At 40.6% G+C, this 72,089-nt stretch overlaps 1 protein-coding gene across 3 annotated transcripts; it reads right to left on the bottom strand.

Moving 5' to 3' along the window:
* Nucleotides 1-26,698: 26,698 nt before the first annotated feature.
* On the bottom strand, nt 26,699-71,354 carry LOC308190486 (uncharacterized protein). 3 transcript variants are annotated; one of them, XM_080581969.1, is made up of 4 exons: nt 71,191-71,354; nt 69,958-69,993; nt 67,488-67,625; nt 26,699-28,108 (listed from the first exon to the last, which is right to left on the bottom strand). In XM_080581969.1, exons 1-4 carry the CDS (start codon nt 71,268-71,270, stop codon nt 28,024-28,026), a joined length of 339 nt encoding a protein of 112 aa, XP_080438095.1. In that variant the 5' UTR covers nt 71,271-71,354; the 3' UTR covers nt 26,699-28,023. The 3 variants fall into 3 exon arrangements, 1 of the variants encoding a protein (XP_080438095.1); XR_013947230.1 differs by lacking the exons at nt 67,488-67,625; nt 69,958-69,993; XR_013947231.1 differs by lacking the exons at nt 26,699-28,108; nt 67,488-67,625; nt 69,958-69,993 and adding an exon at nt 54,313-54,969.
* Nucleotides 71,355-72,089: the final 735 nt, after the last annotated feature.

The following is a 72,089-nucleotide window of genomic DNA, read 5'->3' as shown; positions in this document are numbered from 1 at the left end:
AAAAATAGCAATACTGTTAAAAATGTTTTTATAAATATTTGTTTTTATAATGCAAGAAAGCATAGAATCATAGAATCAGAATGGTCTGGATTGGCAAGGACCTTAAAGATCATCTAATTCCCACTCCCCTGCCATGGGCAGGGACAAACAAATTAAGTATAAAATGCACAGATTTGTATAGTCAAGTAATGGTATGGACAAAAAATAAATAAATTCTGAAGAATCAGATACTTCCTTTCCGTTACAGTTTATTAATAAAGATACAACTTTAAATTATGATAACTCAGACTCTATAAGACCAGTTTAAAACATATTAACTTCTCAAGTATTTCAATAACATTTTAGCATGATATCCTTGTATCTAAATTGGAGAAACATGGATTTAATGGATGGACCACTTGGTGGGTAAGGAATTGGCTGGATGGTGACACTCACGGAGTTGCGGTCAACAGCTCAATGTCCATCCAAGGACAGTAATGAGTGGTGTTCTTCAGGGGTCAGTATCGAGACCATCACAGTTTAACATCTTTGTTGGTGACATTGACTGTGGGATTGAGTGCACCCTCAGCAGGTTTGCTGACGACTCTGAGCTGTGCAGTGCTGTTAACACACTGGAGGACAGGGATGCAATCCAGAGGGACCAGGACACGCTTGAGAGGTGGGCCTGTATGAACCTCATGGAGTTCAACAAGGCCAAGTGCAAGGTCTTGCATTTGGTCAGGGCAATCCCAAGCACAAATACAGGCTGGGTGGAGAATGGATTGAGAGCATCCCTGAGGAGAAGGCCCCGGGGGTGTTGGTTGATGAGAAGCTCAACATGAGCTGGCAATGTGTGCTTGCAGCCCAGAAAGCCAACCGTATCCCGGGCTGTATTGAAAGAAGCATGGCCAGCAGGTTGTGGGAGATGATTCTCCCCCTCTACTCTGCCCTCATAAGACCATACCTGGAGTACTGAGTTTAGCTCTGGGGCCCCCAACGTAAGAAGGGCATGGATCTGTGAGAGCAAGTCCACAGGAGGGCCAAAAGGATGATCAGAGGGCTGGAGCACCTCTGTTGTGAAGACAGGCTGAGAGTGTTGGGGTCCTTTAGCAGAGAGAAGAGAAGGCTCCAGGGAGAATTTAGAGGGGCCTTCCAGTCCTTAAAGTGGGCCTACAGGAAAGCTGGATCAGGGAGCATAGTGATAGGACAAGGAGGAATGGTTTTAAACCAAAAGAGAGTACATTTAGATTAGGTATTAGGGAGAAACCCTTTACTGTGAGGGTGGTGAGGCACTGGAAAAGATTTCCTGGAGAAGTTGTGGGTGCCCTATCCCTGGAAGTGTTCAAGGCCAGGTTGGATGGGTTTTTGAGCAACCTGACATAGTGGGAGGTGTCCCTGTCCATGGCGGGTGTGTTGGAATTAGATGATCTTTAAGGTCCCTTGTAATCCATACCATTCTATGATTCTATGATATGAAAATATGGGCACTTATTTACTTCCCTGTTTAAGCTTAAGGATATCTCCACTCTAAACCTTCAAGATTTCCTCCAAGTATAGTAACAATATTTCTCCTCCAGAAAGGAATGTTCTTTTGTAAAAACTTGATTCACTGGATTGGAGATTTGAAGAAAAAGGAAAACTATTGTGAGATTTAAGAGCTTTTTCCCTGTAGTCAGTAGAACACTGAAGTAAGATTGGAGTATGGTTTGCTTAATGATGCAAATTCTACTAGAGCAAAGGCAAACATCAAACCCAAGGCGCTACTGAAATCACATTCCTAACCTTCTCTTATGTTTTTATATTTCACTCTATGATTTCAAGACTAATCACTCCTCTGTATACGCACACTGGGCAGTAAGTACAGAAATGAAAATTGTCAGACATGTCCAGCATAGAAATTTTTATCCCTGATATGTCATCCAGCTGTGTTTTCTCATGGACTAATCATCACAATAAAGACCACAGTAGGGAGGAAAAAAAAAAAGCAAAAAAAAAAAAAAAAAGCACAGCTGCTTATTGCAGACACTGAGCCTTTCAAGAGCTCTGTTTTTGGTATCAATTTGCACTCTTTCATATGTGCATTTGTCTGAGGCAACAGTGTCTGAAGCTAAGACTTGAGCACTATAACCAAATCAATACTTGGTTAACTTCACATAAACAAAGGAGTAGAAACTCTCTTATAAAGAAATTTAATGTGTTTGTATTTTAATTTATTTTACTTTTGGAGACTTTGCGTGTAGTGGGGAAATAAAAGCATGGCATGAGATGAGATTTCAAGGTATTTGGACCCATACATATGACAGGGCTCTTATGCCAGTTCAGAAAGGCAGAGCATACTGGCAGTGTTGGAAGCTTAGACCCTTTCCCTTTGCCCTTTTATCTTTTCAAAATTATTCATGTCTATGATGCAGTAAATGGGAACAAAAACTTTTTCCTTTTGTAAGACACAGGTTGATTGCTGTCTCTTTTCGAGAAGTAATATGGGCAGAAATGAGGTCACTGTCTGAAATCACTCCCCCATCAGCTCTGTTTAGCCTGTGAGTCATACAGAGTAAGAAGAATGATTACATGAACCAGAGCTAACTTAGAATTGAAAACAATAGAATAGCACAGCAACAAAAGAAATGACTACCCCACAGTTTGCCCTGTTCCCCTCTATTTGCTTACAAGCTTGGATGTATTAATTAAGAAAATCATTTTAAAATAAGACAACTGGAAAAAAATAGAACATGTAAATGTGATTAAAGCAGGCAAAGAAGCAATCTCAGGAGAACCATGGCAGTTGTGATGGAAGTGAATATTTTCAATGACTTATTAAGTTTATCAGGCATCAAGAAGAAATAGTAAAGGTGTTATCACTAAGGATGGGATAATACTAGTATGTCTTGTCAGCACAACAAACTAGTGCTCCTTCTGGACCCTAACTCCCAAGGAAGTTATAGGCATTATATACATGGCAAGCTGCGACACAGATACAAATGCAAGGTTGTAACGTAAGAACATAGAGTAGGTATCAGCATAACAGTTGCACCATGCACTAAAATCTTCGGTACCTGAGAAGTTTGAGAGAGAGGAAGTTTCTTTTCTCTCGTATTAATATTAAATACAGATTTGACAAAACTCACAGATGGACTGTAAACAGAAATAATGCTTTCCAAAATAGATAGTATTAAGATTCATTGAAGACAACATTTATTTTCCTTTCAAATTTATTGGGTTCATCTACAGAAGTAGGTCAATATATTTTGCAACTAGTTCATGATCTAAAAATGCCACTTCAGATGTTTTGAAGCTATCTGTGAAATTGGGTCTTAAAAACACAGATTAATTTTGTCTGGAATGAAGAAAAAATAATAATAAAGTAAAACAAGACTGACAGAACTGGTGGTAGGATAGTTAATGTTTACTCAGGATTGGAGAGACCTATTCCTAGATACATCTTTAGACCGAAGATCTAGAGATTTAATCTCTTTCTCTGAAAAATAATAATAATAATAATAAAATAAGTATTTAATGTTGCACATTTGTTGTTCAAGGCAGAAGACTTTAAAGGAAAAAAGCCCAAACTGAGACGTGCTATTTTGCATGACTGTGGGAGTCTTGCAAGGTATTTACATCTGGTTTAGGAAGAAAGGAGAAATAGCTGTTCACAGGCCTTATGTGGCCAAAAGCCAACAACTGCATCCATTTAAGAGACTACCTTGAACCCCTGGGGCTATGTTCAGCATGCACAAGGGGAAGCTTGATGCCTCAACACAGTTACCCATGACTGGAGCTACAACCCAAAATCTAGCCCTCACACTACTGATGGTCAAATCAAATCTCCTGTTGGCAAAGAGAGGCATTCCCCATTTGAGTGAGTGCCCCATCACTGTCATCGGCCTTTGCTGACGTCACAGGACTTGGCATTTTGACATAACACTAAAATTTGGGCCCAGTTTCCATGTGTGCTTTTTTGACCATGTATAAATTTTTCATCTTGGTAGCTGAACCAGAAAGCAAGTGTTTGATGATGACTGAGTCATCTCCCTTTTGCTTTCAGTCTTAAACATTAAATTAAACATTTATTAAAACATTTATTAAAATGTTTATTGGTGCACTTTTTTAAGGGCTCTGCTGAAAGAAAGTGAAGACACTAACAGCACAGGAAAATATTTCTGTAAAAATGTAAAATATGACACTCCTCAGAGTTCATCAGGAGCAACCTCAAGTAAGAGGGTTCTTTATTCAGTGCTTTGGAAGGGACTGAAGGGGAGAAACCAATACAAAGATTAAAGAAGTGAGATGTGTAATATTCAGTAAAATGTAAAATTGCTGTTGAAAAACAGGATAATTATTTAATTGTAAAATGTTCCAAAAAAGACCATTTTTGTTAATTCATTAGTATGTTGCAGGGAGGATAGTGAATGACTGAGAATTTTTCATGCATTTATTGAATGTTTATTTACTAAAACATTTATTCAATGCTTTAAAGTGATTGGATGCCAAAGCCTATTCCTGGTAAACAAACCAATCTGCTTACTGCAAGTCAAAATAAGAGACAAAATAAATCCCTTATTGTTGCTTAAATATATATATATATATATTAAAAATGCTGGTTCAGATATATTTTTAATGGTCTTTCTTTAAATTCAAACCACTATTCAAAGACAGCTCTAATCTAGGGCTGTAAACTTTAGCCCTTGCTTTTCTGACAAGAAAGTATACATGAAACAACTGATACATAAACTAATAGTTGAACTCTTCGTTTCTAAGTCAAATGAAATTGGCTTCAGCTCCTATCTCTAGGATGTGAGTTTGCATTTGGAGATGATATGACTACTGATATCCTTACAAAAATGACATTTCTCCTAAGTAGTAAAAGAAAGTTAAAAGAATTTTCATTACTCCCTTAAGCCCTAATACTGCAAATTCTTCTGCATTTGCTTAACTTTGCTAGCTGGCAGTGAGATCAAAAGTATGAAGTAATATTTCATTATTACCATTTGAATAACTAAAATGCAGAAAACTTGTAAGCAGAAAGAGCCAATGCATTTGCAGTAAGATTCATTTGGTGATTACACTGATTTCCTGGATATTAAAAGTAGTAAAAACTTACATTTCCTTTCCATTAACTGCAGTAGTAAAGTCCCTGCAGGTAAAACAAGGTCGGGTGGAGGTAGTTCAACTCATTTCACTCTCTCTCACTTCACCTAAGGCCCATTCTTGTAAGGCATATCAAAATATATTAATTTAATAAAGCTGAATCAACAACTACAATGCTTCCAGCACTTAAAAAGCAGAACAGTAATCGCTGACACAGCCAGCTGGAGTGTCAGCCCTGATAGATTTACATCTACTGTTACAGAATGTCAGAGAAAACTCAGATCTAAACATAAAACTTCTCCCAGCTAAGATGGTCTTTAACTGTTTCTGATTAAGATCCCATCTTTGTCTGCATTCCCAACTGCTGCTAACACCAACCTTCTCCCATATTCTGCTGGCTCGTTCCCACCCCCATAAATGTTGCAACCTCCACTGCATTGATGTCCCCTAGTCTGTGAACTGCTGCCTTGGTCTTTCCCTCCCCTATGCTATATTTGTATCCAGTCAATGAATCCAAAATCCCCTGCTAATTACCATCTAAGCTGTTATAAAGAATCTACACGTGTTACTGCACAAAAGAGGATTATTGTACTTTAAACTTAGCAAGGCTTGTTAATCCCATGTGCCGTAGGACTGGACATCATAATAGATGCAAGTTTACAAATGACACTTTGGTCTGCCCTTACTTAGATGTGCATTTTAGTTGCTACCACTGTACTGCTGCAATACCTAAAAAGTCTTTGTTCATGATACTTGTGTAACATGCTGAGGAACACATGCAAAAATAACGCAAATACACACTGAGTAATATCTTTATTTAGTAAGGTATTTTTATAATTCTTGATGCTGTAGCATCCTTTCAAGACTATGATGGCAGATTTCCTTGATGGCATTTACTGCCTTTCAAAATTTACTTGCAATTCTGTTTTGAAATTAATGATTTTTTTTTCCACTACAACCTTTGAAAATAAAAGAAATGCAAATAAAGCTCCCCACGAGTGTTCAGATAGTGATCTAAAGCCTATACTTCTCTCCCATGCTAAATATTTTAAATATCCAAATTCCTGTTTTATAAACAAGTTAATAGCTGAAGACCCGGTGAGAGCAAGTCAAAAGCACTCCATGGTATTAAAACATATTTTCAATTTTGATTACATACTTTAAATGTGAACAAAAATTAATGCTTTGATTTCATTCACAGACCAAAATAAGTAAATAATTTAATTAATTATTTAATAAAAGCTGACTTTTGCTCATAAACTATACACCATCAAATGTTTAACCTGTTCCATTAAGTTGCACTGCAAAGGTTTAGCTCCCTATATTTGTAGGCCAATGCAGAAGAGTTGAGTTCATAAGGATACCAAAGACTTACATAATGTCTTCCAAGGCATGGGGAAGAGAGCAGATTATCTGTGAGGACCAACAAATAGACTTTTGGGAAGGCAATGTTTGCAGGAGAAGGAAACAGCTGTTGCACAGCTAAGAAGCATTTAAATACAGGCATACCACTTGCACTGAAATTCCAGACTTTGGTTTCAGAAAAAGATGGAGTTAAAACGTTGTTTTGGCAGTATAGAGCACCAAAGCAAGTTTCCCATCTTCTTTATACCTAAATTTAAGCTCTAAAACTTAGCTAGCATCAAGTAATATTCTCTTGAATACAAACTTTCTTCTCATATAATGAATAATAAAAAGGTAAAAAAAGCCCCCCCCCCCCCCCCCCCAAAAAAAATAGAGTAACTAACAACAACAACAACAAAAAGCTATTTGTATGGAATTTTTCCATAGATTCAGTTTAAAAGGACATGAAGTGCAGGAATTAAGAAAGAATCAGAGAAGAAAAATGACTGAGTTACAAACCAGAAGAAGATGACTCCCTAAGACATTTAGATTTTTCTAGTTTTTGATGATAAGATAGATTGAAAAAAAATTACTAAGAGGCTTGCCAACAACAGAAGATAGATAAACTCATTTAAATCACATCCTCAAGACAAATGAATTATCAAGAAACTATTTTCATTATCACTAGCACAAATTATCATGTCCTCCACCGTGCAAGGACCATTACTTATGGGTTAACAATCCTTGGTAGTTTTGGGAATATTTTACTGAAAATAGATCCTTTCCACGTAAGGAGTTTCTTCTCAACTTAGAAAGAAAAAAAAAAATCTACTAGACAAATCATTTGCCATGTTCATTTTCATCTGTGACACAGCTATCCTGAAATGGGGTGACACATCACCATGCCACTAAGGAAGGACTATGCTCATGAAGTTAAATATTCTATATTAAGTATGAATATATATACATATATATAAAGACAGAGCTAGCTGGTGCATCTATATTAAAAACAAACAAACAAACAAAAAGCTGTGGAAAAACAAAGCTAAGTATTATGCAGATACCTTCCCCTAGATAGAGAAATCTTCTGCAGATGTCACTGTAGCTTTCTAGTACTTGTCCCAGTACCTCATGGCATTGAAGGCTATGGTGAAGCACTTCCACGGGATTTTACTAATTCAAAATTAAGATTACTTCATGATGTCCTCATTCAGTTATTCTCAAACCACTGAAAAACAAACAAACAAACAAACAAACATGAATACATACCAGAAAATACAGACTTATAAAAATACCTAGTCTGTAAGGCAATCTTTAAGTCACACAACCAGCTCAATCCACACAGCAAGAGGGGCAGTAAACTTCACCCTGACTGCAGAAATGTGTAGGCAGGACCGAAGCAAAACACTTAGAACTTCAAAAAAGGAACCAACAAAAAAAATAACCCACCCCATTCCTCTGAGTGGAGCAGTAACACAGGGCCAGAGCTCTTTTTCCCCTAAGTGCCATTTCATCTAAAACTATTTGGTGAATACATAAAAATTTTAGCCATAGAGAAAAGAAAAAGTATAAATTTTATATGGCTTTCATTATATCTCTGCCCTCTTTCTGAAACTTACTTAGAATTTCTGAAGAGTTAACAAAATTATATAAGGTGTCATGACAGCTGTCTATGAAGGACCAAATTTCATACTTTTTCTTCTTGATCAAATCCAGCTAACGTCTTTGTCCTAGCAACTCGTGGTTCTGTTTCACATATAAGCTACTCATTTTCCCAGAAAATCATTAACTCAAAGGAAAGATTGCTTAGTGGTGCCTTCCTTTACAACAGTAATAGAAACCCAGTTATAGATATCCACTTCAAATAAGAAAAGGTTACACATTTTTATATAATAGCTTCAACACACTTTTAAACAGGTTTTGTGCATGACAGTACCTTCAATTTTCTTCTGATGGTGTCTAGCTATTTTTCCTAAACGGTTACAATCAAACCTCCAAGGGAGCGTTTGAGTAGTTACAAATATGCTTTGCCTGCATTGCTCTACACAGCTTTCTCAATCTCTTGCCTTGGCAGTGCTCTTCTGAAATTCCTGTGATCTTTCCTCATGTCAGATAATATCAATAATTTCACCATAATAGCAAACATGTATTTTAGTGCCTCACTGTCCATTTATATAAATTAAGTCATGCTAATGTTTCCAGCTTTCCTATCGCAAATGCCAAAACTGAGTACTTCACATCTGAAAGAGGCCATCATTTGCCTCCCTCAGTGGTATTTACAAAATAAAAGGAAACCTCAGTGAATTTGCTTTCTCCCTACTGCTAAAGGGCAAATGCATTAGCATCTTTTATCTCCAAAGACTATATCTGAAGTCATATAAAGATTGAGGTTTTGGAATCCTATTCTAAGTGAAAACTCTCTCACCATTCCTGGCAGAGAACCTGGGGATGAAATTTTACTTTGAGAGTGATTTAACACAATATTTTAGTGATTGATGTTTTTAACTTACCTAAGACAAGTGTGCAATAATACTTTTCTTAACACATCTGATTAAAAGACATCTCAGAACATATGGCTAAAGATATCAGACCAGATGATAAAAGTCTAGATATAGAAGCATACTAAGGACCTAGAGCACCACTGACATTCTGATTACCAGGTTTTAATCTCTGCAACAACCAAAGCTTGCTCCAAAAAAATGCAAGAGACAAAAAAGAGACAGACAATGATCAAACATTAATTGAAATTTCAAAGTGAATGTGACTTTATCATTTTTTTCTCTGCTTGACATGGTGTTTTTAATATGTAGTTGTAGATTTGTGGTGTGATGGCCTAAAGATAAAAGGGAATTAAGGTTAGAAGAGAAAAGCAGGTGATGGTAGCTGGAAAAACAGACAAGTTTGCAGCCACCTTTCCTTAAAAACCTGATAAAGTTACTCTGAGATGAAAATTTTCATATATTCCCCTCCCCTCCCCAGCTCTATCAGTGAGTCTAAGGAAAAACTATTCCCTCTCTTTAGAAACCCTGTTTCCTTTTTCAGTGTGCTGCTCCAACAGGATCACAGACTTTGGTCTGTCTTCACAAGTGGTGGAAAGACCTTGCAATAGAAGACTTACAAGGAGAAAACACATGCCAAAGATTGGCAAGTCTGGAGGAAAAAGAGGTGCATATCTCACAGAGAGACTCCAGTATTTCTGAATATTACAATTCAGCTGCAGTAGCTCTTTAACAAAGCATTTTCCTTCCCAGAAAGCTTCCCTTTCCCTCTCAGTGACAGCATACTGGAAAATGCTTTGCAAGGATTTTTCCTCCCTTCCCCCACATCATGTTATTCTTACATCTTCTCTCTTACACTGAGAAAACGATGCAGAAAGAGTAGCCAGTGTTTTCCATACCAAATAATTTGTTGACTGTTACAGGTCATATGGGCAGGACAAGCACTGCCTTCAGCAGAATATCTGTGCTCTCTGTCATTATTTTCTGCTCTCACTGCCTATTCCTAGCTCAAAGCAAGCCCTACTTCCGTTTGCTGCACATAGCAGTCGATTAGAGGACAAGAGTTTTTTGTAGCTGTGCTGCAATTCACAATGCCAACACAGAAAGCCTCATTTCTTCTTTACTTTTTATCTAGGACTGAACAAAAAAGAGCACGTGGGGGAAGGGAAGGAGGAATAGAAGTGTGCCCCAGCATTTCTTTTGAGATATACAATGCTCTTTGCAATGTTCACAGCTTTAATGTTAGTATCTGGGTTACATATAGAATATTAAATTACAGTCATTAAAACATCTGAGGTTACACTAATTTAATTTTTAGAACTACAAAAGAAGTAATATAATTAATTTTATTTGGAGCAATTATATTTGTGTGACTTTTTTTTTTTTTTAACTGGTATTTGAATCTAGAAGCTATTTTGGTCAGGTACATGTTTTTAAGTATGTGCAAGAATCTACTGCAAATATTGCTGAGACTTACCTCCCATAAACCACTACCTCCATTTAAATATAAAAAAGAACTTTAAACACAATTTTCCAAAGACATGCTCTTTTTCACACACAAATGAATTTTGGAAGTTCTTGTATGTGCTGCATTATTAATAGACAGAGTTTTATAATATGCCGAAGCCATGTATATGAGCAGATGAAAGCAAAGAAGAGTTATTTAAATTCCTTGAAATTTAGAAAACAAACAAACAAACAAACATGTTTCCATGCCAAACAAAACAGAATAAAGTCCTTCTTCTACTGTCACTCATCTCATCAGCAACCTTGCTCTGAAAGCCTTTTTTCTCATAGCTCATATTTACAAAATATTTTCAAGTAATTTGTTCCAAGACATGGAAATGAAATTTCCCAATTTCCAGTTTAGTTTATTACCTCAAAGTAAAGAGCAGATGAAATTTTAGTTTAGTATAGACACAAATCGTAGTACCTTTGCACACAACTGAGGTAAGCTGTGATGGACTTGAAACTGAGATCAGCAAGGGACCTACAGAAACAGTTGCACTGGGCTCCAATCCCCAGGGCAAGTAACCAACACAAAGTTCAAGCTACATAATCATTTAACAATTATTAATTTAATTATTATTTTACAATTTTTATTCCTGCTGGTTTAAAAATGTAACCAAGCATAACAGGGGAAAAAAAATAGAAAGCTGTGTTAATGTCTTCATTTTCTCTTTCAGAAGAAAACACGTCTAGTTGCCCTATAATAATGTTCTCATTTAGTTAATTGCACTTCATATTTCCCTCAACTAAACATTGGACTATGGATAATGTAACCTCAGTACATCTACAGGAAAGAAATCAGTGGCTTTGTTCTCTGGAATTAATGTTCAGGTAGGTAAATTGACTTCATTCCTGTGTTGCTTTGATGGTGAGCAAGCATTTGACCCATTTGATACAAAAAACTGATCAATACTCAATATTCAGTGATTGAAAAAGATATATTTCCATAAACGATGTATATATGATAAGCAACAGAACTGAAAGATCAATACCTTCATTGAGACAAAATATACAAATGCAGTCCTTGCTCCAGATAACTTCTGTCAACTAAAATCAATTTGAAGTCTTCATGCAAACTGTTACAAGTTTTCAAATACTCAATTTATTATAATATAGAAAACAACATGCACTGAAAGAAGAGCATGGCATTCTTCAGGTCTGTCTTCCACTCTGAGAGGCCAAGCCCTTTCGCTTGAGTGGTAAATAATTAGATGACAGTAGTGCTGCTCAACAGGGAGCTTGCAGCCAGAGGAGCTTGTGGTGGCTTCCCATGGCTGCTCAGACAGCAAGAGTAAGTGGGAAAGGGAGAACCTTGCCTGTGCTGTACCTGATAATAAAGTGAGACTGGCAAATGTAGAGATTTAGAAATAATATTCTGTTAAATTCTATTCTGTCTTACTGTATTAAATTGAAATAAAGTTTGCCATGTTATTGAAACGAAATACTGAAATTGGCTAGAAAGCGTTGCAATGAAAGAACAATGCTCCCACATTGTGCCTGTGTCAAAGTGGCATTTTATCAGTGCCGATCTGTATCGTTAGAAAGTCCAAGGAACTTCAAGTATATGAAAGGGTATATCTCCATTTCTATGATTCAGGAGAGGAAGTCATTTTTTGGCCCTCAGTCTTGCCCTACAACAGCACAACTGTATGCTTTCTGATACATGAAACTCATGGCAAAGATGACTTACCTCCCTGCTACAACAGAATCTTTTTTTTTCTTCTTTTTTTTTCTCTTTTTCAGGCATAAACACATCAGAACTATCTGTATTCTGATGGCACAGAAACCAGAATGCATTCATTTGTTTAATAACAAATGATAGCCAATTTTGCAGAGCCCAAGCCCACCATTTCTATTGAAGAATTCACTGGTTTCTCCAGCCTACCTCAAGACTGAGATTTTCTGTTCTTGCACACAGCCGGCAGTCTGGCAAGCTAATCATCCTCTGCTGATTCTGCCAGATGTCTGTGAAATAGAAAGCTGCCCACCACCAAACAGACTGGCAGTTTTATGACTGTGACAATTGCTTGTGGCAAAATTATAATTAGTACACCAATGCTGTTATGCATTCTAAATTGGATCACACTGATTCCTGATCCATTTTCTTCTTCAACACTCTGAATATGATTTTTAAACAATTGTGAAAACAGCTGCATGCTGACTGCCATTAACAGCAACATCTGCCAGATCTTAGCATTGGGCACTGTGATGGATATTTTCTCACTACTCCAAGGGCTGGTGTAAGTGGTGAAGACTACACTGTGTTGGTCCAGGGAAGGCTGTCAGTGTTATTCTTAGAGTTATAAAACATCTTTGGGTGATTAGAGATAACAGCCTGGGTAATGTCTCCAAGTGGTTGCTGACATGCAGATATTACACAGACTTTTGCTAAACAGAACGCTCCACGCAGGGCTGTAGCTGTGATTAAATATTTTTCATATGTATTTCCATTCCAAGCATTTCTAAGCACCTCAAAGCAAAGGAGAGTGGGTGGAGAAATATGACACGTAGAGAAAAAGACTTGGAAATTTAACATTTCACAGAAACTATTCTTGAAGAGGTCAGAAATGCTGTATTTCTCCTTGATCATCACCCAAAAGTAGCTCTCATCTCACTGCCTAATCCCCAGGAACACAGAAGATGCAATCCCATCAAACTATTTTTTAGATGCTGAAGGAGGGAATATTGCTTCCAATATATTGCTGAAGGATGGAAAGCACAAGGTGCACACCTCTCTTTGACCATCTTGGTGGATTATTTGCAGCCTGTCCTGGTCAAGGTGAAGAAATATGGGGAAAGAGCCTCCTTCCTAGAGGTTGTTTCTGTGGCCTCTCACTTCTGCATGGGGAACCACTGCTTTTCCAACAACAATGCTGTGCTGCACTGCAACAAGGGTTTTAAATGATTCTTGTTTTTAATTGCTCTCATGGGAATCACGGGAACAGTGGGCAATAGACAAGCCCAACATGAGATAGAGAGCATAGCAGGAACATCAAGTAACAATGTGTTATGGCTGCTGAGATGAGTCAAGATGAAGCTCTTTGCTTCTCCTGGATGGTGGAGGCCAGCAGGACCTTCCCCATAGATTTTTCCTTCCATGGGGTGATGGTATCTGCCAGGGTTCTGTGTCATCCCTCATATTCCAAATCTTTCCCTTGTTTAGATGGATCCACAGGGAGGGCCCAAGGGGTGTCCAGCAAATCTTCAAACACCCATGCATGGGCAGCCCTTGCAATGAGCAGGAAAGTTTTGCCATGCATTTCATAACTGGCCTTTGAGAGCTTTGTAAATGCTAGGTTTCTATCACAATACTGAGCACCTCAATAGGAAGCATCTTTTAATCAATTATAGCACATAAGCACTTGGGAAAAACAAAACAAAACAAAACAAAAAAAATAATACTACCCGGTCTTCAACAGGGAATGGTTCAAAAGAAGATGCAGGGACCAGTGGCTGTTGCTTCCCTGCTGGCTCTCAGAGATGGCTGCAACAGGTATAAGTAAAACAACATTAATAAGGTGCCTCAACATGAGACACCCTGTCCTCCTGTTCTGACCTTCTACAAGCCAAGGGTAAGGTCATGAAGCCAAAAAAAAATCTCATATTAACCAAAGACATCTTGGTGTTGGCAGTAAGCCCAACAGAGGAGAACAGAAATCCCCATGCCCACAAGACTGCTGGTTGCAGTCATCCAGCCAGGAGGTACGTGTGTCATGAGAGGACATTGCAAAGGGAGACATCAGCAGCCAGCTTTGAAAATCCAACTCAGGCTCAAGCAGGCTGATTATAGATTGCTGTAGCCACTTTCATTGTGCTAACTACCTAAACACTGTTTACTGTTCAGGACACGCTGTTCTGTTGCTATTGCAAAAGCACACATTTTAAAGAGAAATACTCTTTCAAGACAATTCTATTGTTCAAGGCCTGACAGAAAACAAGCAAATCAGCTTTATACATGCAGTGATTAGTCCAGCCAAAATAGGGGGGGGGGGGGGGGGGGGAAGAGGAGGAGTTGAAAGACAAAAGTTTTCCTTCTGGACATCTTCTTTATCATTCTGCATGATGAATCTTAAAAAAAAAAAAAAAAAAAAAAAAAGAATGGGAAAAAAAAAACTAAACACATACACACACATAAACCCACAACCCAAACGTCAAACAAGCAAATAGACACCAGCTTAAAATATCTCCCCTGAATGAGGAAAGGCATCAAATCAATTGTGTGGGCACATAAAAATGATTTTACTGATGAAAAATACTTTCGAAGCCTCATAGGGCAATTTCATTCATGCATAAGATTAAAAAAAAAAAGTTTTTTTGTTTGTTCATTTGTTTTATGTTCTTTTATTTGTTTTTAAAGGAGATCTGCTCATTTGATGGTTAGGAAGAATCACTGCAAAAAAAGTATTAGGTTCCTTTCCTTAAAAACAAGTATTTCTTAGCTACATGACTCAAGTCTCCTGGAAATTCAAGACAAGATTTGCTGGAACTACTGTTAAGATTTACTGCAAAATTCGTTGTTTATATGGCGGCTCTCTGTAATATATTAATATTGACCTAAGATATGATCAAAGTTACATAGAGAAAAAAAATTAGCTCTTCCTTTTCTACACATAAGGTTTTTAAACCGATTACTGAAAAGCGTGGAATGAAGCAGGACAACTTAAAAAAACATATTTTTTTTTTATAGACATGTAGGAAAAGAGTCAGTGGGCAAAATCTCTATTACTGTAGATTAGCAATGAATAATGGCTGGCTGAGGGGCAACTTGAATGTCTGAAGAGACCAATGCTTATCTTTTTTTCCAGGGATAGTGTACAGCAAGTAGCAAGTTCTATGTCACAGAGCAATCACTTGTATATTACACTGTTTTCTCCCACTGACATTTGCTCTTTTTAGATGTTCTTTACAGGTTGTTATCATAGTGTTTGGTATACTGTGAAAACAGACAGCAAATGGGGAACTATTGATCCAGCTAAACATTGGGGATGTATAGGCAGTTAGCAATTAATTGCATTGATCATTTTCATGCAGCAATTTGGAAAGTTGCTAGAAGACTTTAGAGATGTAATGGAAAAGTTGCAATCAAACGCAATACCACTCTCCATCTTCTCCTTCAAAACAGCCACCTCTTTTCTTTTAACATCTTCACTCATCTTCCTAAAACTTCCTCTTGAATCATAGGTTAATCATTAATGTTGGAAAAGACCTCCAATATTATCTGGTCCAACAATTTCCTTACCACCAATATCACCCGCTAAACCATGTCCCTAAGTACTATGTCCAACCTTACTTTAAACACTGCAAGGAAGGGTGCCTCCACCACCTCCCTGGGCAACCTGTTCCAATGCCTAACACATCACTGTGAAATGCACTATTATATTATACCTTTTGTGGTTTTGTTTTGTAAGTAAACAATACAAATTGCCAGAAGTTCACAGCAAAATCCACACAGACGAGTGAGAGTGAGAAATTGCACATGATGATTTGCTCACAGGGCGTCTCTCACCTTGTTTCATAGGTGTCAGTATGTTATCGTCAATGATTAATGTCAGTTAAACAATTAGCGCAAAGTCCTCTTCCAAATCCCACGTTTCGCACTGGAGAAACATCTTGGTGATCAGTAGTGTATAGTTAGGATGCATTCATTTACTGAATGAAGGAAAGAAAACAGTATCCCTCCTTGTGCATATCTCCAAATGTGCAAAACGAATAGAGCCATCATCCCTAACATCCTGAATAGTCATTACAGTATTCAAATCTAGATGAAAAAAGCCCTGTTACACTATTCCAGGAAAAATGAAAACTATGAAGTCATAGGTGTTATGTATATAGGAGCTATAATCATCCATTGCTTTTCCCTCCCCTCACATGCACTATTCTCCTTCCCACTGTTGCACCTCTAAACGCTTATCTTATAGTCTCCTTTGTGGGAACTTCATAGCAAAAGAAAGGAATCCAAGGAAATACACAGCTTTTACAAGATGTTAGACAATTTGGCTATTAATAACACTTGACGTCACACCTCCAAGGAAGCAAAAATGCTACTGCAGGGGAGCTAAAATAGGCCAGCTTTGACTCAGTATGGCTATAAGAGAAGCAGCTGGCCAAAGGCAGCCTGACTGCAACTCACTACTAGAATAATTGTGCTCTTTAAGCTATCTGGCCAAGATCTGTGTTTTCAGTGATTTTGCTGTCAGTAAATGAAAAACAGTAAAGAGACAGTTAATATACTTGTGGTAATTTGAACACTATTTCACGTTAATTAGCCAGGTCAGCCTTGCTGCAACACTTGAATTAATTGTGGGAAAGTGGTATCATCAGTTCATTGCTAGGTAGCGCTGACAGGGCTGTTCAGCAGCTAATACATCACTCGGAGACAAAAGCAGCATTTTGAAAGAAGATACAAAGCTTCAGGGATTGCCTTTTTTCCTGACCCACTGCTGGAGCCTGTTACTAGTATTAATGTTTTATTAATGAAGATGCTGAAGGAAAGAGACAGCATTCTCAGATGTGCCTGGACTTGGGACCCCTTGGGACCATCTACCATGGTCCATTTCCTAAAAGGAGGGAGCACCTCCTAATTTTATTAGAGATTAACAGCCATCTTTACTGATTGGACCATCTGGTTAACACCATGTCCAAGCATGTCATGCAAACATTACCCACACCATGTGGCATAAAGCAGAGCTCCCCTCTACATCTCCTGCCTCACCAAACTTGCTGCAGGAGGAGAACATCAGCAAGATATTGCTGTGAGGCTAAGCTTCATAGCAAAATACTTTGCACTACAGTAGCAGGAATGTGTTTTCCCCTAATGCCCAGCACAGCGGTGTCTTGCTCAGGGAGGTTTGTGTAGTGGGCACTGGTGCATGGCACGCCCCCCTGAGGAAGTCTGCAGCACCCCTGCAAGCCCCACTCTTGTTTTTGAAACAGCATCTTCCCTGCTTTCATTGCTGATTTATTTTCTCACTTTTTTTCTTCATAAACGCTGCTTGTGACAGCATGTTTAGAGAAGAAAAAGGAGCATTTGTCCTCTCTGACTATAGTACAATGTACATACAAATACATCTCATAGCTATAAAGAATTCATTCTGTCTTCCAAAAGTAATTGCTCTCTAGAAGACAAATGCAATTGATTAAGAGTGGTTATTGTTTTGCATTAAAATCATTTTTCTGAGCCTTGACCAAACTTATTAAAATACTGTAAGAAACAGTAGCTTGCTGCCATCAGTGAGAACAGAATTTGTCATGCAGAAATAGACAATAAACAGGCGTGTGAAATTGTCTCATACTGATCACCGGCCAAAAGTTTTATTATACACATTTTTGGGCAGTCTCCTCAACTGAAAAGAATCAAATTGTGTAAGATGTTTTCATTTGATTAGTCTACGGGGTCATATTCTAGCTGTTGATATCTCCACAGCTCACTCTAGCAGTAGGCATGTTTTAAATATCAGCAGAATAGTTACTCCATTTATTTATCACATCATAAAAAGAACAGCTTAGCTGTAGGTTTTTGACCTAACCAAAGAAAAGACAACAAGTCAGTAGAAAGAGTTCAATCTAGGTGTTCATTACTTTAAGTTCATGACCACTAAGTGCAAAAGTTAAAAATAAAAATAATAACTGTCAAGATATTTTTTCTAGTTAGGCACTGTGCAATTGTTCTGCTCTCCCTATGCTCCTGCTGAAGATAACATATGGTCATAGAGGAAACTCTGCCAATGCAGTGAACAAAGCATCCACATCTTTCCTCCCCATCATGATATTTAAAATAAAAGACTAGTTCTTCCTTTAAATGCAAGATCCTAGTGGATCTGCCACATTTTTTCCCCCAAAGAAACAGAAACATCATTTTTATCCCTGTAAAAAAACAGATATTTCCAGCGTGGAGCCATCATATATGGTTGCTATGGTGACATAACATTTGGCTAAATTCAATCAGTTCTCCCTATTATTTTGGTATTTTGTTTAAGAAATCGCAACTTAAAGAGCAAAGCTGCCTTCCCCCCTCTCCTCACAAAAATCATTTAAAAGTACTCAACAGGCTTATTACAGTATCGGTTGCAGTGACATGATCTCCCCTAGAAGCAAAGCCTCTTCTCCAGGAAATCCCAAATAAACACCAAAAATAACCAGTTAATAAACTGTGGAGACATGTGACACATTGCGTTCTCCTATTACCTTCTGTTGTCTTTCCTACCCAATACATTCCTGTACCCTCATACACTAATCTGTCTATGCTAAAGCTATTTTTAATGTATCAGTTACCTAAGCAGCTGACTTTTTTTTTTTTTAACCACATTTTCCTTGTTTGTCTTTCTTCAGATAAGTGGATTCCACTTGCAGAAACACAGAAATTGTAGCTACAGTGGAATCATCTTGCAGCCCTGCAGTGACATGCATAATGTCTGCTATCACAAAAACTGGGAGCTTTTTAGAGTCACCAAAGGCAAGCTCCACTTTACAAATCAGACAGATATTAGGGGAGTTTAAAAAAAGAGTCTGATTGAAGTGGATGGGAGGTTACTGTATTCCCTTAAACATGCCTACAATGATGACGAAAACAGTGCAAAATTAGTACAGTTAACATGGGATCACAGAGAAACAGCATTCAGTGGGTTTTTTTAGGCTTTTTTTTTTTTAAAAAAAAAAAGTTAGATTTTTAACAGGTCTGTCCTAAGACACAGCTCTATGGGTCCCTGTTTCACCACACAACCAATCTCAAGAAACCCCACAGCAGAAGTGGAGACAACACCAGTGCACAGTCAATCTGCACAGGCAGAGGTGCCTCTGCCTCATGGGCAGGGTGAAATAGTAGAGCTTTCTATGTATGATGTTTTTGTGATAATTTTTAAGGTAAGCCTAGATTTGAGCAAGACCTTGGATGCAGCTGTTAGCAAGATGTAGGGTCTTTCCAAGTGGAGAGACAGATGCCAGAACACCAGAGCTCCATGCAAGCACTTCCTTCCTTCAGCCCAATCCACCCCCATGTAGCTTCTAGAAGCAGGTCATGGGAAGGCAGGTGGCCTTGACCCAGCACTGGGAGAAAGATGAAGTTCCACTCAGGCTGCTGTCAGAAAAGAAATGCAACCGTGCTGGATGGTCTTTTGAGCCAGAGAAGAAAAGCCAGAGCCTAAGCAAGCTTTTTACTGTGTCTGCAGCATCTCAATAACCTCAGGGGTTCCTTGCAGCTTTCTGCTCTTCCTTCTAGTCCTTGCTGTTCATTCATCATAAAAACAGACAGGCTCATATTTTAATGACAACTTGAGAAATCTCTTTCCCTCTCTTCCTAGTCAAGGACGTTGAATTCAACTCATGATACTATTTCAAAATGTCTTCTCTGCTTAGAAAGCTTGCTGAGTTTTTAATGCATCCTTAATAAATGCTAAAAAATGTATTTTATGCAGCAGCTGAAAATTAAGTCAGTCCTGACAACCAGCTCCCAATTTCAAATTGTGATAATACAATAGTGTATATTTATATTTTAAAAATGCTTTTCCCACCACTTTGGCGTCACACAAAACTCACATCTAAACAAAGGAAAAGATCTTGCTTAGATGTATGGTTTACAGTGGCAGCATGCCCGAAGCCATTGGTTTGCCATACTGTTTCAATTTTACTTTTATTTTTATTCTGATGGTATGTAGTTAAGTCAACACAGCAAAGGAAACAAAGCACTCTGCTTACATATAGGTAAAGAGCTAGAGTCATTTTAATGTGAAAGAAAAAAAAAAGTAATGAATATTTCAAGGTTTTCAAAGGATTGTCTACTAAAGATCTGCAAAGCAAATCAGGCCATTGCAGAATGTGTTAGTGCTATTTGCATTTGCTTCTTTGTATTAAAACCTTATTGACTGATGACTGGCAGAAGAGATTTATTTTGTACACCAAAGGATCTTCCATTTTGAGTTTGCAATGAGCTGATGGGAGCGAATGAGAGTAATGATCTTTTTCCTCCAGTGTACTTAAGACACTTGTTATTCTCTGGTTTCACAACAGAATGGAACTAATACCATCTATGGATATGACTATATTTTCTATGCTCAGAAATACTTAGGAAGTTTGATGGTTTTTCAGGTACTAACAAAAGGACCGTTAAGGATCCTGGTCTCTATTGTAGAATAAGGTGAGCTTTGAGAAACTAAGAGACTAATAACATCAAAAACTTTACTTGATAGATATCATAGCAACATCGCTACCAAACACTGATGAGCTCTAGAATGTGTCAGAAACATTTCAGCAGTTTCACTGAATTTTCAAAACAGATTTACAAGGGCGAATGCACATCAATTACTTACTTGCAAGCCCTCTGAAGTGGCTGTTTTTTGAAGCAAGTAATTGAGGGAGGACCGTGAAAGTTCATGCCTGGTGGACTGGCTTGGCTAGCAAGAGTGAGAAGCCACAGCACCTCTTTGGACAAAGAGTGTCCTGAAGCCTTGGGCTGAGGGCCTGACCACCAGCTCACAATATTAGACGAAGTCCTTTAAGTTGCAGCATCATCACTGCACATTTGACTCATTTCAGCTTAACCTAGCTTGAAAGAGCCGTTGCGTGTAAAGCAATGCTGAAACTACAAAAACAAATTGTTTTGGCAGCAGATGAGCTGTGCAAGTTGAAATGCAGGAAGAGAGATAGGCCAACCAGGAAGCCAATACCTGAGCTAAGCACCCGTGTGAAGGCTTGAAGGAGACTTGAAGTAATTACAGGCAACTTTCAGAAATCCATCACCAAAATTGAGCTAACATGCCTTTTACTTTTTCTCTGCCCTTATTTCACCTTTTGCTTTGTTCTTCTTATGCTTGTCCTCATTCAGTGTTTTTTTGTTCAGAGAAAGACCACCTCAAAACCAGTGTAATACAAGTACAAGCTGGCATGAAAGCAAGCCCATTTCAGAAGAAGCATTAACAAGATGGGTACTATACACTGGGACCTGTTTTCTCAAAGAAAAAATAGAGGAATGGCAAGTTTGAAATTACTTGGACATAAAGAAGCACTTATTGAATACCTGTATTTTTTCTTACCTCTCAATAAATATATGTATATTTAAATCATGACTTCTCCAGACTTTCTGTTCAGAGAATTATCTAAAAATAATATATTTGCAACAGCATTGAAATATTTAGCATATAGATGTAGAAAACATTTACTTCCAAATATTTTTTGTCTAATCACTGTACACTTAAGGAAAAAAACAAATGCTGCCAGATACACATACAGGGCCTCAGCACATCACAAGTTAATTTAAGCAGAACAGAGAAAGTATTTTCTCATTCACAAAGGAGAAAAAAAAATAGAGAAATCACTGATAAAAGCAATCAGTCTTCAGGCACTGCCTCCAACACCACAGTTCTAAAGAGATCTGCTCAGCTGATGTTGGTGAAGTTTCTTAGATACTTTAAAGTTTTACCTTTGCACACATAGAAAAAAATACTACAACAATGGAGAAGCTCAGTGCTCACCCATACCTAAACCTAACTAAAGCTTGGCATTTCTGTGCCCATCTCCCCAGTGGGTAAATCCCACGACACATACTCAGATTGGTATTGCTGTAACTACTAACTAACAGGGTTAGTTTTTCTTGCCATGAAGCACATCCAAAAAAAGCTTTAAAAGTATATGATTAAGACAGAACTGCATTAATAAAACAGGACAGAATTTTGCAGCCTTATTAAAGAAACACATATTCCAGACTCAACTTCTCCCCTCAACAAAAAGGGCTTGAATTCTATTCCCTTGTTCCCAAACTGTCTAGACATAGCCACCCTATGTTTACCAGAGTGCTCTGAGCCTGTGAACTTAGGGCACTATGCAGAAAATAATTTAATAATTCAGCAGTACAGAGAAGGCAGAATAAAGTATAAGAATAGCAGTATAGCCCTGTGGCCGAAGTTTTCTTGTGGGTGTGCAGAGGACGAGACTCTACTTCTTGTTTCCAGGACAGTTTCTCCTGTTTGTTCCACAGTAATTTAATGTAGGATTTAATCTAATTAGTAGGATTTTACCTAAGGGCAGATAATGCTACTCTGTCTCCTGAGCGCATTTTATGAGAAAGTACTATTTCCACTAACTTTTTGGAGAGGAAGAGGCTGCAAAGGAGGGATGAGCTGCAAGCCCTCAAGAGGGGATTCCCAGCAGGTGCTCCAAATCAGCAGAGATGGGGCATCTTACAGGACAATTCAGACCTGCCTCACTCTTCCAAAGACTAGTAATCATGATAAGATAGTGTATCGGCCTTGGATATCTTTCTTTTCAGCGCATTGGTTCTCTCAGATATCTGCTGAAGAGCCTTGCTCATCCCATCATCTCTGCTCTTAAATTTACACACTCACACTCTGTTCTATTCCTGACCATGCTTAGGCACCCAAAACTTTACTTTCTTTGGTTCTGACCCTTCATTTCCTATGGCCAACAAAGCAGTTTTGTTGAAAAATCCAAACAAAACTTAGAAGCAAGAAATGAAATCCCACAAATTATATAGTCCGTTTGGCTACAATGCAGCTCCCAGAAGAACAGTGCAACATCAAAGTTCTCGCAGCACAGCTTTTAAAACAAGACATATGCACCTTCCTAAGGATTATGGGAGGATTTTCTAAGTGCAGGGGCATATCACTTCCTGCCTTGTTTTCTGAAGTGGAAAGTGTCTTATTGGCCCCCACAGGGCCACCTTGCCCAAGTGACCACCTCTGCAAGCTTGATCATTTCAGTACATCTTTGCAAAAGTGCAGGATCCCTTTCCCTCAGCTCAGCATATCAATAACAAGCAGCTTTCATTTAAAGAAATAATACTGCAGGTAATAAGTGTACTACCTGAAATAGATCCTCTTTTTGGAAACTTTGGATACATACGTAACAAGGAGATAAGGTGCTATTTATAAAGATCCTTCTGAATACCTTAATCAAGTAGGCAATGATGGATGTCTGAGATAAATATTTCTATCTTCAATCTCTTCTCTCACACATACACTTTTACTTGAAGTCAACAGTTTAGATATGAAAGTTCCCCCCACAAGAAATAGCAGTTCTAGTTTTCAGAAGCATATTAAAACTATTTTATTTTACCAATGTTTTATGATCATCTTTCCTCATCTGCTTGATTGTGAGGTTTAATCTTGAAATTGAAACGCCCAACCAAATTTCAAAGGTTCACGTTACATTCCACGGTATGCTGGTGGTTTTTAATTTTTAAATAACTTGCCTGCAATGCTGTGACTCAGAAGAAGTGTGAATGACAGAAGGAAACTTATTAGATTAAAGACAGTTTGTTGGAGAGAGTAAAGAAAATGAATTCACTCACAGGAACAGGTCCAATGTTTTTATTTTATTAGCAGAGATCCAGGGGCCTGCTTCCCACTCTGCTCTAGCTCATGCACTAATCACCGCTCCTCACTGTCATGATGATCTCTTCAATTCAAGGCCATACAAAGTCTTAAAATAGATTAAATGTATCTCTGATAAAATAATAGTAGTCCCAAATTCAAATTTAGCTTAGATTACAGCTTAAAGAAATCCACTCATCTCCAGATATTCCTAAAAGTGGAACACACACAACTTCTATCTAAAAGCATAAAAATATGGGTGAACAATTGGCTGACAGGTCAGGCCCAGCGGGTTCTTGTAAATGAGGTCACATCTGGCTGGTAACCTATGACTAGTGGGGTTCCCCAGGGCTCCATGTTAGGACCAGTCCACTTCAGTGTTTTCATAAATGATTTGGATGAAGGACATGAAGGTTTTTTGAGCAAGTTCATGGATGATACCTAACTGGGTGGAGCTGTTGACTCCATCAAGGGTGGTGAGGCCTTGCAGAGAGATCTGGGCAAATTAGAGAGCTGGGCAATCACCAGCAATATGTTTAACAAAAGCAAGCGTTGGATTCTGCACCTGGGAAGGGGCAACCCTGGCTGTTTGTACAGACTGGGGTACAAGGTGCTGGAGAGCAGCCCCACAGAAAGTGATTTGGGGGTTTTGATTGACAGCAAGCTGAACATGAGCCAGCAGTGTGCCCTGGCAGCCAGGAGGGTCACCCTGGGGTGCATCAGGCACAGTATGGCTAGCTGGTTGAGGGAAGGGATTGTCCTGATCTGCTCTGTGCGGCCTCATCTTGATTTCTGTGTGTTTTGGGTGTCACAGTATAAGAGAGACATAAAGCTATTAGAGAGCATCCAAAGGAAGGCTACAAAGATGGTGAAAGGTCTGGAGGGAAAGACACACGAGGAGCAGCTGAGGTCCCTTGGTTTGTTCAGCCCCGAGCAGAGCAGGCTGAGGGGAGGCCTCATGGCGGCCTGCAGCTCCCTCACGAGGGGAGCGGAGGGGCAGGCGCTGAGCTCTGCTCTCTGGGGACAGCGACAGGACCCGAGGGAACGGCATGGGGCTGGGACAGGGGAGGGTCAGGCTGGGTGTTAGGGAAAGATTCTGCACCTGGAGGGTAGTTGGGCACTGGGATAGGCTCTCCAGGGTAGTGGTCAGGGCACTGAGCCTACCTACCAGAGTTCAAGAAACAATTGGACAAGGCCTTCACAGACATATGATCTGCTTTTAGAGTCGTCCTTTGGGGACCCAAGAGTTGGACTCAATAATCTTTGTGGGTCCCTTCCAAGTCTGATATTCTATGATTCTATTAATGAAGCCCACTCTGTGGTTAGATACCTATATATATATACATTTTTTTTTCTTTTTAGCAAGGGTTTGGTAGGTGGGGCTGCAGGGGTGTCCTCTGTGAGCAGAGCCCAGGAGCTCTGCCCCGTGTCAGATCAGAGCCGGCTCCAAAAGGGACGTGGCGCTGACCAGAGTCGAGCCAGGGAGCGACAATAACAGAGGGAAAATTTAAGAAAGGGGAGAAAAATCTGCTGCACAGGAGCAGCTAGGAGAGAGGGTTTAGAACCAGCCCTGCAGCCTCCCAGGTCAGTGCAGCAGGAGGGCAGGAGGTGCTCCAGGCAGGCAGCAGCAGTTCCCCTGCGGCCTGTGGAGAGGCCCCTGGTGGAGCAGGCTGTCCCCCTGCAGCCCATGGGTCCCACACGGAGCAGATCTCCACGCTGCAGCCCGTGGAGGAGCCCCCGGTGGAGCAGGTGGATGTGGCCTGGAGGAGGCTGCGGCCCATGGAGAGCCCCCGCAGGAGCAGGCCCCGGGCCGGAGCTGCAGCCCATGGAGAGGAGCCCACGCAGGAGCAGGGGGTCTGGGGGGAGCTGCCGCCCACCCGTGGGGGACCCGTGCTGGAGCAGTTTGCTCCTGGGGAATGGACCCCATGGTACGGAGCCATGTGGGAGCAGTTCTTGAAGAGCTGCTGCCTGTGGGCAGCCCCCACAAGCTCAGTTTGGGAAGGACTGCATCCCGTGGGAGGGACCCCACGTGGAGCAGGGGCAGAGAGGGACCGTGAAGGAGCAGTGGAAACGAAGCATCAGGGACTGACCACAGCCCTCATTCCCCATTCCCCTGCACAGCTTGGGGGGACGAGATAGAAGGGGGTGGATGAGGGGAAGGTGTTTTTACTTTGTTTTTAGTTTCTCACTGTTCTAGTCTGCCAGTGATACATAATAAATTACGTTAATCTGCCTATGCTGAGTCTCTTTTGCCTGTGGCAATAGCTGTTGAGTGATCCCCCTGTCCTTACCTCAACCCTTGAGCCCTTCCTATTATGTTTTCTCCACCTTTTCCTTTGAGGATGGGAAGTGAGAGAGAGGTTGTGGTGGAGTTCAGCTGTGTAGCAGGGTAAAACCACCAGAATATCAAAAAACACTTTGCCTTTAGGCTCTCAACAACACTTCTCAGTCAATGCTTCATATGGAGTACCTGGCAGAATCTGAAAGTACCTTGTGTCTATACTGAGTGTTTTACTCAGAACTGCACAAATCATGGACTTGCTAACCACTTGGGTCCCTACTTCGGGCCTTCACCTCACTAGGATCCATTTTTCAGTTTTCCTGCCGCAACCACTAAGAAAGGCAGTTGTATTACACACCCTGAGAACACATTGAAACAAAGCCTTGAAAAAACAAAACAAAAAACAAAAGGGTAAAAAAAAAATTAGTGTCCTTTAACCCCTTGTATGTTGAGTGAAAGAGTCAAGCCATTGAAGTCCTGTGCACAAAAGTAATTTTTCTTGAGATGCAAATCTGCATCTCTAATTTTCTGAAGAATGCCACTGTCTGTTACAAGGTAGATTTCTGCAGTGCTGCTGCAGGGCATCATGGTACCTCCAGAGATACTCACAAATCTAACTACTCCGGTGCTGATACAGGCATGTCCCATGATCACCACCCAGACACACATCCTGCAACCTACCACCAGTAGCACAGAAACTTACCTGTGCACTTCTCAAGTCCACATAATGTTTCTATGCTGAAGAAAAGTAATAGTCGGTGACACATCATGCAGGGCTAGAGCTAGACAGTGGTGGTTTTTTTTGTTGTTTTTTTTTGTTTTGTTTTTTTCTCCCCCCCCCCAGCATCTGAGACAGCCAAACTGTGTGGGAGAAAAGGTTGTGAAGTGAATGTCTGGTATGACTCAAAGGCGAGCCTAGGCGACAGCACCTTGCAGTTTTGCAGTCCTAGCAAGAGACAAAGCCTGGGAGCTGCAGGGCAAACATGGAGTGGTGATTAGCTGCAATGGAAAGGAGGAGATACAGGGAGGCTGGACTAAAGTGGGCTGCCTGGCAGTGTTGAGTTTAAATGAGTTATTAGTGACTGGGATGAGATTCTTGTTCACAAGGTCTCTCCATTTCTTCCACAAGAAGCATTCCTCACATGAACACTCTTGATATTTATTGAATAAGAGAAAATATACTGCAATATCTGCACGTGGGGTTGGGTGATGAATTTACACTCAAATGGACGTTACATTCTAAATGCACTCACTCATTCTCACAGGAATATCTTATACTAGATAACAAAAAGATCAATTGCATAGAACAGTTCAGCATATGATCAGAAGAGTATTGCCGTATAGAAATCAATCCAGAAAGAAATTCAGAGCTCTTGAAGAGAAGGGGGATTTTTTGATTTTTCTCCAGATTTTTTATCCCTCAAATTTTATTCAATATTTCTAATAAAGGATATATAAAAGATGTTTGAAAAGAACAGCTGTTTCTTAAATCTTTTTTCTTTCTGGATTTCCTGTGTGGAAATGTCACATAAAATAGTTATTTTCCTAACTAAATAAAAATGATAATCTAACCCAGCTAAAGAAAAATAACATCTTAAAACACATACCTTTTCATGTTTTACTATTTTGCTGTCTGAGCAGAAAACATTTACTTCTTCTTACCATTTATTTGCAATATTGTTTTTTAGTTAAAAAATAATGAAAGAAACTCAGATGGTCTTTTTAGGTTCTTACTCAACTGATGTTTTCCCCTTATAGCAAAAACTGTGTCACAAACTTGGAGGCTCTGATTACACATCTGAAATCTGCAGCTGCACTAACACTTCAGCAGGAGGTAAGGAATGCAATTACTCAGTTCTTGCATTACATTTGGTGGCCTGAAAGATGCTTTACTAGCACCTGGGAAGGAAATAATTGACAACCAAGAGTATATTAAAGCAATACTTGCTGCTGCTGAGCAGCAGGCATAGGGTTTGGTACTCAAATAGGCAGATACAGACGTGTTTTATCAAAATACTCCAGAGAAGAAAAGAAATTTTCCAGCCTCCAAGCATGTAAAATGGCAGATGAAGTGTCCTGAAAGATGAAGTGTCCTGAAAGAAAGAAAAAAACAGGCCCAATTTACTCCTGATGTAATTTGATTTCAAAGAACATGAACATGGCTTAGGTTCTCTGTAATGCATTTGTCAAATGTATGTGTCACATCAAAACTAAGCTACAAAACTTGGAATCCCCAGGTTATGCAAGAACTCTTTTTGCCTCCCAGCTAAATGCACGAGAAAAAAAGAATGAATAAACTATGGCTGCCAGATGTCACCTCAGACTCATTTGACAATTAATATTACAATAAGCAACCCATTATAGATACATTTATATATATATGCTCCCTGTCTTTCAAAGCTACACATAGCTCATACTAAGCTAAGGTCCTCTGAGTGCAAGAAACACCGCATCAGGTGAAACAGCTGGAGTAATACACCAAGACTGTTTGGGATTGTGAAATATATCTGCAAGATATAGCTAGGGAAAAGCTGTAAATTGAGCAAGAAGACTCTTGAATTAATGCAGGTACAAAGTATTTTGCTCAAGCTGTTGTGTTAGAAGCAGTTGCCTTGGAAAAGCACAGCAAGGTTTTCAAGAAACTCTAGCTATTGTGTGTAATAAAATCCTTCCTGTTTGTTATACTGAACAGAAGCAAGCAGGCAGCAAAGAACTGGGATAGTCTCTGCCTCCTTCTTGTGACTCTTATTGCCCCTCTCCTCATCACAAGGCTTTTGATAAAAAAAAAAAATGTATTAACATCTAGAGGAGTAAGATCCTTAGTCAGGCTGCATGTCTAATCAGTGGCAGTGGGCGATCTTTTGGTTCCTTAGTTCAGTATCTTCAGCAGTCATTCACAGGAATTTCATTTTATAATGATTTTACTCATTCAAATAACTCATATTTTTCAAATTTTCTGTTAAAAAGTCCAAGATCTAATTACTACTTTTTTTTCCCAAAACCATTCTCTGCTGAAGCAAGTGCTCACTTCATGAGAGTTACAAAAATAAAGAACCCCCCCCTCTGAAAATCCATTATATGAATGACCATGGATAGATTTTGGCCTGGAACTAAATGCCCTGAAGATCTGAGATGTAAGGCTTAGGTGCACTGTACTGTATAGCAGCTATGTTCTATCCATGAGGGATTCAGTGTTTAATAAGTATCTGTTGAGCTTCATGACACCCTGGGAGCTATGCATGACATTTTACGAAGGGATGAACCGAGGCACAGAAAGATTAGCTGACTCGCCACATGCTGATTTGGCATTAAGCATCTGTCAGGTATTTTGAAATGTACAGATTGCTTCAGCTTCTCAACAGAGGAAAGTCAGAGCTCCAGTGACTGGTATGTATGTGCCCATAGGCACCTGCTGAGGATCTGACCAAAGCAATGAGATCACTCAGCGGAAATGAGACAAACCAATGGCAATATGGCCCTGGTAAAATTTAGATCCAAACACCTCATTCCTATCTCTGAGATTAAAAAATTGACCCCATGCAGTAAACCCTGAAATGTTTCCTCACAAGCATAATTCCCAAAAGATTTAAGCTTGAGGCTTAATAAAATCTAGTTTTCAGAAAATAGAGAAAAGTTATTCCAAACTCTAACGTTACAGATCAGTATTTCTTTTGCCATAGCAGTCCAAATTCAGTGTTACCTAAGCATACACGAGCATCTCTGTGTACAAGCTTGTTTACAACAAGTCCAAACTCCACATCAAGAACATACATAAGATGATGTAAGGAATTAGTTTAATTTAGAGAGTCTTGAAAGGAAATACACATTTTCCAAAATCAAACCCAGTTCATCGTTCTATTGTTCCTTTTGTTTTAAACTGCTGGTTGTAGAACAAAAGGTGCATGAGAAGGGTTTGAAACTATGTCCTCTGCTTTCAATCCAGATGACCTGAATAAGAAGTTATGCAGTGTTAATCAAAGTTAACAGTTTTGTAACAGTTTTCACAGAAGCCAAATGGGTGAGACTTATGTCAAAATACATTAATACTTCAGAAAGAACATTTTGTATTGACAGGAATTATGATATTAAAAGTCTCAGAAACCACACCTTTCTCAGACAGTACAATCAGTGCTTCAAGGACATATTAAGCAAAGAAATACTATGCATGCTGTCCAAAAACTAAATCATTTATTTGAAAAAGTATTTTCACTGAAATGAGTGTAACATGTATTGTCAAGATAATCTTTTGGGGAAAATATAGTCATAGTCTCCATGGAAATGATAGTTATCTTAAAGAGCAAAAACCAGGCTTTAAAATAAATAAAACAACCTTTTAACACAGAAATATCTGTTTTGTTACGTGGCTATTAGAAATGTTTACAGTCTCCCTTGTGGCATCAAGGTCTACTGGCCTTTAAAAAACTTTCATCTTCAGGTCTCAACATATCAGAAATTTTCTTGTATCTCCCCTTTGCAGATGAATATAAGCTTTATGAGCCATTTACCTCAAGCAATTTATGTGTAAATAGTTTTCTGTATACAATTTGTGTTCAAATCCTCATCCAAATTGCAATGTGAGAATAAGCTAACTGGTTCACCAGTTTATTTTCACCCATGTACAAGTACAAGAAAATTGGATGTAGCCCGCTAATATTACAAGAATACACCTAAAACTATAAGGTTACTTTTCAAGGTTATTTTTTTGCCCCTCCAATTCTAAGGAAATTCTTCCTATTTACATCAGATTTGGAATGCTCCTCACCGCCCTCTGCACCGTCCCTGTCCCCCCTTATTGTTTTTTTAAAGCCCAACTAAAAAGCCCAAGCTGAAGTTGCCTTCTTTTTTTTTTTTTTTTTTTAAATAAAGGTATGTCAGACTCTACCAATTTATTGCAGCCATATATTCCTGTGGAAAACAATGTGCTTAACCAACACCAATCAGCAAGTCTTATCTCACTTTTACCAGGATAAATCTAGTTGGATTCCACTGGTAATACTTGAGGTCAAATAATTTGCATAGAACCTTATGCCTCAGCTGCACAAACTGAAAGAGTCAGCAACGAAGCACTTGTTTAATTCTCTTAACATTTAGCTGTTTTTCACCTCTTACTTGAGCCTATGACACCCCTTTTGTGCTGCCTATCTGTAGGCTGCCCTACTGTATTGGAAAGTAAATGCTGCAAAATGAACTACTGATTTGATATAAGGCAACATCTAGTCCTATTTATTTTCTTCCTAAAGTACTGAAGAGTTGCCTCCACCTTATATTCTCTGCCTTCAGTTCATGAAAAATAACTGTTGCATAAGGCATGAATAATATTGTGTTATATAAATATCTTGTAGTATATGAACATGAAAGCATATATTTATGGAGTAGAAAATGCGTAAAAAGCCAATTGCTTTCTTTCCCTTTAACTTAGTGGGAGTTTTCTCCAACATTTTCCTAACTATACTGTTGAAAGCTGAAGCATTTTCCAAGCAGATTTGGGAAATGCTGGCAGAAAGCCTTTAACTTTAAAACCCACAAAATTAGTGCCATTTCTCCCCAGCTTCTTATGTCCTAACAGATATTAACTATGTAAGAAGTCTCTTGTTACCATGCTGGTTGTCAAATTATTTGTGCTATACATATGAAAACTAAACCAGCAATGAGACAAGGAGGCCCAGGAGATGTATGCTGTAGTAACGGCGCCACATTGATGCCATGTTCAAATATTCCCCAGATGTTACACTACTGATGGCTAATTCTATGTCAACAGTATCTGTGCTATTAAGATGACTGCCCTATGTTCCTTTACATGGCATTGTAAAAGTCCTTTATTTTCCAGCTGGGTTGTTTTCCTTTGATGTTGCTTTATTAATGTGCATATCCCTTCTGATTTGCTTATGCAAAAAACTAAGTAGAAAGCCAGAAAGAGAACTGCGATAATTACCATTCTGTACTTTTACTCTCTGAAGGGACTGGCTGACATAAGAGATTTGTAAGAGCTTTTGTATCTCTCTGAATCCAGCATAAGGCAGTTGTCCACTGTCTGCCTATAATTCTCTTCTCTTTTTTTTTTTTCCTTATTCTTTTCTACTTACTTTCAGAAAAAGATGCACATTTAAAAAGAAAATATTATTAATTGCTGTCAGGGATGCAGGAAAATCTGAGGCAGTTTTATTTACTGATTTGCTTAGGCAAGCCAAAGTGGCTTAAGGGTGCCCCTTGCTACTTTGGGCAAGGAAAAATTAAATAGGGCAGAGCCTCTTGCTGTATTCCAGGAGGCTTGCCCTCATCTTTCCCTTCAATCATTCACATTTTACTGAGGTACAACAATAGTGGCCAGCCTGAAATCTCACCACCTCAAGGTATTTCCATGACTTCATTAAAATGCATTTTTCTGAAAACTCAATCAACAAGATTAGTCTTCTTCTTAGCAAGAAATAAAAATGCTTATGGACAAAGGAGAATGAAAGAGGCCAAACTAAAAGCTGTATCTCAAATTAGTTATGAAAACCAAGGAAGTAAAACTGCCTCAGGACCTCTCTCATGCATGATTTTTATCTGTCTGAAGAAATACGAGTAGCAGCTATTTACTACAGCATCATGTAATATGGCAACAGTCTTTCACTGTGTCTCATGGATTTATTACCCAACAAATTTACCTTCTTGCATAACAATGCCAAAACTGCAACTTTTCAACTACCAGATGGATGGATACATGGGACTGATCATAGCATACACTTACACCACCATCAGTAAACAAAATCTGATATTTGTATATTTATTAGTACAGACACAACATATCCTTACGATTCAGAAAAAAAAAAAGTGAGAAAGCAATGAAGTGAGAAAAGTGAAGGGAAGACGGGATGATTTAGGTCAATTGCAAGAAACTGTAATTAAGTTTTCCCTAGATTTCTGCACTCATTGCTCTTCTTGCGTTAAAAGGCAAACCTCCCACAGCTGCCATCCTACTCAGCATTTGTTACATGGATGAACATGGAACCCTAGCACCTCAAGGTCACCACACAGCCAATCCATCAGCACTTTGACCAAGTCAAAAATTGAGTATGGTACTGTATGGGGTTTATGTAGCAAGGGCTTGGAAGAGGGGTGGCTTCTGTGAGCAGAGCCCAGCAGATGCCCCATGTCAGATCAAAGCCAGCTCCAGCCGGCTCCAAAAGGGACCCCCTGCTGGCCAGAGCTGAGCCTCTGAAAGATGCTGAGTTGGTCTCTGGGAGAGAAGATTGAAGAAAGGGAGAACAAACAAACAAACCAAAACAAAAAAAAACACGGGCTGCGAGAGAGGAGTGAGAGCCAGCCTTGCAGCCCCCAAGGTCAGTGCAGCAGGAGGGCAGGAGGTGCTCCAGGCACGCAGCAGCAGTTCCCCTGCGGCCTGTGCAGAGGCCCCTGGTGGAGCAGGCTGTCCCCCTGCAGCCCATGGGTCCCACACGGAGCAGATCTCCACGCTGCAGCCCGTGGAGGAGCCCCCGGTGGAGCAGGTGGATGTGGCCTGGAGGAGGCTGCGGCCCATGGAGAGCCCCCGCAGGAGCAGGCCCCGGGCCGGAGCTGCAGCCCGTGGAGAGGAGCCCACGCAGGAGCAGGGGTCTGGGGGGAGCTGCCACCCGTGGGGGACCCGTGCTGGAGCAGTTTGCTCCTGGGGAATGGACCCCGTGGTACGGAGCCGTGTGGGAGCAGTTCTTGAAGAGCTGCTGCCTGTGGGCAGCCCCCGCAGGCTCAGTTTGGGAAGGACTGCATCCCATGGGAGGGACCCCACGTGGAGCAGGGGCAGAGAGGGACCGTGAAGGAGTGATGGAGATGAAGCATCAGGGACTGACAGCAGCCTCCATTCCCTGTGCCACTGCACTGCTTGTGGGGAGATGGAGAGGAAGGCACTTTTAGTTTGCTTTGTATTCTTTCATTGCTTGTCTGTTAGCAATAGGCAATAAATTATATTAATTTCCCCATGCTGAGTCTGTTTTGCCTGTGACGGTAATTGGTGAGTGATCTCCCTGTCCTTATCTCAACCCTTGAGCCCTTCCTATCATGTTTTCTCCCCCTTTTCCTTTGAGGATGGGGAGTGAGAGATTGGTTGTGGTGTTCAGTGAAACTACCACATGTACAAAAACAGCCATCAGCCTGTGCTCCATGAGATGAGGTAGCCAGCTAGGGCTGCACAGAGAGTACAGAACAGGTGCCCGTTCACCCCAAAGGCTCCAAGCAGAGGGAGAGAGACTTTGCTGCAGATCACAAGAGAGGTGGCATGCTGCAAATCCATGTGTCAGTTGCTGTGGTAACCACACCTTTTTAAAGATCAGTTGGCAGATAAAGCAGTTACAAACTATCACACCCATTGCTTGCACATAGGTGAAGGCTGCAAAAGTATGCATCCTTCACTTTGCATGAGCATTGATTTTCCTTCCATGAATCCTCAAAGACCAGTTCTCCACGTACTCAAGCCAAGTCTTCAGGGAAGGAGAAAGAGGAGGATGAAGTGAATAAACAGCTTTCCCTGACCTGTATGTATTGCTGTAAATAGCAGCAACCACTCTAACAAAAATCTTCCACTACTTACTGCCTTTTTCTCCTTTCCTGCTTTTCTCATGCTTATGAATGCATCATTCCTAGCTTGAATTTCAGCTGAGCTGTCGTATTTGTTTTGATATACAGACAGTTATCTTTCATGAGTTTACAGAAAAAGGACTTGTTAGCATATTACAGTGCTGCTAAGAAACTTATGTTTTCTTATTATTAGCACATACTTTGCTAAGTACATAAGCATAATTCCATATCAGTTAAACTACCCTCTACAGCACAATAAATTGCAATACATGCCCTGTAGAGGACAAATGCGGGGTCTCTATTTGAACCTGACCTCAGTTCTCTTTAAGCAACTTTTGGTTTAGCATGAAGAAAACACTAGCACAATTTTGCATTCAACATGACGGAATGTCATTGCAACCTCTACTTTAAGCTTTCTTTTGGTATGCTGGATCTGATTGCCAAGTTATTTAGAGAAGGTGGAAATGAACTGGCAACCCTGACACAACCATAACCAGAAATGTCCATTAGGTCACATATGGACCCAACTCACAAACAGGCATTTCTGTTACACTGAAACCTAAGAATAGCCTGTCTTACGAGAGAACTCATGATGTACCACAAGCCAATGTAACACAGCCAAAATACTTATGGATTGATTAACTTACATATACTATATGCTGCATATTTGTTAATAGAAGAACTGTCATGGAACCCTCAAAGCTGGCTGCTGCTAAAGGCCAACTCACCGTATTGGTCACTAGCCCTGTGAGCACAATATTACATATTGCAGATTCCCACATCAAATGCAGTTTTCAACACTGAACTTGTGATGTGTAGTTTTATAGCCTACTATCCTCGGGATCTTGAAAGCACAATACTTACACTGTGGGGGACATGAAAACAGGAACAGACCTGTCTAATGCTCCTTAGTATTAATCAGTGTTAAGTCAAGAGGAAGAAAAAAACAAACCAATGCTTCACTGATTTTGTCCTTAAGAAAGCCCAAAATGCAACAGTCATTTCAATTCTCCTTTAAAATAATAGAAAAGATTATGACAGAAAGCAAGAAAAGCATGTCCTGTGCTAATCTAGAGAAATGGATTAGAAATGTATGAAAAAGCTATAAACACATCTATTTGAAAAGGTGAGCTGAGAGTGAGACTTTGCATACATGGTTGGTTGTTGCCATCAGAAAGGTGATTTGTGACCAAAACAAATAAGCATCTTAGGTCAAAATGCTTACAGAATCATAAGTAAAAGTGAGTGTTTGGTAGAATACTAGCACTGAAAGTCAAAATACTGCTACAATTCATTCAGCTTCTGTATGTATATGCATAAGAACTAGGGACCTAATTTATTCTCAGATTGATATTCAGAGACAGGAGACAAATTTGAACCAATGTTGTTTTTGCAATTTCTTCACTTTGAGAGGAAAAAAAAGCAAGCAAGTGAAGTGGTTTGTAGCTGATGCACAGAAAGGAGACAAATGTACATTTCCACTGCCAGTTGTGCCAGTGGAAGCTGGCACCTCCTCCCTGCCAGCCCACCCTGTCTGCTCACCAGCACCCAGTGCTGGGGATTTCTGCCTTCCTCAAACTCCCTTCCATCAAAACACACAACAAGCACTCTTGGAGCATGAACCAGCCTGGCACGCTGGGAGGAGTACTCGCACAGCTCAGCTGGCAAAAATGAGGGGGCGTGGCACTGGCACAGGGTGGGGAAAGCAAGCCTGGTTAGCAGGCAGAGGCGTCCTGTCTGCAATCATAGACAAGAGATTATTAGCAAGACTTTTTTTTTTTTTTTTTGGTCTTTTGACTTAAAGTGTTAGCATTTCTCCAAACAAGTATCTCAAAGAATTAATCTAAAAAAAATCCACAAAATATTGCAAGCAAACTCCATGCAAGTCCTCCCAGTTCTCCCACTGTCTATCCCACCAAGAGACCACAAATCAAAACAACACCTAAAGCAATTATAGTAGTTTATTCCAATTAAATATTATTACTATTATGGTCTACTCATTGATTTTAATAGCAGAGAATTAAACTGTACTATAAGGTTGTTCGGGACTCTTGCAAAGCTAGGGCTTTTATGTAATTTATCTCTTGAATGTACGACTATGTTTACTTCCAATGTAACTGCATTTACTCTCATCAGGAGGAAATCTGGCTTAGTATCTCAAATGTTATTGCCATAAATTAATTGCACAAAAATACCAGCGAAAGAAACTTTCTCATGTTTATACAGAAGTTCTTTTGCTCTAATGAACTTGTCTGTTAGTGTGAAATGGAAAAAGGTAAGAATCAAGAGTATCCTCCAAAAGGGGAAAAAAGGCAACAAAAGGCACCCTGACTGTTGCCATGACACATTTGTACAATTAACGATTTCTCTCTATGCTATCCTGCATATCAAAACCATTTCTAATGCTGCTGCTGTAGACAAACACCCTGCTTCTACAGTGGGAAATATCTTTTTCTCCTCTTTATTTTTCACTAATGGTTCACATACTACGTGCTTTTAGCGCTGTCAAAACCTGAAAAACACAAAACTTGTTCACTGATTATTCCACTATTGATTCAATGGCATTCAAGTTATTATTGGGCTCCTTCTATGGATGCATCATCACCAGTACCCTGCTGACTTCCAACAGTATTAGTCTACCCGTTAGACTAAAATTGTCAATATCTCAAATCAAAAGAGTGCTTGAGACTGACTTAGATCAATACAGCTGATGGATGATGCACACTCCCACCTCACTTAGATTGTTAATATAAGTGATTTTAATGGTATTTCATTCTGTAGTTCCTGCAGCCCAGTCATTAACACTCTGGGATAATTGGGGTTGATAGATTATTGAAGTGGGAACTGTGCAACTGAACTGAGGTGATTCTTTCCCCACACTTGTTTCCAACCCCCATTACAAATAGTAGAGGCAGAGAAACTACTGTGTTCTTACTGCTGGGTCACCCAGCACTGCCTTTTGTTTTGAGACTTTTACAGCTGGTGCATTTTATGACAAACAGAAATGAGAGAGGCAAAAGGAGGGGACAAAATAGAAAAGGAAGAGGAAAAAAAAGTTGTGGGTAGAAAGTGAAGTCCACCAGCAGGGCCTGTGTTCCTTGTCATCTTCCTCCAACGCTCATTTTACTGTTATTAGCTTGCCCTCTCCTTGCTGTTGAAATCTCCACGTAACTATTTATGAACAGTGCTTATTCTGTAACTGGTGGACTGATGCAAAAAGATTCATTACACATAGGCTAATGGGTAGCAACCAGCTTTGGAAGGACAACTTAAACAGTTCAGGAACAACATAGAGCATCTGGCATCCTGCTGAGCTTAGAGATGTAGTTTAACTAGATTCAGGATGCATAGAAAAGAATATTTACTTTAGGTAGGTTATGAAAGAAACACAGAAGTGGCACTGTGAAACACAAAATGACTTCTAATGCAAAACTGTCCTGTCTCCACACTTAAGTATGATAGACGAGTTGACTGCTTTTAAATACTTGCTTTTTTTTTTCATTCTGAAAAAGAGTGATTAGCACCACTAATTTTATCATGAACTGATCTAAAATAACTATTTATTAGACTGATCCTGTTGGCCATAGGATAGAAGCTCTAGAACCCAGAATGAGGGTATGTACAATTGGAAGTTTTTACGGGCATATCCAGAACACCTAGCACACGGCCTAAAAAGAGGTATTCTAGTCAAGGGAACCACTACAAAAAGCTTCCCAGTTTTGGAGACCTTTTGCCAAAGTGTCTATAAAAGCCTAAATTGCAACCAGCTTTAACTCACACACCGCTTTAGTGGCTTTAGGAAAGGCCTCGAGTGCTTTAAACTCCATGGTCTGGTCCCAAGTTTTTCTTGGGATTGATGCTCCAAGGAAAACTCCATCACAGAAACAAAACCCAGTTGAGTGCTGTAGTGAGCATTAACTCCTCTCCAAAAGCACTCAGATTCAGAACAGAGTCGGTTCCACTTATTTACTAAATTGAACTTAATAAAGTGCTGGGCTGTGTAACTTTAAGTACTTATATTGAGACACCATTTTGTCATATGTCAGATTCTTACACAGCACAGTACGAAGCTAGTACTTAGTACTAGATTTGCAAGAACAAGTCTTTTCCTTTCTAAGCCTTAATCCTTAAAAAAAGGACTGTTCTAGCATCCTGTTAGGGACTCTACCAGCCAGTTTCCTCAACGCTTTAATGTCTTAGAGCATCCTCAATTGTGAGGTTGAAATAAGAAGAAATTGAAATAAGAAGACTTAGAGCATCCTCAGCTGTGCTTCTATAAGAGCAGTGGATTGTTTGTCTTATGCAGAGTTCAAAAAAAATTAACATCTATCAACATACATGCATACTAGATAGTTCACAAGGACCTTTCTCAAGAAAAAATCTCTACCTCTCAGTTTTCTCTGCTAAATCCAACATCAATCATTTTCCATAGAACAGCTTGCCATTTTAACGTAGATGTAAGATCACAAGCAGTGAAGGTCTTGTAGCATGAGTATAGAGTTTCTCTTCAAACAGCAACAGCCCCTGCCAAGCCCTCTGTACTTTTTTTTCTTTTTGTATTTCAGAACTGAGAAATCAAAGTCAATACCTTTTGAAATGAGGTCATGAGTAGTTCCAAAATTATTTCCATGTCAGATTTCCATGTTCAAATAAAAATAGAACATTTTATTTTTTACTGCAGAAGAATATTCTCTATTCATTTTTTTCTTAGACAGAAGAGGTAGATTTTTTTTATTCAAGTTTTTAAAACAAATATCTAGCTCCATAGTGAAGGCCAAACAGTAGAAAAGTATCAGTTTACAAGACAAAAACAAGAGCTCAAGGACAACTTGAAAAAAAAGGAAGCTGAATATTATTGAATATTATGCAACTGATGTGGAAACAGGTCCCGCTAAGGCCTCACAGCAAAACTCAACAGGATGCATCCTCAGAGGCATGCCATAGAGCACACTAGAAGTCTCTGCACAGATCTAGAGCTCCCACTTCAGCCTCAAAGTTCTTTATTTCAGGCATAACATAGTAATTCAATTTTACAGTGTGCGTTGACATTGTAGGATAAAAAGTAATTTACGAACATGAGGACAACATGATGTGCTCCAACAGAAAGTCTACTACCTCACAGCTCTGATTTATTAACTTCACAGGGAGAGGAGAATGGTGACTACAGCTGTAATAGGTCTTACTTGCTTTTCAAAATTCACCACCCAAGAATACCACTAATAAACTAGAGAGGAGGGAACTTTCTGCAGCCATAAGAAAACCCAAACAAATCCTGTGTTGCTAAGATAGTGACCAGGTAGCACCAGGTAGAGATAGTAATGCTTTCTCATGTCCCATCTTGAAACAGTTTATTTTCTTCTACTGAAAGACATCTATATGACCTTGTCAAAACAAAGGGGAAATCTTCACCAGAAAGACAACTTCCTGCATTGGCTGTGCTGTTCAACCTTTCATATCCAGCCAGCATCATTCCTATAATTATCCCCAACATACTGTACTGAAGTAGTTATTTTAGTGGCATACAGACACGTAATAATCTTTCCAGTCACTTTAACACTGGAGTATAGTTGCCTCTAGAAGACAAGAAAAGAAATAACAAAGCTTATTTTCTCTTCCACAGAGCACAGCTCCACCTGAGTAGTGACTTAGAAAGCCTGAAATAATTTTGCCACTATTTTTCGGCTATGTCCTTCAATGGACAGCCTTGAAAATCTGGTCACCCAGAAGATAATTATTTCAGGTTTTGTCTTGTTGAGCAAAACAGGGACTAATAGCTTGCAAGAACTAAATCAGGATGTTTGAACTAAATCAGGATCAAATGTTACTTTCCTGTAACATTTACTTCTAAGATTCATCAAAAAGATGACAAGTAGAAAAGTCATCTATTAAAATATCTGGAGATATTTTGATGAATAAGAGTAACCTGTAACAGTTTGTTTTCCATAAGCCTGCCACAGTTTTCCTATCACTCCTTGTGGATAACAGAGGTTGAATAGAAAACTACTTTGAGTAGCAAGGTACCCTCCAGCTCCCAGTCTTCCAGTTGTCATGACTGTAGCAAGGTGGGGGTTGGTCTGTTCTCGCACATGCCTGGTAACAGGACGAGGGGGAAAGGGCTAAAGTTGTACCAGGGGAGGTTTAGGTTGGATATCAGGAAGAACTTCTTTACCAAAAGGGTTGTTAGGCATTGGAATGGGCTGCCCAGGGAAGTGGTTGAGTCACCATCCCTGGATGTCTTTAAAAGACGTTTAGGTGTAGAGCTTAGTGATACAGTTTAGTGGAGGACTTGTTAGTGTTAGGTCAGAGGTTGGACTCGGTGATCTTGGAGGTCTCTTCCAACCTAGATGATTCTGTGATTCTGTGTGTTTATGAGGCTTAAAGCAATATGAACAATGTGTTATGATATATATATTCGTGTTCATGAGGCTTAAACCTGCTTGCTGTTGGAATGCCAGCACACCACGTAGACACTGGGGTACTGGTTTTCGGGTAGACACTGGCCCAGGTTCTCCTCCCTGTGGAGATTTTTCAATTTCATGGAAATACTATTTTAAGCGTAATTTTCTGCCTGATTATTAGGGACACCTCTGCATTGTGTGGAAACCCAGAAATCCTAAAATTGCAGAACAATAGCTCAGAGGCTTACTTAACTATTTAACAGCTGGGTGACAGACCACGCCCAAACCACTCCAGTCTGTGTATCTCAATACTTTTGGTGGTGTAAACTCCACAGGATCACCAGGCAGCTGCCTGCTGCACATCACTGCTCTCACCACTGAGAGATCATTTCTATCATTCCAGTTCTGAAATTAGAGCCTGTTTCCTCTCATCCTGCCTAGGAGGAATATAGATACTCCCTTCTTTACAACAGCCCTTTGCATATTTGAACACTTGAATTCCTCTTCTCCATCTCGATTAGAGTCATGCTTTTAGGCTTCTTTTAGAGGTCATTTTGTATGCTTGGTTTCTGTTACTCACTTTGCTGCTCTTTCAGCTCTTCAGTTAGTCAGCAACTTCCTTGTATGTGTTGCTTCTTTGGGAACTACATCTCCTGCGAGGCCTTCTCTGAGCTGGCTTATAGACTGCAAGTCAGCACTTATTCGGTACCAGTGCTGCACAGGTCACTTTTATATTTCTGCTACACTAGATACAGGTGAAGCTATCTTGAGGCAAGTAAACAACCTATATAGAAACTCTCCTGAGGTTGAAGTATTGTCTCTGCATCTTGTCTGCAATCCCTGCTTTCTGGAAGAAAACCAAAACCCCACAACCTATAAAAATGTGCTAAAGACCCCAGACGAATTTTCATTGCACTGTAAGTTTTGCGTAGTGAAATATTTTTGTCCACTTGATTTCATTTTCTTTTACCAAAGCGTTGGGGTTAAGGGGATTTATTCCACTCTGAGTGAAATAATTCATGCCTGTGTGCAACACAAACTGCAGTACCAGATTGATTACAGCATTAGGCTGTGCTATCTCTGCATTGTGTGAAACATGAAGTGTCTATGCAGTATCGCAGTCAAAGGTAGTAAGCAATAGATTCTTAGCTACCAGAAGTCAAATGCCATCCTCAAGATCCAGGCTTAAATGGTCCCTTCCTTCCAGTATCAAGAAATATGGACATTCTCCTTAGGCAATTCTTTCTCCATATCTTCAGAAAGAAGGAAAAACCATCAAGAAACAAAAGTATGACTCCTAAATGGATGTCAGAACCTGAATTTTGCTGGGGTTTTAATATAGTCTAATTTATTGTCTCATTAAGAAAAAAAAACACACAATATTAAGAAAAAACACACGATATAAGCTTCTTTTAATATACAGCCCATCCTACCTAACAAATTAAACATTAATTTTAATGGTTTACATTGCAGGTATAGATATGTTTGTCATGTTTTCTCCTTTTGGCACCACTACTTGAAGTAAGTGATGTTTGAAAATTTGATATCACTGATACCACCTCAATAGTAGCTCCCCTCAGAGAGGACTTGATTACAAAAATCAACTGAGAAAAACATTCGGACTTTATGAAGCCATACTAAGTATGACTGAAGTGTCTTTTTTCCTCCACTAATTCCACCAGATAAACTGTTTATTTCCACATCCAAAATTAATTTTCTGTAACCCAGAGTTGTGTGTTGTTTTTTTTTTTTTTTGACCATTTTTTCCTGCTTAGTGATTTAAAAAGTATTTTTTACAATGTTATTATACTGAGCAGAAAAACCCATCTTATGGGACAATTCATCTTTTTTTTTTTTCCCCAAAATGCAGAGCTTTGTCCCTCATACTGTTTGGTAGTACCAAACCCTGTAACTTAGACATATGACACAAATTTATTGCCAAATGAAATCTTAGTTTTAGTACAATCGTTACAGCAGAGAAGATATTGGAAGCAATTGGTGTCTTTGAGTTCAGCTTCAGATGTCACAGGAGACCCACATCATGAATAGCAACTTCTTGTCCCCCAAGATTACAGACCTACTTAGCTTAAACTGAGCAAGATTTAAAACACAAGAAAATGGTGCTCATTTATAAAAAGCTTGGCTACATATCTCACAGTTCATTGGTTAGTAGTACTTTATTAACATGCATTTATGTTGAAGGTATGGCAGAATTCTACATAAAGAGTGCATGAGAGGCAATTATTCCACTCAGGCACAACATAGTAAAACTTTAGAAAAATACAAAAAGAAAGAAGATTCCTAGACAACCAAAAAATAGTGCATCATTTGCTTAAAGATTTTATCTGAAGTTTTAAATACATGCAGGAAGTAGATAACTTTGCAATGACTGTAATAATTATCTAGTAAGCTCTGTGAAATTGTAAAGCTAATGGCATTGAACATTGAGCAGTTAGACTAAGCAGTGGAAGCAGCAATTGTAAAACAATTAACCCTGCTCTACTTCTGTTAAGTTCTTAGGCTAATATTAAACGCCATTTGCAATTTTAGAGCTCTACAGAATAATAAAAGACTAGAAGGTGTTATTCAACCAAGATAAAGTTTTGTTTTACTGAGTATTCCTTTAGCAGCATTTAGAGGCATTAGAACCTACTTCAAGTTTGAAGAGAGAAGTCTCATACTCGTATAAATGATTTGTGAGATTAATTAGATTCCAGTTCCTGCACAGGTTATACCTTGTTCAAACTGGTGTGTTTAACAGCCACCATTCATTTTAACTTTGAAAGACAGTTAGGCATGTCACTGTTGGAAAGGCAAGTGCAAGGCACTTCACAAGTCAAACTTTGTCTTGAGGGGCTCTTTTAGTACTATACTGGAATCACAGGGTAGTCAGGGTAAGTAGCAATAGTAAGTATAGTATTGTTTGACCTTGACTTAGGTGAAAACATAAGTTTTGGAGGTTATGTATAAAAGTATGGATGAAATGCATAACTAGTTACAACAACACATATTAAAATCATAGAATCATTGAGGTTGGAAAAGACTTCCAAGATCATCTGGTCCAACTGTCCCCGTACCACCAATATCACCCACTAAACCATGTCCCTAAGTACCACATCCAACCTTCCCTTAAACATCCCCCAGGACAGTGACTCCACCACCTCCCTGAGCAACCTGTTCCAATGCTTAACTACTTTCTGAGAAAAAAAACTCAGAATTTCTAACAATTATTGCCAGACTTGGAAAAGCACTTCCAGTACAAAACACCTACATTCCCCTAGTTGGTCTCTTTTCAGCATTTCTGCTGATGACTTTAAGAATGTATATAGCATTCTTACAAAAGTTATGAAAAAAATGAAGCACACACGACACCAAGATGAAGAAGTAGCAAAAGACTCTGAAGGACAGTCAGTGTATGATAAATTGGACAAGTGGTGCAAGAAGATGAAAGACAAAATGATTGATTTCTCTTTGCTAAATCTAACATCTAGCTGCAAAACAAGGACCACATCCTCCAAGGACTGAAGGTTTGAGTCCACTAGAACTAAACAGGAATCTATCTTACCAAAAGCACCATGTACCACAAATGAAATTGTGTAGGTGTTCTGTATTTATGACATACAAGGGGGTCTATTCTTTTCTACTTGATACCTGTGAAAACATTACCAAGTCTCCAGTTTTGAGTACTACACTTTAAGGAAGAGAGAAAAATAAGAACAGGGCAAAAATAGTAAGAAACCAGGCTTCTTGTTCCTGTTGCTACCAATGTAAAATGGTCAGGTTCTACAGCACCTGAAGGACTACCTCCTAGTAAAGCCAACACCACCTCTCCAAGGCCTCCCATTTCCCTGGAGCCTAGGTCTGAATACATCAGGTTCATTCAGCTTGCTCAAACGATGTGAAGTCTTATGACAACAACCACGCTAACCAAAAATATGAATGACCAAATCAATAAACTTATGTTTTGGCCTTCATGCTTAATACAGTAGTAGTTCTGAGGATGCCCTATGCCAATAGATAAAGTCTTCCTAGACTACTAGAAATAAAGTTGGCTTGTGTAGTACTAGAAAAAGATAGTGGTGTTTCAAATTTGACTTATACACCTCTTGGATTGGTATTCATGTCATACTCATCCAACCACTCAATTCAAGTAAACAACCTCAAGGAAGAAAGAGTGACCTAAGACTCTATGGTTCATGCATCTTAGTGTAGTAGTTTCCCATTCAACTAGATTGTCATGCCTTGAGTCAGGTCTTGTATCACACTAAGCTTTTTGCACTATTTTTTTGCAGTTCACTTTTCATGAAGTAATGTTATAGTATTGGGTTTAGTTTAACTTCCCGTTTGTAAGAACAACACTGTGAACCTACATGTTCCCTGACAAGCTGGGTACTCTACTAAACACTTAATGGCCGTAGGAAAGAAATGAACAAACTGAAATCTCATGTCATTATTTTATGCTTTATATTCTTCCTAGCTATTTTACTATTGAAAAGAATCATAGCATAAAATGCCAATAATTCATACCATGACCTTTGTCTAGTTTTACTTGAAATAATGCCTATCACCACAAATGAGAAGTTTGAGTAATGGAGCTCACTCTAGAGAAAACTTCTGCAGAGTCTTTATATCAACTGTATCTTTTGAACACAATTACGCGCATTGAGTCTATGAAGTCTAAGGAGAAACTGTCTTTGAAAAAACTCATAACAGATGTATAACAAATTCCCCTAAGCTATAAGATTCAGCTTGTAGAGGAAAATAAATATTCTCTATACCATCACAAACCTGTTTGCTGCTCTTAAAGTTTGAGGTATGCTTTTTGTTGAAGGCAACTTTTCGTCCATGAATCAGGATTTCCATCAGGAGATGGAAAAGAGATATCAAGACAACCTTTGCTCAGAAAAGAAAAGCCAAGTAGAGTGTAACCCCTCTGATGGATGAGAAGGGTGAACTGGTAATGACAGACACAGAGAAGGAGAGAAGGCTGAGGTACTCAACAACTTTGCCTCAGTCTTCACTGGTAGTCAGGCTTCCCAAGTCTTTCATTTTCCTGAACCTGTAGAACAAAGTCCCACCCATTGTAAGCAAAGAGCAAGTCTGAGATCACCTGATGAACCTAAACAAGCACAAGTCTATGGGGCCTGATGACATGAATCCTAGGGTCCTGAGGAATTGGCTGATGTAGTCGCTAAGCCACCCTCTATCATATTTGAAAAGTCCTGGCAGTCAGGTGAAATCTCTGTTGACTGGAAAAAGGGAAACATCACTCCCATTTTTAAAAAGGGTAGAAAGGAGGACCTGGGGAACTACAGACCAGTGAACCTCACCTCTGTGCCTGGGAAGATCATGGAAAAGATCATCCTGGAAGCAGTGTTTAGGCACATGCAAGACAAAGAGGTGATGCGAGACAGACAGCATACCTTCACCAAGGGTAAATCATGCCTGACCAATCCAGTGACTTTTTATGACATTGTGACTGCATCAGTTGACAAAGGAAGACCAACTGATGTTATCTGCCTGGACTCCTACAAAGCCTTTGACATGATCCCACTTGACATCCTGGTCTCCAAATTGGAGAGAGAGAGATTTGATGGCTGGATGATTCACTGGATAAGGAGTTGGCTTGAAGTTCGCACCCAATGAGTGGTGGTCAATGGCTCTATGTCCAGGTGGAGGCCAGTGACAAGCGGTGTCTCTCAGGGACCTGTCCTAAGACCGGTACTGATTAATATCTTCATCAATGGCCGACAGTGGGATTTTGTGCACCCGCAGCAAATTTGCAGGTGACACCAAGCAGAGTGGTGCAGTTGATATGACAGTAAGAAGGGTTGCCATCCAAAGGGACCTGGGCAGACTGGAGAAGTGGGCCCGTGTGAACCACAAGTTCACATGGGCCCCATGTTCAACAAGTCCAAGTGCAAGGTGCTGCAGCTGGGTTGGGGGCAGGCCCAGACATGACTACAGACTAGGTGAAGAACTCACTGAGGGCAGCCCTGCAGAGATGGACTTGGGGGTTCTGATGGATGAAAACTTCACATGAGGTGACAGTGCACACTTGCAGCCCAGAAGGCCAACTGCATCCTGTGTTGCATTAAAAGAGGAGTGGCCAGCAGGTCAAGAGAGGTGTCTGTCCCCCTCTACCCTGCCCTCATGAGGCCCCACCTAGAGTACTGCATCCAGGTCTGGAGCCCCAGCTCAAGAAGCATGTTGATCTGTTAGAGCAGGTCCAGAAGAGGGCCACAAAGATGATCAAGGTACTGGAGCAGCTCTCCTATGAAGACAGGCAGAGAGAGCAGGGGCTGTTCAAGCTACAGAAGAGAAGGCTCCAGGGTGAACTCATTGCAACCTTTCAGTACTTAAGGGGGAATTATAAAAAAAAAGACGGAGAACAACTCTTTGCTCCATCAGATATTGACCAGATGAGGGGAAATGGTTTTAAAATAAAAAAGGGTAGATCTAGATTAGTGGTTAGGAGGAAATTCTTCACTCAGAGGGTGGTGAGACACTGGAACTGTTTGCCCAGAGAAGCTGTGGATGCCCCATCCCTGGAGGTGTTCAGAGGTGTTCAAGACCAGGGAAGATGAGGCCCTGGGCAACCCCTGATCTAGTGGGTGGGGTCCCTGCCTATAGCAGGGGGGTTGGAACTTAATGATCTTTGAGGTCCCTTCCAACCCAAGCCATTCTATGATTTACTCACTCTGCATAGACATTAAAAGGAACTGGGGTAGGTCTGGTGTTTAGAACTCACCTTTCCAACCATTTTCAGGAGACATTGCTGTTTTTCTGTCTAAATTCAGTGTTTGTCTAAATTCAATGTTAATCTAAATTGTGGTTACAAGCATCTGTCCTGGTTTCAGTTAGGACAGAGTTAATTTTCCTCCTAGTAGCTGGTAGGGTGCTATGTTTTGGATTATGATGAGAAAAGTGCTGATAACATGCTGATGTTTTAATTGTTGCAGAACAGTGCTTACACCAAGCCAAGGACTTTTCGGCTTCTCGCTCTGTCCTGCCAGCGAGCAGGCTGGGGGTGCAGCAGGAGCTGGGAGGGGACAGACCCAGGACAGCTGACCCAAACTGGCCAAAGGGGTATTCCATACCATCTGACATCATGCTAAACAATATATAGTGGTGGCTGGCCGGGGTGGGGGGCCGGCTGCTCGGGGATAGGCTGGGCATCGGTCAGCGGGTGGTGAACAATTGCATTGTGCATCGCTTGTTTCTTACACATTATTATTATTAATACTATTATCATTATCACTGTTATTATTATTATGTTCCTGTCTTAATAAACTGTCTTTATCTCAACTCACAGGCTTCACTTTCCCATTTCTCTCCCCCATCCCAGAGAGGGAGGGGGGAGGGTGAGTGAACAGCTGTGTGGTGTTTAGCTGCCGGCCGGGTTAAACCACAACAGCATCTTTGAAAGATCAGAAACTTAAAGTATTTTAGTTATATCTTGAGGGGCTAAGATGCACAATTCATATGTCCCTTTTTGAGAAGTTCCCACTACTCTCACAGCAAGTAGTTTGAGGCCTCCCTCAAAAGAAGCAGGAGTGGGTACTACCCAGCCCCCCCCCCCCCCCATCATGTAGAGTCAGTTGGCTTAATCCCTAGACTGACTTTTTCAGGACTTCACCATTAACTGTTCTCTACAAGAAAGCTCTTGGCAAGTTTATAACTACTACATTAAAAAAAAAAACACCTCAAGAGAAGGATGATTGCACAAGCTTCACCCTAGCATGTGGGATTCAACCCAAACTGCCAACAATGCAGAGAGCTTAAGCATTCAATAGCTTAGTGATTCAGAATGAGACCAAACATTTTATAAAGGTGGATGTTTACATTATGTTCAGTGTGGTGGTTTTACTCAAGTGGGCAACCAAGCTCTACCACAACCGCTTTCTCACTCCCCCTCCTCAAAGATGAACGGGGAGAAAATACAATGAAAAGGGCTCAAGGGTTGAGATAAGGACAGGGAGATCACGCAGTAATTATTGTGACGGGCAAAACAGACTCAGAATAGGGAGACAGTAAGATTTATTGCCTATTACTAACAAGCTAGAGAAGTGAGAAACAAAGGAAAGAAACCAAAAGCACCTTCCCCCCCATCCACCCTCTTCCACCTCCCTCGCCCTGAGCAGCACAGGGAAACAGGGGTTATGGTCAGTCTACAGCGCTTCTTCACCGCCACTCCTTCTCGGTCACTCTCGTCCCCTGTGCTGTGGGGGCCCTCCCACGGGATGCAGTCCTTGCTGAACTGATCCGGCGTGGGCTGCCCACAGGCAGCAGCTCTTCAAGAACTGCTCCAGATATGGGTCCATACCCCTGGATCTATAGCTCAGGAGCAAACTGCTCCAACCTGGATCCCCCACAGGCAGCAGCTCCTGCCACGTCACCTACTCCTGCGTGGTCTCCTCTCCACGGGCTACAGGTCCGGCCCGGAATCTGCTCCGACAGGCGTCTTCGACAGGCCGCAGTCTCTGTCGGTGCAGGTCCACCTGCTCCACCGTGGTTTCCTCCACAGGCTGCGGGGTGGAACCCTGCTCCACCATGGTACTCCATGGGCTGCAGGGGGACAACCTGCTTCACCATGGTCCTCACCACAGGGGAGTTCTGGGAGTTCTGCTCTGGCACCTGGAGCACCTCTCCCCCTCCTTCTTCACTGACCTTGGTGCCTGCAAGGCTGTTCCTCACTCCTCTCACTCTCCCAGCTGCTGCGTGTGGTGCAGCATTTATCCCCCCCCCCCCCCCCCCCCCCCGTCTTAAATATGCTCTCACAGAGGCGCAAAACAACATCACTTACTGGCTCAGCTCTAGTCAGCAGTGGGGCCCTAACCAAACATGGGGCAGCTTCTAGATCCTTCTCACAGAAGCCACCCCTATGGCCCCGTTACAAAAACCTTGCCACGTAAACCCACTACACACAGGAAAAGCTTTGTCATTTATAGGCAAGATGATACTGTAATGGTACTATAATGACAAATCCAGCTATTTCAGCATGCAGAAGTTTGAGTTAACATGAATTGAATTCTAGGTTTGTGGGTTTTGCGTTATAGAACCCAGACTAAAATAAAAGCTCTTAAAACAAGTGATTAAAGATTAGCAGATAACTTTTTTTTTCCCCTCACATTCAGAGGGATAGTTTCACTCCATGCTTGCGTGGCTTGCATTAAGTCAAATCACAGATTCAATCTCAAAAGGTTTGAAATTGGAAAGGACCTCTGGAGGTCATCTGGTTCAGGCCCCCTACTCAGGCAGGACTACCCAGAGGAGGTTTCCCAGGACCACATACAAGAGACTAGTATCTCAAAGGAAGAGCCCAAAACATCTCTGGACAACCTGTGACAGAGCTCTGTCACCTGCACAGTAAAGAAGTGCTTATTGATGCTCAAAGGGAACCTCCTGTGTTCTAGTTTGTGCCCATGGCTTCTTATTCTACCACTGGACACAACTGAAAAGAACCTGGCTCCATCTTCTTTGCACCCCTCTTTCAGGCATCTATAGACATTGATGATAACAGTAAGCCTCCTCTTCTTCAGGCTGAAAAGTATCAGCTCTCTCAACCTCTCTTCATAGGAGAGGTGTTCCAGTTCCTTCATCTTGGTAGCCCTCCATTGGAGGCCCTCTTTCCAGTATGTCTAGGTCTCTTGTATTGGACAGGCCCAGAACTAGACACCACTCCAGAGCCGGCCTTAACAGTGCTGACTAGAGGGGGAGATCACCTCTCTTGACCTACTGGCAGTATGTTGCTTAATGCGGACAGGAATACCATTAGCCTTCTTACCATCAAGGGCACATTACTGTCTCATGTTCAACTTGGTGTCCACCAGGATCCCCAGGTCCTCTTCTACAGAATTGTTTTCCAGCTGGGTGGCCCACATCCTGTACTTGTGCTGGGAGTTGTTCCTTCCCAGGCACAGGACTCTGCACTTGAGTTCCATGAAATTCTTGTCAGGCCACCTCTCTAGCCTGTCAAGGTCCCTCTGGATGTCTTTATGGCCCTCTGACAAGTCAGCTACTGCCTCCCGTTTCATGTCATCTACAAATTTCCCTCCTGAGGGTTCACTCTACCCCATCATTCAGGTGATTAATCTAGATGCTTAACAAAATTGGACCCAGTATTGAGCTCTAGAATGAGAATCACAAAAAGCTTGAGGTTGAAAGGGACCTCTGGATGTCATCTGGCCCAACTCCCCCCGTATTCAAGAAGGGCTACTCAAAGCAGACCTCATGGCCTTACCCTTATAGCCAAAAAAACTAAGCAATGATTTAAACAACTATAAAGTTCTGATTGACACCGCACACCTCACTGTATCTGTATCCTGGCTTTGTTTATAGAAGCTTTCTGTACATTAACCAGAACACAGCTGAATTTTCCTTCACAGTTTTCCCTAGCAATATAGTGAGAAGTTAACTACATTTGGTGTTGTTTTTAAGCGCAGTGACATTTCACAGAAAGCTGTGCTGTGCTCAGGAATGCTAGGGAGAGGTCAGGGCTTTTTCAAAAACCCATTTAAAAGAATAGCTGAGAAAACAAAAAGAATCAGATACTGTATAATAGCTAATTGAAATGCTGCTTCATTTTACATTTCTCTAATGAGGTGCACTATAACACTAACTGAAATAACATTGGGTAATGGGACTACCTCTATTAATCTACTTATAAGGAAGCTGTTCATTAATTAGGGTGGACAGAGCAATCACAGTGTTGCTGAACAATAGCAGTGCCAACTCACATTGTTGACAAGTACCTAATTAGAAATTAATGGCAGAAAGCTGTGCAAATATACATCCCCTATCTACCAGAGGAGCACTTATTACAGATGCACATAATGAGAACACCTAAAACATCCATCTTCAAAATATATTCAGGAATCAGTTTAAAAACCATTAACCCTTCATTACCACATTAGACAATTAGCTCAAAGTAGGAGCCTTGTTAAGACTGTCTCATTAGTTCCATTATGACTCTTACAAACTTCAAGACTTTTAGTTACTTGAAGATTATCATCCTCCTTAAAAGATTTATTAAAAGATTTAAAAACAAACAAAAAACTAGCCACACACCCACAAACCCACCAACAAAGATTATCCAAGAGTTTCCCAGCACTCTGACCAAAGCCTATCTGAAAGGAAAAAATTAAGAATTAATTTTCTCTATAGTAAGGCTAATCCAGCCCAGTACAACTCATTTAGGAGAAGTCTTATCTTGCCACCTTAGGACTCCAAGCCATGTAAAACTACTTGTGAGATTAATATAACTAGTTGCATGTATGCTTAAGTGCCTTTTTTAATTTGAGGAAAGTTAAGCAACCAAGAATGGCATTTTCAGTCATCCAACTCATGCAAGGCACAGAAAACACTTACTTGACAGAAACAGCTTATACATCCGGAAATGCTGATGTGCTCAAAAGATTGCAAGAGCAAGGACTTGATAAGCAAGCATATTGCAGAGCATTTCTTATCTTATCCCCTTTTTTACTTTTTAATAAGCCACATTTATTAATCCCCCGTCTCCTAATATTGAACTAGATAATTAGTCCAATATCTTTCATAAGCTACATTAATAAGGCCTAGCATCTCTGTTTGTGCTTTGGGAGAAATTCAATAAACAAAAGGATTAAAACTTGCAAAGAACATTGAGAAATAATGTCAGAGGCAATTTGTCTTCCCTCTTGCAAACACTTAAGACTGTCTTTCTTTTGTTATATCCTTAAGGAGGAGGAAGACTTGACCTCTTGTTAGTGCTATTTATGTTGTGTGGGTGTTGCTGGCCTGGAATGTGTTCCACTGCTCAACTCTGGGGACCAGGAAGGCATATTTATTCCCTTGATTCCCTTAGGCTTCTCAAACAAGGCAAGGACCTTTGCCTTTCTGAAGCCCTTGACATTGACAAAGTCACAATCTAACTGGAAAATAGTATTCATTGACAGTTCTTACGGTTTCAAGATAGTTCAAAGCACGTCTTGCTTGCTCATACTCTTGGTTTACATTTCCCTCACACACCACTAACAGTCCACACTTGTGGGGAATACAACTTTGACAGTACCTTGATCCTTTTCCCTGCTTTGTTTCTGTTCTGCAGCAACTATACAGGCTTGTCATAAGCCATCTGCAGGGTCTTGCTGATCCTTTCACAGAATGGCTGAGGTTGGAAGGGACCTCTGAAGATGGTCTCATCCAACCCACCTGCTGAGCAGGATCACCTAGAGTGCATTGCAAAAGATGGCATCCAGGCAAGTTTTGAATATCTCCAGAGGAGACTCCACAACCTCTCTGGGCAACCTGTGCCAGGTCTCTGTCACCTTCACAGTAAAGAAATTAAATGCCCCCTCATATTCAGCTGGAAACTCCTGTGCTTCAATTTGTGCCCGTTGTCTCTCATCCCCTCACTGGGCACAACTGAAAAGAGACCAGCTCCATCCTCTCAACACCCTCCCCTCAGATATTTATACACATTGTTGAGGTCTCCCCTCAGTCTTCTCTTTTCCAGGCTAAACTGGCCCAGATCTCTCAGCCTGTCCTCATATGACAGGTGTTCCAGTCCTCTAATCATCTTTGTAGCCCTCCTCTGAACTCGCTCCAGTATCTCCATGTCCCTCTTATACTAGGGAGCCCAGAACTGGACACAATACTCGAGGTGTGGCCTCACCAGGGTTGAGCAGAGGAGGAGGATCACCTCTCTTGACCTTCTAGCAACACTCAAATGCAGCCTAGGATACTGTTGACCTTCTTGGCCACAAAGGGACATTGCTGACCCATGGTCAGACCGCTGTCCACCAAGACTCCCAGGTCCCTCTCTGCAGAGCTGCTCTCCAGCAGGTTCATCCCCAGCCTGTAGTGGTGCTTGGGGTTATTCCTCCCTAGGTGCAGGACCCTGCACTTGTCCTAGTTGAACTTCATGAGGTTCCTCTCAGCCCAACCCTCCAGCCTTTTGAGGTTCCTCTGAACAGCAGCACAGCCCTCTGGGGAATCAGCTACTCCTCCGAGGTTTGTATCATCAGCAAACTTGCTGATGGCACTCTCCATTCCACCATCCAGGTCATTGATAAATAAGTTGAACAAGACTGGACCCAGTACTGACCCCTGGGGGACACCGAGAGCTGCAGACCTCTAACTAGACCACACCACTGAGCACAACCCTCTGAGCTCTGCCATCCAGCCAAATGCCAATCCACCTCACTGTCCACTCATCTAGGCCGCACTTCCTGAGCTTGTCTATGAGGATGTTATGGGAGACAATGTCAAAAGCCTTGAAGTCAAGGTAGACCATATCCACTGCTCTCCCCTAATCTACCCAGCTAGTCATCTCATCATAGAAGGATATCAGATTGGTTAAACATGATTTCCCCTTGGTGAACCCACGCTGACTATTCCTGATCACCTTTTTATCCTCCACATGCTTGGAGATGACCTCCAGGATGAGCTGTTCCATCACCTTTCCAGTGTTGATGGTGAGGCTGACTGGCCTATAGTTGCCTGCGTCCTCCTTGCCCTTTTTGAAGACTGGCATGATATCGGCTCTCTTCCAGTCCTCAGGCACCTCTCCTGTTCTCCATGACCTTTCAAAGACGGAGAGTGGCTTAGCAATAACATCAGCCAGCTCCCTCAGCACCCATGGGTGCATTTGATCAGGGCCTGTGGATTTGTGGATGTCAAGTTTCCTTAGATGATCTCTGACCCAATCCTCTTCAACCAAGGGAAAGTCCTCCTTTCTCTGAACTTCCTCTCTTGTCTCCAGGGTCTGAGATTCCTGAGGGCTGGTTTTAGCAATAAAGACTGAAGCAAAAAAGGTATTCAGCAACTCTGCCATACTCCATATCATTAAAGTAGTCCTTTGGAGTAGTCAACTGTGTCCATTTTTCACATGCAGATTCTTGGATACTCTGTCCTTAAAGTTGCCTTCAGTTCTAAGCTCCAGTTTCTTAGGCTGAAGACTTTTTGCCTCTCCAGTTTTCTTTTAAAGATTGTGTTCTCTAGACAGCCTAGTAGGCATCTGATCTCTCCTATTCAAGAAAAGGGAAATTAAGGCAGTGTCTACAACTCATCAGTTACCCAGACACTTTCAACACACCTGGTTAAATATCAGTCTTGTTAAATATCAGTCTTGCTGTGAACACGCAGAATCTCAAACTAGTGCAAACTTCTACTTTACTACTTCTAACCTTCAAAAACTTGACCTAGAAATTGAGACTAGCCTTATCTCTTCCCATGTGCACATTTCTTTGAGATAAGGGAATGCCAATACAAAGCCTTCCCTTTAGGGACCTAATATTTTACTCAGAATGTGTCTTCAATACTGTCTGACTCCAGATCTTTAGCCTTCCTCAATATATTTCCACTGGTTCAACAAACTGTTTTTATATAGGCAGAAGCAGCCCTAACTCCAAGAGGACAACACTTGGATCAGATTTTGGAAGTAACAGGGAAAGGCGAGGGGTCTTCATCCATATTTTGAAGGAAGCCAAACCAGCTGCTTCCAGCTCCGTCCTGTACTACACAGCTGCTATATCACTCACCTGGGTGGTCCTGAACCCTTGCCTTAGGTGCTTGCTTTTCCTTTAACTGAAAGAACAGGCTGGATAGCTCCTGTGAGCCTGGCAGCCAAACGACTCTGCATTATCTGACCAGCACTTACACTGAGTAAGTGAAACCCAGATTTTGCAGCTTTTAATTTGCTTTTAAAAGCTTGAAAGAGGAAGACTTGCAGCAATCCAGTATAATTAAGACCTTTCTGTACATCAAGTCTAATGAGTCAGTCCACCCTTTCAGGATTTTTACACATCTTTTGTCTGCTGCAGATCACTGTGACCTCCCATCCAGGCCCTGTGTCACTCAGTTACAAATGAACTGATACAGACTTTTCTCCTGCTCTTTGAAACTGAGCTGGGAAAGAAGATAAACCTCTATTCTCCTTAATGCCAGAGCCCAGTTTGCTTCAACCTTGAAATTAAAAGACAGAAGGGGGAGGCTGAGGAAGAAAGTCAAACAGAATGCTAACTGTGAATTACACACCAATTTACATTTTGTATTAATCTGAGCATTTCCCTCTGTTTAAGTGCCATAAAGCTTCATTTCATTATTTGCAGTTAACTGTAACACAGCTAGAAGATAATGATTCCTCACTGTAAATTAGATGTTATTACATGAGTTGTTTCAGATTGGCATATTGACATTAAGAGATAGTTATATTTTTAGAAATAGCCAGGAAATTTGCTCTTTTACTTTGAAAACAGTAAGCAAAATTTTGCTCTTTCAAAATGCATACATTCATGACTGGTTAACAAGCCAATTTCCCCATGGACATGCATCATTTATCAAACATCCTGGAGAATCTGATCCTTCAATCCCCGTCATACAACAGTCCCACTGAGACGGGTAGGGTCAATCTCAGAGCTACAGGATCAGGCCTTTGCATTTGATACAACCTTAACAAGCAAACAAATATTTGCAGAGTACACTGAATCTACTCTCCTAAAATATCCTGAGTTTCCAACGGTGACCTTTGGATAAGACCTTGCTGAACTATCCAGACAATTTGGCAATAACCTCCACTCTTAGAATTTCAAAAGTGCAAGTAGAGATTGTAAGGATGATCTCTCTAAAACGTGAGTGTGGTACGTTTAACTCAGAAAAAGCTCATCCTAAGAAAAGGGCACATCTAGGAAAGCTGAAAAAGCAGAGAAAAAGAACGGAGTTGACATTCAAAAGAGAGAACAAAAGACAGAATATGGGCTGCAGTCAGAGACAAGTAAGAGTAATTTCATGGACCGCAAAACATACAAAGCCTAGTGATCCTGCCCCATCCAGTTAGCGCTTGGTGGGACCTGCGGCCTGGAGTGAAAGCAGAAGGGGATGGAGTTATGTTCCTGCTTATGCATAAGCAGCCTGACATCACACCAGAAGCTACTATCAGGAGCAATTTTAAGCAATTTTTTTTTCCCCTCCTTTTTTACATGGCCTTCTCTAAGCCCTTGCATCTGTTTATATTAGTATACCTGCATAAGCATTTATGCAGTAAATAGGGATAGAATTGGGAATAATAAATGTTTTATTTTCTGTAAAGTCTTGAGGTACTTCTGAAGAAGTTATCTGGGAACAGCATAGTTAACTACCCAAGCAGAAAATATTTAACCTAATTAACATCTTTGGATGACCCAGTACTGGTCTTGAACAAAGACCAGCAATAAAAACACGGTAAGACTTATGAACACTTCTTTCACGGTATTTAAGGTGAGCAAATTTTCCACACAGGCAATAAAGCACTCTCTGGAAGTCCTCAAGTCTTCAAATTCCTTCAGCAAGTCACTGCCTATGGAGCAGATCCACCACAGAGGCCGTGAACAATGGCAATCTGAATGTGAGCCAGCAGCATTCCCTAGCAGCACAGAAGGTGATATAGTAATCCTTGGGCATTTTTGTCAGAGAGAAGACATCCCTCTTTGCTAAGCACACAGACTATTTAGAAGAGTATGTAGTCATGGTCTGCCCAATACATCAGTAAACTGGAATGAGTTCAACAGAGGGCAGCCAGAATGGTGAGGGCTGGAGTACTTGCCTTGTGTGGAGAATGAGGAACCAAAACTGGTTCAACATGGAGATGAGACAGCTTTGGGGGCACCTGACATGAGTACCTCAGTACTTATGAGGTTACCCAAACAACCAGAGCAATGCTCTTCACAGCAGTGCATAGCGAGAAGACAGGAGGTACAAACAGAAATGAGAGGCAGACTGAGTGCAAGGAGAAACTCTGTATTCCTGAGGACAGCCAAACACTGAACCAGACCAATCAAGGAGGCTGTGCAGGCTCTGTCTTTGGAGGTTTTCAAGACCAGAAAGCCCTGAGCAACCTGATCTGGTGTCATAGCTCACTCTGCATGGAGCAGTAAGCTGCACTAGAGACCTCCCAGGGTCCTTCCCAGCCTCAAAAACAAGCTTTTTTTTGGCCATAGGAACCAACATTTCACTTAAGATGGACTTATGCACCCTTGTAGGCAGTCCATAGCTTATGGTGAATTAGGGTGGTGGAGCTGACAGCATTCAGTGCTTATGGCACAGCAGAGCTTTCAGAAGAAAGAAAAATCACAGGCTTATATTTAGCAAGTGAGCAATGAAGCAAAATGGCATAGCAAATGCTGACGGTAGTGGTGAGGCTGTGGGGGTGGGAAGGGGGCGTGAAAACTGGCAAGAGTTTCAAGAGTGAGTTTTGGTATTTCAGTTTGAGAGGTAAGGACTAGATGCCTGTTACACCCTCTGCAGCAGGTACTGAAATTCCAATGCTGCAGAAATTTAAACACCATCATCTGTTCTTTCTCCCATCTCCCACCCCGTCTCATTTTGAAAAATATTTACAAGGGGATGAAAGGCCACCTTCAGACATGTGACCATAGCTGCATGCTGATGCTTTCTATAAATATGGGTTTGCTGAAGTGCTAAGATACGTTTTGCTGCAGTATGGCATTATGGCTTCTGCTTAGCAAAAGCTGTTTCCTTTCTCTTTTCAGACCCCTGCTAACCTCAGCATCTAGCTCTCAGCTACATTACTTTTTTGCCCTGCCTCTCCAAAGCAGAGGAAAGCAAATAACCCCAAGTCCAGCTGTTGCTGCAGACTAGGTTCAGGTTCTATATCTCAGACTTACCTAATCAACACTAATACAGAAGAGATTTAAGAAGTCTGATGATTCCAGTCTATATTTGGGGTGTTGCAAATTGTTGTTTAGTCATAATTCATTCTGTGTTTCTGGTTGGATTCACACAGGGTTCTCTGGTGCATTATTCAAACTGTTCAGACAAAAGGCATTTTTTCCTCCTTTTCTCAACTTTCCCTTTGTGCTCATTTCAACAGCCCTGCCATCTGCATGTGTGGTAGGCCTGTTTGAAACCTAATTGCCCTTGGATACCAGATATACACGGCTCTTCAGTGGTGGCAAAAGGCTTGTGGAAATAATTATTTTTAGCCTCTCTCCAAATCAAATCTTTTCCACCTGCTCCATATAATGAAACAATTCCAGTTCATCTTACAGAGAGAAACTTGGTTACCTTAATTGTAGGAAAGGGTTTGCAGACATATGCCAGAGTAATAATTTGTATTTAATACCAGTAAGCTCAAAACAAAATGTCTGAAACATCTAAAAAATATTTACAGTCACTTATGCATACAATCATATAAAATGTTTTTCGGCCTGCTTACACCATCGTCTTCCTCCACTTAGAGCTCATAGTTGATAAAATGCATTCAAGAGTTCTAAGGAAAAGAAAAACAAAGCCTCAAACCAGAGAAAACCAAAATTCTGCCTTCCTGTTTTTTTCCTTTTGCTGTCATTATGTTATTTTCCTTGGCATTTTTCTCCTTTAAAGTGAAAAGAGAATTTGTGTTTGGCTTAGTTTTCTTTTATTTGAAAAAGGTAAGAAGTGTCATGTAATTGTTAATGAGCTTGTTCAATTCACACACTATGTTCTCATGAGGCCTAAGCTGATCACCGTGAAGATTGAATTAGGACTACACAGAATTGTGATTCTGGATGCGCCCACCCATGAAATAACCTCACACCAGACCTAGCTGCAAAAATTACTTCCAAATTCTATTTGCGTAAAAGTCTGCTTGCTTTGGCATCTATGCAGATGTGCACTGGTGGTTTGGCTAACATCCAAGGATGGGGTTTTCTTTTAAAATCATCTTCCCCAAAACATCTGTTTTGGACACTGCTGGAAAGAGACCTGATGGGCCTATGGCCTGGCTGTTTTTATGCGCCTTCTGAGGGCCAGTGCTCACACCACATTTAATGGAGTTGCAGCTAGAGAGTTCATACCAAGAGGATACAACTCAAATGCATTTTTGAGTCATTATACAACACATGCTGTAAAAGACAAGGAGTTAAAAACCTTCTCAGGAACTAATGAAACATTGCAGATAGACATGTAGAATGAACAGCTAGAAGCAATACAAGATGGCCATAAGCAAACGATGATGATTTGTTATTCTAGAAGTTTGGAATTTTATCCGTGAGAACAGACTTGCTAATTGGATATCTTAATTCCCTTCCTTCCAGTATTTCATTTTCAAATATGCTATTCTAATACACAATACTTTAAAAAATACAAGACAAAGGTCTCAAGTAAGCCTGTACAGTTTGACTTCATCCAGTAGTAAAAAAACATACAGAAAAATAACTGAAAGAAAAAAATTATCAAAACAAAATCCAAGAGGTAGAAAAAGGTATACAAATTCAACCTTGAAATAAGATGCATTTTCCTAGCTGTGAAGATAATTAAACATTGAAAGAGCTTATCTGGTAGGTGGCATAATCAGCACAGACTGAAGTTTTTAAAGATTAGATGTCTAAGATAACCTCAATCCAATGCTGAGGAAAAACCTAAGGTCCACAGACACAAAATTAACAGATCACTAGAACAGTCTCTTCTGACCTTAGAATCTGTGAACATACAGATATCCTCATATCCCCTCCTCCACTAACCATGCAGGGGACGGTTTCAGATTCAGCAAGGGGCAGGGAGCAGTTCCCTTCTCCTGAGCTCTGGAGCATGCTGCGAGACAGCTCACCTGAGCCTCCATAACCTCACAGAGAAACCTACCTTTGTTTCAGGCACCCACCTGCAGTTGACAGAAGACTTCCCCGCTCCATACTGGATGGATATATTCCAGTGCTTTCATGTGATTTCTTGTTTTCTCCGCCCTACGCCACCCTCCTCTGATGATACAACTAACTTGCTGAAGGCTGGACTGGGTAGACCAGTGCTATGAAAGACAAGAAACCCATTTCTCAGGTGTCTGACTAAAGCCCAAGTTGAATGCTATGCTTAGGAGCAGAAAAACCATTTTCTCCAGTTGCTTTAGCCTCTGAGTGAATGGGATTTATTTATTGACAGACTCCAGCATATCCCACCTCACCAATGTCCCTGCTGTTTCAGAAGTCCTGTGCTCTGGGAGCAGTCATAATTTGCCTGCAGCAAGTTTGTTTTCCAGAGACTGAACTGTCCTGGGCTAAAAAAGTCACTGGGCACAGATTAGGTCATCTGAGGAAAACTGTGTAGCTTGAAGCATAGAATAAGTCAGCTCACCTGACTGCTAGTTTGTTGTAGCTTAAGCCCTGAAAAGCCTTTACAAGCTGCAGGTTTGCTCTTCACTATAGCTTTCTCACCAGTCAGAAACAAAGCAGCAGAAGGAAAGCATAGTGCTATTGCTATGAATCATTCCCCTGTTCTACTGCATCTCTATTTGTGTTTTACATATGACATTAAGGCCTTTTGAGAGTGTCTAGAATCACAGAGCAAATGACAATAATGTCTTATCAAAGTCTCCTGAGTATATAAATAACATGTTTCATACAAGTCTTCCCATAGCATACATTTACATAACTTTAGAGAAAGCCCACGACAATTTACCTGCCTCACACTGCTCTTCAAAATATTTAAAAAAATGTCTTTTCAAGAATTTCATGAAAATGAACATACGAAAGATTAAATATGCTGTGAAGCAACTGTTTTCCTGGAGCTACTGGAGACCTAAAGATATTTTTTATCATTTTCATTCGCCCCCCCACCCCCCACCTTACTGATTTGGAGAAGTCCTATTGTTAAGTCCAGGTTTTGCATTCACCACAGATGTGAGCAGCAGCCACTCCAGGGCTTGGTTTTACTTTATTTTCAAGCTGTATCCCCCAGCACATCCCCAGGCAAGATGAGGAGTTTGTGAAAGCCTGTACAGCTACTAAGTGATACAACTGACACTCTTCATCAGCAAGGACTGACTATATACAGCGAAATACTTCTGTGCCAATAGTTACAAAAAGCTCTCCAAAACAGAAACCAATTATTTTGCACCAGTTTTAAGAAGTGTTGTGAGGGTACTTATGATTTAACCATCTTTAACACTGGAACATCTCAGTGCCTCAATTTTCAGCCATACATCTGCTTCAACTTTCTGTGGCTCTTTAGGTCCTGTGGTCTTTCTACAACAGGATGAAGTCTGGCATAAGCCATCGTCACGCTATTTTTGGCCCACTAGTCTCATGTTAGAGCTCATGAGACACTGTCCTTGGACAGAGCCCCACAAGAGAGCCCCCTGGCAAGAAAGACTAAATACATGGAGTATGGAAGGGGGACACTGCCACACTGGACAGCCCCCCACTACTGTGAAGCTCCTACTGTCCCAGAGTCCCTTAGCCGAGCATTGGTAAACTTGAACTCTCATCCTCCAAGAACTGGCCAACTCTTCACAATACAGCCACAATGTGCCTTTTCTCAACATGTTTTTAAGCCTCAGTTTGTCAAGTTTTTCTACACAGATCTAAAAAAAAAAAGAGCTTGTGCCACTTCAGTCCCAAGTCCAGGTACATTCACCACAGTCACAGAGAAGCAAAGTGTGCCTTCTCTTCAAGGGTAACAAACACCATGGGTGCCCACAAAATAAAAATTACTTTAAGCTTTTATTTAAGCAGTGAGGAAAAAACAGAAAAGAAGCCACATGGTAAATGTTAATAGGCTTTGCTGCCAGCTGCACAACATTGGGGCAGGTTAGGTTCCATCACTTTGTATGCCTACCTTCACCTCTGCACCTTTGCTTGGCCCATACACATCATCCAGTAACATGGTGAACTTGGAAAATTTTTAATCACCTCTACCCTCCTGCATCATAATTTCAGTTTTTAGGCAAGCAATACCCAGGAGATTGCTGCAAATCCATTTTTACTAATAATACCAGAAAAAAAGAATAGATCCTCCAGCAATTCAGATATCGTGGCTGTGAGTCAGAAGGAAGACCTACACTACTCACTTCTGTAGCTTTCCCAAGAAACATTTCCAACTATTTTGCAACTCTCAGGACTGATCTGTCACTGAAAAATACTCAGAGTATCAAACAGTTCTGTATGCCGTCAGGTTCTGAAGCAATATAAGAAGTTTCTCACCTTCCTAAAACAGGAGAAATTGCTGTTTAATGATAATGGTTATTGAGAATTAGCGCAAGTTAAGTTTTCTTTGGCTCCTACTTTAAGTATTTGCTCAGCTGCTGTTATGACCTGAGAAACTGGTCTAGAATGTAGGTAAAGTTTCAGTTTAATCTCTTACCACTTTAACCAGTGATGTGATGCCCATGTCTCATCACAGGATGGTGTCGTTTGATACATCTTTCTTCCATCCTCAGAGGGTTCCTACTGAGAGCTGTCCTACTTGCTGGATAGGGATTGGGGCTTTTCTTTTTTAATTTCTTTAATGGTTTTTGAATGGCCACAGCCTGGCTCCCCAAGTAGTCTTGACCTGGTCAGCATATTTGATTCTTTTTTCCTCCCTGCAGTCACCAGGGCTCTGACACCACTGTTCAGTCTCTTCATTGTAACCCCTATCACAGCTCTGCAGCTTCCTTTGCACTTGGTACGCTGGAAGTTTGAGGTCAAAGACTAGAACAAATAGAGAATTTCAAACCCTGCTGCTGACCCTGGAGTTCAGAAGCTGCCCTTGTCAGGTCAGAGGGGCACTGCCAGTAATGAGGACAGCCATATCTCCCTGCTACTTTGGGCAGGGACTGGCCACATGCTTATGACACAAGTGATTTTTTTTTTTTCCACTCTCTCTTTCTCTGGCTGACCAACTATATTCCAGCCGAATGCCTGATAAATACTCAGCAGACTGCAAAATGTTATCTATTAAAAGGAGATGCTGAAAGTCCTGGGAATAAAGCAACCATAATAATTAACTCTGGCTACACTATCTTTTAGATCTCTTTTGGAGGAAGACTCCTGTCTTGCAACAGCTTGGGAGTTTGACAGCCTTCCATGGATAAGGATTAAAGCAAGTGAATTGGAGACCTTTTGTACAAGTTATTTAAGCCAGAATATAGGAAAAAATAAGACTTGTTTTTTCTGAAGTGATTTCATTTAACAATGTGAGGAAGAGAAACAAAACAGATATTTTCAACCAAAGTAAGTCATGCTAAGTCACCCTACTAGTTTTATATGAGCTGTTTCCAGAAAATGCTGCCTTCCTTCATAAAACTTCAGATTCAAATGAAGGAGTCATCAGTAGGTGTGACTGTGGCCAAAATATTTCTAATCACCATTTCAAGGTCTCCTCTCGTACATATTCTCATTTAGCACATAAGGTCTGTCCATACCAAAAACCTATTTAAGTTGGTTCCCTCTTTTAATCAGTATCAGCTGATGGAGAACCCTCAAACTTTTGTCTAGGAATTGTCTTCCTTCAAGATCATATCCTACAATTTGTGCTGTACTTATTGGCGGAAAAGGAAAGGTGCACCACCACTCCATTCCCTCAAGTTCGGGTTACTCCCCTACCTCACCCTCTTCCAACTCGTGATCCTTTCTCTTTGTGCTCTCTGCTGTCTTCCACTGCTTATTGCACACCAGCTTTACTCCTTACTGCTCATACCCCTTCTGCAGCCCTCTGGATTTTAGCAACTTAATTCCAGCTGGGCATCAGCACAGTATATCCTGCCTTTCTCCTGCTATATGAATAAAAATCTGTGCTCTGTAGAGCCCTCAACTACAGAGCTCCCCTTGCACCCTGAAGATGCATGCAGTCATATACAAGGTTGATCAGCAAGTAGGGACTGGAAGGGGAGTGACATCTACTCACCTGCAGCAAACAGGGTATTCTGAGAATTTCGCACATGTGTGAACACTTATCCAAAGATATACAAACTGATTTTTTTTCCTCAGGTATTTAACTAATCCAGGCAAAACCCTTGGCTCCCTTTCAAAGGCCATCTTTTGCCAGATTTGCACAGAATCCTCTTAAAGGAATTATGAGTTCCTTTATGCAGGGATGAGGGGAGGGAAACAAAAAAAAACCAAGAATGTTTTTCCTTATCTTGTTCTTTGATTAACATGAGAAATAGCAGAATTATGTTAGCCAAAGTTGATGTGAGTAGGACAAATGGGAAGGAAGATCTTAACTTGAATAATTACAAACTGGAAAATGGTAAGTAACTGAGAACAATTTAAGAACATTTCTTAAAATGAAAACTGCTATGTAGCACTTACAGCAAGTTCAGTGTCCCAGTATAATTCCTATTATCACTGCTTCAGCAAACAAAGATTTTACCATAGCTAAAACCAAGCAATATAGCATAACAAAGAGAAAGGTTAATACAGCAATAATTTTTGGTTGGTATTAACTTCTAGTATCCTGCTTGGGAGACCCTTTAAAATAGAAAGGGAAGATCCCTGAGGTTTTCTTCTACTGCTCTTGTCAACCAGAAAGTAGAGTATATTCTCCTAACAGAGAGCACAACTGCCTGCTTCAATCTCAGGTGCATTAGCAGGGGAAAAAAAATGCTTTCAAATGCAGGGGAAAAAGTGATATAAATATAAATGAAGTAGTAAAACCATATAATCGTATGCTTTTGTGGCCATTTTTATAATTACAGAGTGCCCTGGAGGGCAGTCACATAGAAGTAAATACATTTCTGTATGTCATAAAGGTTATAATATTGCTAACTGAAGCAACAGCATCAGTCTAAGATAAAAGTCATAACAGAGCAACTTAAGCTTTTAGAACTCCTATGTACAGCTCAAGAACACACGATTCAAGACATCCATATTAGAAAAACATTCTTCCAACATACTGAGATTAATGCTGCCTGAAAATTATTTCAATTCCATTTCACTTACAGCTTCTGACAATGGTAGTGACAGCTATGTCACAGAGCATTAGGTAAAATTGTGAGAATTAATTACATGTTATTTGTTTAACTTCTCTTGAGATCTGCCTCTGGTCCTTCTGTTTGACAATTCATTGGCTCACCTCAATCATCTTGTTTTTCCACTTGCATTGTGTTACCCAGGCCCACATGTGCATTAAGCACTTATCTCCTTTTGTTGAAGAAAGGAGAAAATTTAAACAAATGGAAAACCCTTGAAGTGTTTATGCTCCATTAAAACTTAATTCTACTTTTAATCCTGGACCAGTCTTGATAGATTCATTCATATTAAATAGAACTTGAGTCTCTGCAGTCTCTCTCCCCGATGAGGCTAATGGAGGAAGATCCTACCTAGCATGAATAAGGGTATTGATTTCTGTTCCCACTATTTGATTCTACATTATTACCAGCATTCAAAACTATTTTATATCTTCCTTCTCAGCTTCCTCTTGTTAGCTACATTGTCACAGTTTACAGTTGTAAGAATGTATTATGGGCAAGCAATAACTACAGGGGACGAAGTTATTTAGGGAGAAGAAAGCAAAAGGAGAGGTAGATGAAAAAGCTGTTCTTCCTGATTGTTAGGACACAGCTGTTTGGCTCTAATATTACTGTTGTCATGCCAGGCTATTTCTATCTTTAACTGTCAGACCCCCCCATACTGCTTCAACAGTTACCTGCTGATAAGCTGCAACACTGGTACAGCATTGCAGTACATTAGTACAATTTGCTATGGATGCAATCCTCCACACAAAAAAAAACAACAAACCACAAACATCACTGAAAAATGGTCAATGCACCATGTGCCTGTTTTAAACAAACTGCCCAGGTATCTGCCAGCATATCTCAGGCCCACTGGTTCAGTTCCGACCTCTCAGGAAGAAATCCAGCCTCAATGAGACCAGACAAACAATAAACATTCAGCCAAACCACATAGTTTTACGATGCATAGCATAATATGTAGTATTTAATGCCTTCAAGGACTGCAATGTCTTTTTTTTTAATTGCTTCTGTTCTTTGTATGAAGGCATGATATGACTTTGCAAGAAGCCTTATTGTCTAGTGACCTGCAATGCTCAAACCTCCCCTTTGCATTTGTTAGCCATGGGAGGGGAGCCACAAGCAAATGGTGACTCCTTCCCCTCGAATCAGAGCTGCACTCAAAGCAACCTCACACATGATAGAGCTCACTTTTGGGGCTTGGATCCCTAGGGTGTTTGCTCTGGGGTCATCAACAAGCAGAGACCCCAGTTGTCCTCAGCCAGGCAAGCACTGTTCTCTTCCCATGATATTCTGCCATCCAGATAAGACAGTTGTTCCTCTTGTTAAGGGTGGCATACTAACAGTCAGGACAGCATCTTGCCTGCAGGACAGGCATCTGCTCCCATTGCTGTGGGAGCCACACATCAACAGAGCCCCACTCATCTCTGCCAACTCTGACACTGCACCAACTGCTCTGCCTGCCTAAACCCAATAAATCACAGGCTCAGACAACTCCCACAAACACCCCCAATGAGTTCTGAAAGCAATGGGGACAGCAGAGAACTGATTTTTGCATCTGTCATCCCTGCACTTGCACCAGTCCTGACTGCTGCCTCACCATATTCTGTCCTACAGAGGAACATGTTCCTAGGGAGATCAAGCTGTGCCTTCTGCCGAGGACAAAAGGCACATGGGATGACCAGACCTTGATTGCCACATGGATTTTCTTTCAGCAATGTTTTTCCAGAAATACAATGTGTTTTCATTAGAGCAGCCACATATAGCAGAGGCCTGATTAAGCCAGCAGCCCAAGCACCTTGCAACGGTGCTTCTGTTCAGCTGCCCCACGACATCTCAGGTACTGACCAGGAGTTGTCCGTGCTTTGCTGCCCAGCAGATGAGCGTGAGAAAGACACGCCTTGGTAAGCCTTGCTGGCAGACTGGAGCTTTTGAAGTTCCTTTGCAATATTCACCTGAACATGGAAACACAAAGTGCTGCTTTCCCTGCGGACAGGAGATGGCAAAAGGAAGGTGAAAGAAAACAGAAGATTAACTGTGGTCTTGCCAGCAGAAAACTACCTGGATTTAAATCCCATCACTGATACCTATTCTGTCATTCATAAGCTTTCAACTGTCCTGATGTGACGCATGTAGAAACAGCACCATATCCCAATGCAGCAGAGTGCCTGCAGGTCCAAGTTGTAGTCCTTTGGATACGAACAGCAAGAATTGCTGGCAGGATAACATATGAATGAGGATAAATGAGTCCATAAACAGACTCCCTAGGTATACCTACAAAGGCATTGAGATCCAGATCCACAGCCCTCACCACCGCAAAATTTAGATCACATTGACCACTGTGATAGTCACAATTCTTCAGTAGAAAAGCAAGTTGTTTTGTGGATGACCGAGTCCATAATTATTTATTGCCACTTGCCAGCCTCTAAGAGAATTAAATGTAAGGTGTATTCAGAAGCACTGCAACTGGTCTGCACGTACAGAACCAAAGCCAGCTGCACCACCAAAGCCTGTGGATCGGGTCACTCTTAAGCTACAGGCTACAAATAAGAGAAACGTAGAATCACCTAAAGCAACTCTGAAACCCATGAAAATAAAAAAAATACAATAATATCTGCTAGAAGCAGCAGATTGTCTGTTTTGGGTCAGGAAAATTTAAGTAATAATTGCATTTTGAGCAAAGTCTGACAGGTGATAAACGAAAAAATAAATCATAAATGACTGAACTTGCTCAGCAGCACTAGGAAACTCCCCTCACGGAAAAGGAAAAGCCACCGCTGCCTCCTCTAATAAAGAATTTGAATTCTTCATTGCAGCCTGTTCAAAACGCTATCCTTCTTGAAGACAGCATTATACAAACTTTATGTAAACACATTTTCTTCTGGATTCATCTATCTTTGTAAGAGCTCCCTTCCCTTCTGTGGCTCCACGTGAAACCTCAGCTTCCTTCCATACCACTCTGCAAACACTCACAGCCAGCGTTACACCAGACAACAAACAGCTGTCTACCTTTAATTGCTGTCAGCAGCCATCAGGACAGGGAAGACAGAAGCGCATATTCACCAAGCCACCGCCAGCAGCGCAAGGTAGGTAACTGCTGGCTGGCCAGGGTCCCTGCGTGCTTCCTCCCTTCCCCCAGGAAGCTGTTGGAGATGTACTCAGATGAACACCTTTGTATTTTTTTCTCCAAACAGTACAAAGTTGGTGGTGGCTCACCTGGACTCCAAATTATATTGCATTAAATTTTCTTTATAAGAAAAAAAAAAAAGCAGCTCTAGAGAGGAGGGGAAAGGTGTCTCTCCTTTCACGGGGTCAGGCTGTGAATGAACAGATGCATTTGAACAGCTTGAGAACTAATTCAGAAAGGTCTGCAGAAAGATAAGTTGTTGTAAATGCATACAAAGATGGAGGGATTTCAGCGTGACATACACTTTTCTTTCAGTTACCTTAGATATTGAACACTTTATCTGAACATGAACTCGACAGACAATCCACAGACAAATCCCCAGGGTGATATTTAAAGGCAGGAGGTGTAAATAATGCATAAGAATAACAGTTGGAGTCTCTGGCTGGCATGGGGTGATTCAAGCTTCATGTCCTCAGACTCTGAATTTGGCCTGCAGAATCTTATTGCAAGTTCTGCACTGAGGTATTTGTGACACTTCACTGCCACCAAGAGCTTCCAAACCCATATTGTGCCATTTATTTTTTTGAAACAAGCCTTTCCCCTGACTTCAGGGGAGAAGACACTGAAAAATAAAAGTGAGAAAATGGTATTTTGGTTGGAGCCATTCTTTTCCTACATCACTGCAAGTTTTCCTTTCCCAACCTGTTATAATAATTCCTTCCCCGTGTAATGAAATATCTTACTTCTAGGGCTTCCTGTGCTTGTTTAATGTCAGTGACTCTTATTGCTGATACAAAGATTGTTATGATTAAAGTGAATCAGAAGTTCAAGAAACAGGGAGAAAGAACATATGATATTGTTTGTTCAGGAGCAGAGAGACCATTACCAAGAACAGATTGTAGTAATAAAAGCCAGAAGACAAAAGAATGTTTGTTTGCACTGAAACATATCAGGATGGTCAGTAGCAACCCATACCCAAAGTCAATAGGCATTTCCTGAAGAGGAAGCCTATTGCAGACTGCAAAGTCCTTGATGAACTCTCATCCTAAGCACACATCCAACAGTTTTTGGGACATTGTTGTCTTTTGTCCACAGCCATAGCACTCTTGCATTTCCACCCACTGCACAGCTCTGACATTTCACATGTGAGAAAACTGAGTTGAAGCTGTCCCAGAAGGTCTGGTCACTAACCTTGCCAGTGCTCCCTCCAATTCATGACATGGACACCTTAAGAGACAAGCAAATGACAAAGCACTATAGCTTCAAAAAACAAGCCCTTCCAAAGATGCTAATTTTGCCTTTTCTTTTCAAGGAGCAAACATTTATTATTTGATAAGATGAAAAGTGAAATGCTCAGCAAAAGGATCAGTTTTGATGCTATCTGGGCTCTTTACAGCATTAAAAACAAAATTAGTTTCTTTCTAATCTTTCATTTGAATATGTGACTAGTGATACTTCAAATAGGTAAGTACTGTTTTATTGAAAAATACTAGACTTTGGGGAACTTTAATATTTGTTTCTATAATTACTGCTAACATACAAACACTTAAAAAAATAATAAAAACCACTCTCTAGTGTAAGACATTGCTTCCTGGGAAAGTTTCCAGTGTTTTTAGAACCTTGCATTACAGGACACAATAAGTTACTTAGCTAGACCCTAATTACACATTTCCAGACCAAGTAGCAAACATTTAGATGACTATTTCCTTCTATGACTTTTCCTCATTTGATTAATTCATAATGTCTGAATCAGAATTTCCTCCTTGCTTAAGCTTGAGATAAACCTTATTTCTGCAGCTTAGAGATTAGGACAATTCAGATAATGCCACATTTCTGATGTTTTATAAGCACAACAAGAGAAAACAACTTTGTATGTTGTTTACTTAATTAACCAGATGTCAAGTAGTTATTAGTTGTGAAAGGAATAACAGTAATGCATTACAAAGTATGTAAAAATAGCATCATAAACTATGTAAAAATAACATTGTTATTGATCATACACAGCAGAACAATGCCTGAAGACAAGCATCTCATAGAAGGCCACTGTTCTGGCAACACACAAACTCAGCCCTTATCCATCAGGAGTTTGTTAGGCTTTAAATACATTAGGCCAGCAGAGGAAGAGGACAAAACATGTAATTAAATAGGATATAAGTAGAACAAGCAGAGTTAAGGCACTTATGTTTTTGTCTTTCTTTCCCTTTTAAGCCTTTGGTCCAGGACTTTGGAAAACAACATCTAAGTAAGGGGAAAAAAACCTGATGAAGAACAGGAAAATGCAGAGAACAGCCAGAATAAGAGGGGAGTCAGCCTAGTTCACAGAAAGAAAGAAGTGTGTCTCAAAAAATAGCCCATTCCCACAAGGCAGAACAGCCCCCACAACCACAGCAGATGCTCTGAGCCTGTTACCAGCAACCACAGTACCTTTTCCTGGCACCCTCTACTTCCCAGTCTTCAGGGTACAACTTCTTCCTGGATTGCCCCCAGACTCTACCAGCCAACATAGCTGAAATAGAAAAACCTCAGTCTACAACTACTATATCTCTCAGCAGGACTGCATCCTGCTCTCTTGTAGATTAGGGTGGTAAAGAAATAGGTTGTCCCAGCTGGAGCTTGTTGCCTCACCAATGGTACATGAAGTAGCACAACCTGTTTTCCCATTCTTCACAGGTGGGAAGAGAGCTCATCATATTTTTAAGGAAAATAAGCTGAATAACTTGGAAGAGTCTTATTTAAAGATACATAAATATTACAACAACAAAGACAAGCGATTAAGCTATGCTTAATTAGTATAAATGTATATAACATCCTTGTGAAGCTCCTTATGTTTCTTCTTTGATGTTCTGACTGATAAGCTGGTGGAGTGTATGAGTGTATCAGGGGTCACTATCTAGTCCAAAAGAGGCACATGAGTGTAGGCATGTGTGCACGTAGAGAGATGGATAGTACAGTAGATGCAGTAATAGCTAGATTGCAATTCTGAAAACGCTGTGGGGAAAAGAAATGTTAGCCTTGAGCTCTGAAGTGTGATTCTTTCACTTTCCGGATAGTAGGAGTAGGAAGCAATTTGGTAATTTTTGCAGCTCTAATTAAAAAAAGAAAAAAAAAAGGCTGTGTAGCCATGTAGGTATCTAAATGGTAGGTACTATTTAGCCATCCATATGTAAGATAGAGCTAAAATCTTATATCTTGGGTACCAACCAGCTGTAAAGTAGCATGAGCTCTTTGGGTTTCCTTAGGGCATAGATACCATGCCTGAATGGTGTTCTTATACCTGTGACTTTATCTAGTAACAAAATTAGAGTGTTGTTTCCCGAAGGACA

Source organism: Anser brachyrhynchus (genome assembly GCF_964034855.1).
Source record: "Anser brachyrhynchus genome assembly, chromosome: 2".
Lineage (NCBI taxonomy): Eukaryota > Metazoa > Chordata > Aves > Anseriformes > Anatidae > Anser > Anser brachyrhynchus.
This window is presented reverse-complemented; position numbering and strand designations above follow the sequence as displayed.

Bases quoted from the DNA above. Each gene is read 5' to 3' on its own strand.
- LOC308190486 (XM_080581969.1), bottom strand. From the start codon at position 71,270: ATGTTGGCTGGTAGAGTCTGGGGGCAATCCAGGAAGAAGTTGTACCCT. The intron at 67,626-69,957 runs GTTAGTGACCAG...TCCTGTCCGCAG, and splicing joins TTGGAGGGAGCACTGGCAAG to GGAAAGCAGCACTTTGTGTT. The intron at 28,109-67,487 runs GTCAGTACCTGA...TCTTTCTTTCAG, and splicing joins CAAAGCACGGACAACTCCTG to GACACTTCATCTTTCAGGAC.